General features: G+C 43.6%; 2 protein-coding genes and 1 pseudogene across 2 annotated transcripts; 1 reads left to right on the top strand and 2 right to left on the bottom strand.

The window, feature by feature from the left end:
* Window positions 1-17960: 17960 nt before the first annotated feature.
* Window positions 17961-20552, bottom strand: hp (haptoglobin). Its single transcript, XM_064337250.1, has 4 exons — window positions 20400-20552; window positions 20166-20221; window positions 19374-19648; window positions 17961-18882 (listed from the first exon to the last, which is right to left on the bottom strand). The coding sequence occupies exons 1-4, from the start codon at window positions 20402-20404 to the stop codon at window positions 18310-18312; spliced, it is 909 nt and encodes a 302-aa protein (XP_064193320.1). The 5' UTR covers window positions 20405-20552; the 3' UTR covers window positions 17961-18309.
* A 9702-nt stretch (window positions 20553-30254) lies between these two features.
* LOC135255719 (beta-2 adrenergic receptor-like) lies at window positions 30255-45454 on the top strand (annotated as a pseudogene).
* Window positions 45455-60506: 15052 nt separating this feature from the next.
* dhodh (dihydroorotate dehydrogenase) lies at window positions 60507-71030 on the bottom strand. Its single transcript, XM_064337249.1, has 9 exons — window positions 70948-71030; window positions 70002-70214; window positions 68911-69110; window positions 65818-65900; window positions 64947-65134; window positions 64172-64282; window positions 62583-62736; window positions 62032-62191; window positions 60507-61942 (listed from the first exon to the last, which is right to left on the bottom strand). The coding sequence occupies exons 1-9, from the start codon at window positions 70963-70965 to the stop codon at window positions 61873-61875; spliced, it is 1197 nt and encodes a 398-aa protein (XP_064193319.1). The 5' UTR covers window positions 70966-71030; the 3' UTR covers window positions 60507-61872.
* Between the last annotated feature and the right edge of the window lie 1059 nt (window positions 71031-72089).

Below are 72089 nucleotides of genomic sequence, written 5' to 3'. Positions count from 1 at the left end.
ACAGTCGGTCAGGACCCCGCTGACCTGCTGTAGCAATGGCGCTGTTTGCGTAAGCTCTGCCTGCGCTATAGCACGTTTGCTTTCGTGCAACGGAACGGTGACGTAGGAAATGCAGCAACGCGGTGAGTCACACTCCCTTGTGCAACGAGGTACTGCAGCTGACAGTCGCCGACTGTGCTGAGCTCATGAGAGGAGCTCATGAGTGTTACGCTTTGAGTGTGTGTGCGTGTGTGTGTGTGTGTGCGTGTGTGGGGTTTTTTTTATAGCCAAAATCAAGTGCTGAGAGTGTTGTAATGGTCCTGAATCGTGGGATGGCAGCAGTGAGTGAAAAAAGGCCGGGGGCGGGGGGGGGGACTTGTTTACCGGGCAAAACGAGAGAGCTCCTTGTCAGAGAGAAGGGAAGGAAAAAGAGAGAACAGAGGAGAATAAACAAAATGTACTGAGGAGCCCAGAGGGAGGCAGAGAGGGATTGCGAATGGGGTGGTAGACAGTGGAAGGCGTGAACTGTCAGGCGGGAACACCTACCCTTTGCTCACCTATACCCCCTTAAACACCCAGCCATCACTCCTAAAGCTCAGGCTGACACAAGCCAAGGAGAGCCCTGCCGTGATTGGCTACCGCTGCAGAGGGAGGCCTGCCCGTGATTGGCTACTGCCGGAGAGGGAGGCCTGCCGTGAGACATGTGGAATTCTCATGGCTTTTTAAATGCTGCCCCCTCTTGTTCGTGATCGTTTGCAAAAACAATGAGTCACTCGCTCTGTCAGAACCTGAAAAAGCACTTAGCCCCATGATAGACCCAATAAGTGGCGTGTGTTTTGAGCGCACATCAGCCCTGCCTGTGCGCTGTTTTCTGAATGGATCCTTTCCCCCCGTGGCAGTTCGTTGGCGTGGAAGATATTTTTTAAAATTAAAGTGGCCGTGGCTCACCAGTAATGGAGAGAATTGGATGCGTGCTGCGTGAGCTGAGCCGATGTGTCAGCTTGCACACATGGCAGGCCCAGTCCTGTCCAATATGTGTCTCAGCGATGGACAGGGGGGGGAAGGCTCTCTCTCTCTCTCTCCCACGCACGTGGCTCCCCATGTGAATGCAAGAGTGTCCTTTTGGTGCTTAGGCCCAGAAGATCATTAAAATATTCATTGCAGGCTTCCTGATACACACACACACACACACAGATGTCCAATGGACACCCCTCATCCTCCGACACATTCGCACTTGCGCAAATGTACACACACAGCACTGCCCCCTACATACACATACCCACAAAAAAAATGTTGTGCAAAAACTCACATGGATGCACACACAAATACCATCCACAAACACTACAACTAAAAAAAAAAAACAGTATGTATCGTAGTCAAAGGCGGAACTGGTCTATTTTTTTTTGTTTTCCAGGTAACCTCATAGCTATATATCATATATCACTGCGGTATCACTGCGGTATCTCACTTCTGCTCTTAACTGTGTATCCAGCACTCTGGCAGCACTGGTTGAACATGAAACCTGATTGACAGGCAGGTAGGCAAGCCTCCTTGTGGAGAGGCTGTCCTGATTGGCTGTTAAGATTCAGACGATTCAGGCAATTTAATGCGGCTGATTTCAGATCACGGGGCAGTCATAAAGACCAGATTTTTTTTTCTTTGAGCTTATCTTTTATTTATATCTGTCGGTACGTGAAGGACATTTGACCAAATATGAACAAAAGCGTTAAAAAAAAAACATAGATACTGCACCTCTCTATAAAAGAGGAAACTGAATTATGCGTCATAATCTCCGAAGGCCAATTTCCAAGAGCTGTTTTATTTTTTCCAGGAGCATACACTGGGATAATTTTTCAACAAAAGAAATCAACCTGCTAGCATTCCCTTTGACAAACGCACACTCTCGCAGCCTTACCTTTGTTCAGTGACAAACATTTCTGAGGATGAAATGCAGCTTGTGGAAAGAGGACAACAAAATAAAGGTTCAGCATGTTTGCAAACATTTTTTTTTCACCAGAGACAAGAATGAAGAGTGAAACATTTCGGTTGAAAAATTGTCTTCAGTGCTGAAATCACGCTATGCCATTTTTAATACCTGAACTATAAACCAGTACAGGTGTACAGGTGAAATAGTGGGATGTCTTGCTCTTGCCATACTAATTCTGGCCGAGGCATAAAAACGTGCGTGTGGATCTGGATTAAATCCAAACCATTTGTGGCGTAATTATTCTCAGTTTCCTGCTCCTTCAGTGACCTTCCTCTCGTGTGCGTGGTGACCGCACTTCCTCACCTAAGGAAGGAAGCGGGCAGGCCTCTGTTCTGACAGCAGAGCAAGCTGGGCAGATGGCCTGTGTCTGTACACAGCACGGCGGAGACTGGACATCGCTCTTTCCACAGCCAGGCTAACCTCAGGAGGCACAAAATCATTTGTTCGTTTCCATTTGTGGAAGAACCGAAGGGCCGTTTTTCCCCCTTGCTGTACGAGGCGTCAATCTCAGCTCTGCGGTCAGAAGCTGTCTTTGTCGACTTTTATTTTTTTTTCCGTCTGAAATTGCATTGGAAATCTAGAACTGCGAAACAGGTTTGCCATCACTGCTCATTTTAATATAGTGAATGCACGCATATTTATCCTATGTTGTAAGTTGCGCTTTATAAGAACGTCTTCTACATTGATGTCATGTAATGTAAGCTAGCCTGAACCTGAAAAAACAATGCTTAAACAGGAGGAAAAAGCTTTTATCTACACTTATACATTATCTGTTTTTTTTTTGCCTGAAAATATAATAATACAATGTGATGCACAATGTTGAAGAAATAAAACATTTCATTCATTATGTCAGAAATAGCTGTGTGTGCCACGAATAGATTTTCCATATTCACATCAGATTAACTAATGCTTTCATCTATTGTGCCATATGGGAAATGTTTCCACGGTAGATGGTGTTGAGTAATGGGAAATGTAGTTTCTGAATTAGCCGAATAGTTCCCCAGGGTTCCCCTGTGTTTCACACACACACACACACACACACCTGCGCACACAGACACTCCCACACACACACTCAAACAAATATTTACACACGCAAACGCACACACACACACACACACACACACACACACACACACACGCTACATTTTAAAATTTTAATTATTGACTGACAAGTGAAATGACAATAAATAGCAATATGTAATTTGCTATAACTGCGATAAACGTGAACATCTGACATCTGAAAGAAAACTGTAGAAAATGAGGTTCAAAGCAAAACCGAAACAGATTGCAACGAGCCAAACGTACGATACGTTTAGCAGAATTCGTAATGGAAGATCATAAGCACATTTTCAACAGCCTCATCAAAAAAACCAGCACACACAGGGGAGCCCCAGGGCTGAGATTGCGAACCTCTGCATTTACGGACTAAGCACTGTTATCAGCCGAAATGTAATCAGTCAACATCTAGGCACAGATGACACGGTAGAGGTGAGACAAATTGCGAAAAAATCATTCTCTTAAAATTCATATGTACGTTTGTTTCATGTCTACGTGTTTGAATGTGCCCTCAGTCTGCATGCCAGTTATTGTAAGATTAAACTTGTGTACACAGCGGCGTACAGTGTGCTATCTCTCTTGCCCACAGAACCAGGCCTGATAACTGACTGTCACACATGTGGAATGACACTAACTCCCGCCTTCTGTGAGTGAATAACAACATTTATAAGATGCATCAAAACACACATTTATTGTCATTGACTGGCAAGGTGTGGACTTTTCTCAGATCCTCTTCCCAGTGTCCTGTTCAGACAAAACTCATATTAACTTCATGTTAAGACAGAAGCAAAAATATCAAGTTTTGGGCTGAAAAGATGGAAAGAGCGGTTGCATCTTGTAAAGCTGCATTTCACAATTTTTTTTATTTATTTAACCTTTCTTTACCCAGGGTAGGTTCACTGAGCACAGATGCTCTTTTGCAGGAACTCCCTGCTTCACACCTGGGAGCTGCCCAGTACCACAATCCTCTATCGTTGGCCAATGAGCAGCTCCACAGCTCCATTTTGATTCCAGATTCACAGAATTGGCGTGTCTTTAATTTTCTCAAGTGTTTTTAACAAATGACCAAAACTACACTTGAGCCACTCAGTCATCCTGAGAAAAGCAGCTACTAATAATTTCACGCAATTTCCCTGACATCTGTTCATTCCTGACATTTGGTGTTTTTTCTTTTTTCTTTAAAAAAAAAAAATCAAATCTATTGAAAGCGGCCAACTACCAGTTCTCCGGTGTTACCAACCGAAAATAAACAGCAATGATAGCTTACGCTGGTGGAGTGTACATTTATTAGATAGGTCAATGATCAATATTAATGTGACAGATGTTCCAGCTCAGCTGATTTGTGATGGGTGCAGGGGGGAAGGTGGGGGCGGGGGGGTGGGGGGTGCGGGCAGTGTGCAGCCCGCAAAGCCTAGCTGTTGTACAAACTATTCAAGCATAATTGAGTACCCATAGTCACCATTCACTGAGCTCCTTACCTTTGGATTAGTAACAAAAACACAATCAGTCTGCTGACAGCCACATTCGATGTGTAAGGGTGCAAATCAACTGTCTCTATGGAAAGCACTTTGTGTAGAGCACCAGAATCCCTCTTTTTTCAGGCTGCTGCATAATGTGGGAAAAGGCACAGTTGCTGGCTATTGTGACCCATTCTCTATATATAAATCTTTGACTAGTGTACGTTTTTTTTACCCGTGTGAGATCCGCCACCCTGATCAGTCAGTTGTGCGTCATGTGAAAATGACCTCAACAGACTTTGAGGTCATTTTCAGTATGCTTAGCTGGAGTTTAAACATCAGGTTTAAACCCCCTAAGACCACAGAACTGCATTAGAACTGGAACGGCTACTCCTGATTTCACAGATTTGTAGAGCTGCTCCATTTGCTATGCAAATCTGTGCTCCAGGGGTTTAAACTGCTAAGCAACAATTGGCCCATGGAATGTTTCAGGAGAGAGTAGTGCATTGCAGATGCACTGATGCGGGGTGGAGCATCTTCATTTGAAATGTGATGCTGAACACGGCTGCCTTCCACCAATAGGGGGATCTGTTCATTTGTACCCTGCAAACTGTCATTCTGCTGGCTGTGTCCTACCCAGTGGCACAAATTCAGCTTCCAATAGCCACTAAAAAAAAAAAAAAGAGAACAAAGGGTTTTCAGAAATTTTGTCAAACATCTTCAACTGTCTTGGAGAGCAGGACTATGCCACACGTTATTCTTTTTCATACGGGTATTGTTACCACTTTTTTCAGTTTTCAAGTTAGATGAACATTAATTAATGAACATTAGCTGGATTAACATTCATTAATTACAAGGTGGGCGGCACGGTGGCGCAAGAAGGTCGTGGGTTCGAATCTCAGCTTGGGGCCTTTCTGTGTGGAGTTTGCATGTTTGAGGTTCTTGACAGAGCCTCAGCAGGTATGCCTCGTCGTGTGATGCTAATACACAGCTTTAATTGAAGCCCCTTTTCTCTGCCATTTTCTCCCCAGTCATTATACCAATTCCCTGTGTGTATCACGGTCCTGGTCGATGCGCTATCCTTCTGTTGGTCTAGGGAGGGTGTAGACTACCACATGCCTCCTTCGATACATGTGGAGTCGCCAGCCGCTTCTTTTTCACCTGACAGCGAGGAGTTTCACTGGGAGAGCGTAACGCGTGCGGAGGTTCACGCTATCTCCCCCAGATCCCCTCCCTGCTGAACAGCCTCTGTGGTGGTAGGCGAGTGCTTTTGCCTTTACACTACCCAGATGAGCCCTAAGCCCCTTTACTCTTTGTAGTTTTATTTGGCAACCCGCTTCAGAAGACACCAGATACAAAGCGTTTCCTTGGCAGACCAGCTTCCCCTGCTTCCAGGCGCTGAAACAGAGACAGAGATTGCGCTCATCTGTTGCCATGCTGAATTACAAATGCATGAGCGTTTCCACGAAGCGCCCGAACGTACCTCCAAGCGGTCGCACGCAACGAGAAGGCGCGCTGCCACGCTCTTCTGCGCCGGCAGCGAAATCAATTGGTCTTGGTTTCGAGGATCCAAATCATGCTTAGGGCAGGATTCAAAACTGACTGCGCTGACTGGCGTCATTTCTTTTCATCCTCGGTCGTGAATGCACAGATTCATTTCCCAGAGGCAAAGTAAGTTCCTGGAAAGCCGCAGCTCTGACGATTTCGATTCGCCCTTCCCCTGGTCCCGATCTCGCCATTTATGTCTTCACATAATTGAATGTCATGGAGAAGATGCGGACGAGATGTACATCCGCAGCTGTATTAGGCAAAAACATGCGTTTTCCTGTGATAGCGCAAATATATATTCTGAGATGACTGGCTACATGCGTGTGGATATTAATTACAAAAACACTCATTATCAAAGAGGCACCAGGGGAAATCAGTATTTGTTGCGCTTAAGAAATGATCCATCCTCATATTTTCAAATCAATCTTGTATATTCATCTTTTCGCTGATGAACTTTACAGAAAAGTAAACAATAAAAAAGCAGTTTGGTGTTCAATCCCACAAATCAGTACAAAGTCAGAGACCTTTTGGAGGAAAAATCCCAGCATTGCAGCCAGTGCACCAGGTTACCAGATCAATTTTAACATGGCATAATCAAAATTCTAAAGTAGCAAAAACCCTGATACTGCACTGCCAAAATAACTGCCTGTTTCCCTCTAATGATCATATAATAGCATAATTAGCGCTGCTAATGAGCAAATTCATAGTTTTTAAATTGCAAATGCATGTTTTAGATGACAGAAAAACATTACAGAGAATAAACAAACAGCGCTGTCAGTTACAATTCATCCAATTTGTCTCTGACAACTAAATGTACCATACTAATAAAAATCAGGAAATCGTTTCAGTCAAAACATTCACCGGAATAAAGAGTAGCCGATGCTATAAGAGTAGCCAACGATCTATTTCAGGTGTGGTTAAATTATAAATTATAAATAGAATATAATTCTGTTTAGAGATTTCATTGCAGGTAATCCCTATGGCAAGCTTCCCCTCACCAATTTTAATTTATCCAAATGTTCTTGTTGTGGAAGTCCTACCCTCGAACAAATGCTCAGGTTTGGCCCTTTTGCTCTTGCTCTGGCGGGACGGCGTGGGCAGTTTGAGCGCGGCGAACGTGTGAAATTTTTGAAAACGCCCCCGTCAGGAGTGACAGGGTTCCATGAGCCTCAGCGTGCGGCTCACCTGGAGACAGCCCGGCTTCCCTCGGCGCCACACTTCCTGGAAAGTGTTTGCGCGACGGGACTGCGCCACAATGCCAGCGTGCTCTCGGAAAACCTCCGCGGACTGTCACCCTGTCACCCTGCCACCCTGTCACCCTGTCACTCTGCCACCCTGCCACCCTGCCGCTGCCTGAAGTGACACATTCCCGAAGACGCTGACAGATGGTGTTGAGTAATGGGAAATGTAGTTTCTGAATTAGCCGAATAGTTCCCCAGGGTTCCCCTGTGTTTCACACACACACACACACACACACACACCTGCGCACACAGACACTCCCACACACACACTCAAACAAATATTTACACACGCAAACGCACACACACACACACACACGCACACACACACACACACGCAGATTCACATATACACACACACTCACAAACACACACACACGCACACACACACACATGCAGATTCACATATTAATTCTTTATTTAGGTCCACATTTATAAAATACATCATATATATATATATATATATATATTATATATTTATATAAATATATTTCAGTTGCTGTCTGATGTCCTTCACTTGAATAGCAGAAAGCATACCAGTAGGGATAAAGCAAACAAAATGCAGGTTAGACATTTGCATCTCAATTACACTGACAGAAAAAATTATTGGTACAAGAAACATCTTCTCCTCCATATACTGCGACTGCCCATAATGGAAGAAACTGAGCAATATTTTGCTAGTCGCTTTGCTCTCAATTTTACCAGCCCCATTATCCTAAGACCTCTGACCACAAGCCTGCGGACATGGTCAAGGCTTCCAAATATAAAAACTAGAAGTTGACACTTATTGTCAGGGTTCTGTGCTTTTTCCCTCTGTCTTTCCGGGTTGGGCCGCCAGATGGCGGCACCTCTGTTTTGTGTCCTGTTTAATTGTATTATTGTTTTAAATTATCCTATTATTGGTTGCTGGTTGTCTCGTTTTCCCTTCCCTCTCTGTGGCCTGATTGTTCATTGTGCCCTCCTGTGTCTCGTCTGCGTCGTGTCTATTTAAGTCTCCCTTCTCCCTGACTCAGGTGCTGGATCCTTGCCTGCTTGCTTGCTGTTGGTGTTAGTTTGTTTGATCGTGGTTCCGACCGTGTTTCTGCCTGAGTGTTCCTGCCCCTGTTTGTAGGGACTTTTGTATTTTCTTGTTTCCCGCGTTTTTTGAAGTTTTTCTTTGTGTTTGTTATAGCCGCCCTGCGAGGCTTTCTGTTCCCTTTGTTCCCCTTTTTGCAAGTAAAGTCTTTGTTCTGCCTATTTTTGGAGTTTTGTGTTTTTCCCCGCACTCTGCGTTTGGGTCCATTCTCTCGCCCTCCGTGACACTTATACCCTAGTTCTGTTATGGCTTGTAATAATGGCTGGTATTTTAACTGTTTAGTAAGAAATGCTTCTTCTAGACTTGCATCGAAGGCACAGCCTACTTCCAGTAGGAACACCTCACTGTGGTCCTCATCAATCACAGTAAGATCAGGTTTGTTTGCACTTACATTTGAAAATTGATAGAGATTATTATCACAAACACACGCATGCACACACGCACACATACGCATGCACGCGCGGGCACACACACACACACACACACACAAACACATGCACGCACACACATTGATGTCCACCTGGGACCTACATATTTTGATCTGTAAGGGAGATGCATAAAAAACAGAGGGTGAATGGGTGATAAGGGCTGAAGAGGAAGATAAAAGGTGGGTAAACACATAAAAGATACAGGATGTGTGCAGGCTGACCTGTATGCACAGAGGTTAAATACACAGCGTAGACCACGGCAAGGTAGGGAACACAAACATAGTAAACACAGGTAAATACAGCATTAGCACGGAAGAAAACAGGTATATGCGAGGTACTCTCAATGTAAACACAGGTAAAACAGGATAAAGAAAGAAATAAAACAAGGTGAATGATGTGAGCGCCCTGTGTTCGACTGGTGACCTGTCCAGGGTGTGTTCCTGCTTCCACAGCCAGTGCATGCTGGGATAGGCCCCAGCCTCCTCAACGACCCCGACCAGAAATAAGAAGGTTTTGAGGGTTAACAAGGTAACGTCAGAATAAATATTGATTAAGTATTTGGTAGAAACACCAGATATATTGAAAACACATGGAAACCTGGGTCATGTACAGCAATAAGACAGTGTAACAAAACAGACCCCAGTCGCATGGTAATTCTCACTGTTTCCCACGCTGGTTCATTTCTGCTTTTAGTTCAGGACAAATTAATTTAGCAAACCAATCAGAAGATAGTACTTGTAGCCGACATTGCTTTGATCACCACGCCTTTGGTATTCAATCGCGAATGAAAACTTGAACTGAACATGAGAGCTGTGGCCTCTCAAATTACCATGAGATAAAGCCCAGCACAGAATGCATTGTTACGAACAAAGAACAAACAGGACCTGAAAGTGCTCAGTAACCATAGCCGCGTTTCCACCGCAGGAACTATACCCCGGAACTAGGAACCTTTTGAGGAACTCGGTGCGTTTCCACCGCAGGAACTAGGGTCTAAATTTAGTTCCAGGGGCTTTGTTTTACCCCCCAAAAGGTTCCTGCTCGGGGGGTAGTACTTTCCGAAAGTACAGGAACCTTTTGGGTGGAGCTTGCAGCGCTGAACATTTCTGATTGGTCGAGTACTCGCAGCATTTTTTTGTGTCTATTGTCAGGCGCCATGTTTGAAAATATGCAGGCGCAAACCAATTTATTTTCATAATAACTTCAAATCAAACTTGTATGTTATGCGGCGCAGTAGCCTACTTTTGGTTATAGCCTGCCAACGTCTTGGAATTATAACGTGTGCTCTTCTGTTCTTTTCTTGCTTTAGTATTCGTTTTATAAAATGCTAAGCATTCGTGCTGGGACAGCATATTACGTGCTAAAACATTCAAACGGATTAATTCGGTTGCTGAATATTTTCTTCCGGATTTTCTTTGTTAGCCCGTTGTAATTGACTCAAAACGTTTGATACAGTTATGTGAGGTATGCGGTAGTTCTGCGTAGTTCACATTGGTGATACAGTAAAAGCAAACTGGAAATCACCTTCCGCACTTTTTGTCAGGGTAAAATAACAGATTAATTCTAGTAATCGTACCTTTAGCTTTTTCAGACTGCGGTAATTTTACTCTGCCATTCTTCAATTCCACAAAAAGACCAGGAAGACTATGGACTAATTTATGGTGCATGGTTCGCATCTGGAGGGCACACTTCGCTGCTCGGCTAGAAGTAACTTCGAAGGAAAACAAACGGTGGCTGTAACACTACTAATTTAAATTTTCACGCAAGTCCGAGTTTTCGTTCTATTCTTGTCATTTTGCGATTAGCTTATATAGAATTGACGATGAGAAAGTAATCAAAAAGTAAATTGTTTACAACGTGTGCATGTTTTCTGCTGTTGTTGCCAGTTATATTGGAAATGTGAATGCATTCTGTCGCTTTGGATGTCAAGACATGTAAGCGAATGTTCGCATAAAAACATAATGAATGTGTTTGAGAGGATATATAAAACAGTTACAATCTGACTATTGGTCTGTTATATCCTATTTGTTGCATAACGGTCCAAGTTCAACTACCAACGACAGTTTTGCTTGACAACGGTAAAATATGCCCAAACGGCTGCAGAAGAATATTTCAATTCCATGTGATTAAATCGATAAAAATCAATAAATACAAAAGTAACCATATATAGTCATTGTTGGTAACCCGTTGTATATAAGTGGAATAAACCCCTCCGGGCTTCGGTGGTAGTATGGGGTTACAGAAGAAATCATAGGACAGATGGACCGACAACAACGTCACTTTTTCATACGTCAGTGGGCTAATTTGCCTAATCTTCGCGGGACTTTAGACCCCGGTGGAAACGCAGACAACCATTGGCTGAAGGAACCTTTTAGTTCCTGGTAAAGTAGTTCCTGGGACTGAAAGTTCCGGGTAATTTTGGTGGAAACGCGGCTAAAGACTGAAAAATGGAAGTGCAAGACTTCAGCTGCAAGAAAAGACATTTACCCTACACACTAGTGCACAGAGCCCCAAATAAGTATGGTCAACAGCTGATGGGCAGAGGATAAAACAGCACTGGTACAGTCAAAACAATTTACAAAACGAATGAAATGGATTTCGGTTCATTAAAATTGACAATCCTTGAGTACCAATTTGGTTAAGTGAAAGTGCATGCAAGCCAAGGTACAAGGAATGACGTGAAAGGCTTGAATTTATTAAAAAGATTGTATTAGTGTCCGCCTGATCTCTTACCTTCAGCTAAACAGATCTGTTCTTCGGATGAGCCACTGGAGTGTAATTAATTCCACTTTAGCAAAGCTCCATAATTATAGCTACAGTAACAGGAAAGGCTATTATTTCTTGACAGGAGCATTTGCATTTTTAGCTGAGATTGGAGGTTACCGGGAGAGGCACGGCTGACTTAACTAGGGGACCTCCCTGCCCTTTTCTGGGTTGAAAGCCAGAAACAATTCTGTTTCAATGTTTAAATAAGCATTCCACATCGGGACGGATTGTTCCAGAACAGCTGGCAAGAAAAAAGATTTCTTCCTAGCCTAACCATAATTTTACATGAGCCCTACACCTAATGTTAGCCTTAACCCAACTCCCAGACCTAGGGTTGGGGTTTAATTAAGCAATGTGTCCGTGCGTCATTGTGCAATCGCGATCTGCGTGCTCGCTGTCCGGTCAATAGGACATCCACCGTCTGGCTTCAGAGGCTGCACTTCAGGTGACCTCCTTCAACTTCCTGTCCGTGCCAGGTTTACATGGCGGCCCGTGGGGTGGAAACGAAGCAGTGGCTTGCCGTCATGAGTGCTGGAGGAGAGCGTCAACATGTCTGCACTATCCCGAACTGACGAGGTCGCTATGGTGAGCAGGAACACCCAGCAAAATTTAGGAGTACTATCGTGAAAAAAATCACAAGAACATAAAGTCATAAATTTGAGTAATTCAGTTGACAACAAAAGAACACGTCACTCCTTACAGTATGTATATGTATAAATAACATCTCATTTTTAGGCTGTCCAATTGCTGCAAATTGTCCGTCAATGGCAGTGGAGGCACTTTAGGATAGGGACAGTCACTTGAAGCTCACGACTGCTTGTTTTCATTCTTTCTGTTTCACAACAGGTACTACAGGGCTTAGTCCCTCTCTACATCCCTGGGCTATGAGGTGACTAATTATGTGAGTGAGCGCAGGTGGAAGTTACCTCTCATCGGGGTGCAGGGCTAGCGGGCGGCCCAACTGTCAGGCCATGCTCCATGCTCCTCAGTACTCAGCCATGGGAAAAATGTATGGTTTTGCTTTGAACTAACAGCTTACCTGGATAGATTGTGTATATGCTACCTTTACGACTCAGGTGTTTCTCTGATGATGGCAGTGCTAGCACATTAGCTGCTATGCTACTGCCTCTCATTCACTTGGCGTGAGCAATGAATGTTTTCTGTCCGAAGTATGTTGACTGACACAGAGTCTATTCACACACAAGGGCTAGGCTGTACTTTGCAGTTTACTTGTTAACTTTTTTTATCTTGTTATCTTTCACTTTTTTGGCAACGCCGTTGCATTTGACTGATAGCACTGTGTGTGTCACTCTGGCTTCCCACTGGCTGATGAATAAGAGAGACCGGTGACAGCAAGCTGACAGGAAGAGCTCTGGAAGCACACAATGTCACAGATGGCCCCGCAAGGTGCTCTCGCCATCTTCGATCTCCCGGCGCGCACGCACACACAAGGCCGATCTCATCTTCCTGGTCCGCAAAACCGTCAACAGCGCGAAAATCAGAAGCAAGAGCTGGTTCCCTTGGCGATGCTGCGCGCGCACGTACGAGGGTGCGATGGGGTGAACGCGACACCCCGCCCTTGTTTCCTCGTTAGTTTGTGCTGTGCACACAGGGGCGTGTGAACTGCGTTCCAGTGGGCGGGGCGATGGGCTCGTAGCCCGTGAGTCACAGGTTTCGGGTTCCCGGTAGCCAGGTTGTCACTGTGGCTTTGGGCAAGGTAAACAAATGTTGAAATGTTGAAATTCTGCAGAAGACGTCCTGCTGTGCATGTGGAAATGTGGGAAGTGGTTTGTGTAAATTCATGTGAATTTACACAAAAATAAATAAATAAATAAATAAAAATTATATATATATATATATATATATATATATATATATGCCAGCGTGACGGTGTGCCGTCAGGCAAGGTCAGGTGTGCCGTGTGAAAAATCGTTTAAAAATTTCTGTCGGCGTGGTGTGCCATGAGATTCTGTAAATTTGGAAAGTGTGCCGCGGAAGGAAAAAGGTTGGGAAACGCTGACATATGCGACCTATACCCAGATAACAAGCGACTTCGGGCCAGAGTCCGGCCTGGCAGTTCTGACTTCAGGCCTAGATCCGGCCAGGGAGTCGCATCCTGTAGGGGTATATGCTAAATAATGTGATGTTGCAAATGTCTATGAGCCAAAGTAACTCTCAAGGTGGAACATTTTCATTTTACCTTTACATTTCAGTTTATATTAGCGCTATCAGCTAATGTGGGTGTCAAAAATTTATACATCCATGAAGTATGAGAAAGACCGGAAACTTTGAAGGACTGTTATGAAAACATTTTGACCTTGAGTCTGTTTGTTATCCTCCTTCTTTATGTAGTCATTATTCCATACGCCTTCAGGGATATGCAGGATTCTATTGTTCTTTAAACAGATAATCCAATTAACATTATGATTATGTATTATGAAGATAATCGTTCTTTTAAGTAGTAGCGGCATCAATTATAATAATGATAATAGTCATAATCATCATCATCATCATCAGCATCACCATAATCTTAATATTTCTATTGCTCCTAATGTACAAAGCATGGATTGCGAAGTCTTTCACAGGCTCAAAATAAAAGACAAAATAAATATTGCGCAAAAACTTTCCAATATAAAGATGCAGGTGAGCACTTTGGTGCACACGGAATCCCGGAGAAGTATTTCCTTCTCCTCTGAGCAACCCCGTACCAACCAGCCGCTCGACGAAGGAAGAGAGTCAGCCTCTGGAGAACTGGCCACGTGTGATTGGCTGAGTTATGTAACAGCTTCCTGTCAGCCTTCGGGACCTTCGCTTATACCGCTGTGTGACATAAACCTACAGGTATGGACCGAATAACGACATGTACAGCCCTTTTGCCGCTGACAGCACGCTAAATAATTTAACATTAGAACGGCAGCCGGTGTAGCGGTTTTATCTGTTCAAATCAGCATGTGGTGGGTTTTCCCCCCTTTATTTATGGTGCTAATTAAGTTTCAAATACACATTTAAATTGCGTGACCACTGCTTCATCTTACTGACGCCTTACTCTGATGAACCCGATCGATGTGATGCTGTTTTTAGAGTAGTTTCGACGATGTTTAATATTAAGGAGTAAAATACGTTCAACAACCTTCTGTCCAAGGCCATGTGCACCATTGAAATGCAATTCAATGCACACAATTCCCCATTTTGCTCTGAATCCTTCATCTCTCACTCGGGGTTTCTGACTGGGGCTTAGCCACATGCCACATGGAGCCTTGCAATTAAGGAGAAGAATTATAAATGCTTAAACGCAATACTTTCTCAGCTGGTATATATGTCATTTCTTAGAGCTCCTGCTGAGCTCTGTACATTGGAGGGTTGCTGAGATCCCATAATGATGTAATAAACTGCGAGCACAACCTGCAATATCACACAGACATAAAAAAATCCTTTTAGCTCTGGGCATTTTTTACATTTTTTTATTTTTTAATACACTCTTGGAAATGAGCAGAGCAGATAATATTTTTCCTGAAAAAGGGCTCAAAATTTTTTTTTTTTTTGGTCAAACCGGATTGCAGGCGGAAGGTTCGATCAAATCATCAATCAGATTTTATTTGTATAGCGTATTTTACAGCAGTTATCACAATACGCTTTACAGACAACCCTGGCCTAGACCCCCACAGGAGCAAGCCTAAGGCAACAGTGGCAAGGAAAATCTCCCTTCGGCAGTTGGGAAGAAACCTCGGAAGGAACCAGGCTCAAGGGGGAAACCCACCTTCCTCTGGGGTGCCGACTGGTGACCAACATGTCAGTCAGTTTTACAGAGTTTATGATGTGGCTCAGATGATGGGCGGGGCCGGGTGGCGGTGGTGGGGAGTATATATAAGTACAAAAGTAGAGAAATTTTATTTATGTATTGCTGTAGGAGTAAAATAAATAAATAAATTTTTATTCAAATAAAATCAAAATAATACAATTCAGTTCTCCCTACTTCCTTTTCCAATCTAGTTGACCTCCTACAATCAGGTCTTTTAACTTTAGTTCCAGTTCTGAATTATTTCAACAAACACAATTCAAATCTGATGATTTTGCATCACAAACCACTCAATTCTATTAGGAAAATAGGACGACCAATTCATTGCAAATTCTATACTTCATGAGATAAGAAATGAAACAGCCCAATGAATTACAAATTAAATATACCATGTATTTACTGATATCTGCATTGGAATCAGTTCCATCTTTAAGTCAGTCAATTCATGAAATGAATTCAGATTAAATGTGGAAAATTGCGGACAGAAATGATAAAGCTCATTGTGGAGATTAATTGATACCTTGACTGTTTTGTGACACATATTAGTACAAAAATGTTGGATTGTTTTGCAGAATGCTGCAGCAACCAACAAACTTACTTTCCACATGAATCAAAACTAAGTCTGTGTTTGTTTTGCCAGCCGTGAACTCTGGGTCGTGTTTACATGTTTCACAAACCAGTTCAAGTTCACCTGCAGCATTTATGATTAACCGTTAGTTACACTCATTTCTAGAACAGACGAGAATTTCATTTTTCAGCTCAGAGTTCAGTTCAGGTTTTTAGGTTGGTTCATGAGAACTGGGTGGATCTCTCATCCAGTCGGTAGTGGCATGAACAGGAAAAAAACACACTGTACTCGTGTGCTCGACAAGATGAAGGTAATTATTCCAGCATAAACTCTCACACCTTGACAAGCTGCTCTACGTGTAATGAAGAGAACGTCAAGCTATAAAATAATAAAATAAAAAACATTCAGTCTCTTGAGATGCGATAAAAACACGGCAATAAGAAAATAAAAGGAAATTTCGAGTTTTCCGATAAAATGTGTGAGACCGCAGCATCGTTTGTTCATCTGGACATGATCATTGGCTCTGACTGAGATTCATTTTGATTGGTTTTTGGGTCTGTTCCCTGCACAGGTGGTACTGGGGATGGACATAATATTGATTCATTAAAAAATCAAGCAGATGGCCATGACATTGCAGTGAATGATGCAATATATTATTATAATATATTGTATATATAAAAAATATATATATATATATTATATATATTGTATATATGTAAAATATATGTTTTTTTTTTTTTTGAATATCCAACATAGCAGTATTTTAAAGATATGACAAGGGGCTTCCTTCAGCGGTGTACAAGGACACACACGCACAGCACTGAGCCAATCACAGTGCAACACTGACTGTTATAACCATTCAAAACACGACAACTCACTGGTACATTAATGGCAGTAAATTCTAAAAATATATATGTATATTTTGACAGGCAAGGCCTGACTCATCTCTCCAATGATACATTCCACTAATTTGATCTATGAATTGAATGATATTTATTCCTGGGCCCTGATTACTTTTGATTACTCGGGGAATGTGGTGAGTGCAATGTACCTAGCTGGCAAATCAAAAGAAGCCTTCTGAACACATCTCCCTCCAAATGCAGCCTGTTCGCTTGGCAAAGATTTATTCATATCCGTTTCAGAACTGATTAATTTAAGTGTCCATCAGCTGGCCATATTCGGCGCATAGAAATTCATCATACTGCGACGGTATAACAACACATTCAGACAATTTTTTGCATGAGCAGATTCCAATGTGATATCCATGGCTTGGCCCTAATTTAAAAACCAGTGCTTTGTTAAGACATCAATAGGCATTACCTTGACAACCAGCACAAATGGGAATTCGGCTCTAGAGCAGCAACAGTACCTTGCTTTAAAAAGTAATAATGATAAAAAAAAGATTTACTCAAAGTTCTCTTGGGGAGCTGTTGTTATGTAGCCCAAAAGCAGGTGTCTGTTGATTCTAGTTTGCTGTGATGCAGCAGCCTGTTCATGTGAAATTCACATATTTGGCAAGTGTAAATCAAAATTACCATTACAACATTATGATTCATGTAATTCTCACGCATAATGAATTATAATGATGATCATAATTACGATTGTGTTAGGATAATGATTTCTAATACAGTTATTACTATTGCTGAAGTGCAACATCTGCTTGACTTGACTGGAAGGAATACACTGTGAATTATTGGTATTATAATTTAATGCCATGCAGATGAACTCCCCCATTGATTACATTGATTAGAGCTCACATCTCCGTCTATAAAATTCAAAAGTATTGATATGAGCATAAATATGGTAATAAAAAAATGTATTTTCTTTGGCCTTGTTTTGGCTTTCTTGGTTATGAATGGTGATTTGAATACCTGTGACATCCAGTACATATATATTTTTATGAGAGGCCGTTCAAAATTTAAATTGAAAAGACTGTTTAGATGAGTTATGGGAAAGCACAAGGACAAATCTCTCTCTCTGCCAGCTAAATCAAGATTATGAAAATAACTAATAATAAAGAAAAATCTAATATAAATATGAAATATAAAAATGAACATGCACAAGATTGTTGATTTCACATTTTATTGAAGTATGAAAAATCACAATAATTTTTGGCTTTCTCTAATACAGCAGAAATGTTGTTTACAACAACACGGGGATTTACCATTCAAAATGAAATTTCACTGAAAATCCAGTAATTCAAAAAACAAACAAAAAAATCAAACACTACGGTTATGACACACGTCAAAACAAACAAGGGCACGTCGGAGCTAGCAAATCACGACTCCCGTTTGTTCAGGGAACAGGGCGTTTACAAAAAAACAAAATGGGCGGGTGCAATCAACCCGCCCCCGTGCGGCTCCTGGCGCTGCGCCGCCACCGCCGCCGCCGCCGCCTCCTCCGCCGCGCGCGTTTTACACGCCCCCCAACATCTGGTGCATGGCGGAGGCGCGCAGCGCGTCGGACTTGTCCGAGTCCCCCCTCATCACGCTGATGATCCAGGGCAAGTAGGCCGACACCTTGGTGTAGACGGCGTACTTCTCCACCTGGCAGCTCTTGTCGAAGGAGAGGATCCCGGCGGCGTACACCCTGTCGCCCGTCGGGTCCAGGACGGCCAGGGCGCCCCCCTCGTCCCCGAAACACACGTTCTCCTTCAGCTCGGTGGCGCCGGTGCAGAAGGTGCGGTCGTCCACCTGCGGTGTATCTCTCAGCACCCGCCCCCCCTGCTTGTACTCGGCCTGGCACAGCCCCCGATTCACCACGGGCACCACCAGGTACTTGAGCAACTCGGAGAAGGTGAAGGTGTTGCCCCACCCCCAGCCCGACACCACGCCCCGCGTTCCTTCCTTATCCTCCAGGTCCTGGCCGGCCCCGGGCAGCGGGATTGGCTGAACCTTCGCGCTGATGTTCACCTGCTTCTTCAGCTTGATCAAGGCCAGGTTGTTGTCCCAGGTGGAGGCATTCTGGAAGTCTGGGTGCAAGAACACCTGCGCAGAATGACACTGAGTTATGAGTGAAATCCAAATGGAAAGCTCTCGGGTATATGGGTATGTACGGCGGCATCTGTAAAAGTATCGGTAGAATTCCTTCTCTGCGGAACGGTGAACAGCCTATGTTCAAGGCTCCAGTCATCAATGGTGCTAATTTGTATTCATGATTTATCATTTCGTTTACATTTATTGTGATGTACAGATAGCAGGGAATTAATAAAATGTCTCTGAAATTATATCAGAGACAGCTGCGTGCTCTATCCCAGTCTAAAGCCATTCCACACATTATCATCGGCATCTTTACTGGATGCTACAGTACGTGTTACAGTAACACTTTTGTCCATGCACAGACTGCATGGCAGTTAAGACTTTGGTTTCGCACACTCATAAATTAATAATCTGGTGAGCTCCAGATTTGACTGATAAAGGGGGGGGGGGGGTGGGGGGGTAGGGGGGGAGGGGAGCAGGGAGTGGACTTGGTGTCTCACCTTCTCCACTTCCACCGCCTGGGCCGGATCCAACGTCCTGCGGTTGGTGGTTCCCACGTACACCAGGGGAAGGTCGGTGGGCTCCCTCTTGGTCGGCTGTCCGGTCTTGTTGAGGAACAGATTCCGGCCGCTCGTCAGGATCCAGCGCTCGGAAATCAGAGCTCCGCCCCCAATCCCGCCATCCAGAACGCTGTCCGAATACTGCAGCAGCACCTGCCAGGGGACGTTCCGGGTGAGGGAGCCCCCCACCAGGCGCCGGGATCTGATCTGAGGCCCTGGGGAACAACGAAAATCACAGTCAATGCCAGGCTGCCGTTGGAACCAGCACCATAACTTTAATATGCAGACATATGCGGCCATTTTAGGGTTCCACTTTACTTGAGCCCTTCGACACAAGGCTGACAGGACACTGTCATACACTTGACATAACTGCTGTCACATGCGTTATGACAAAATTACTACAGCTGATATTGGACATTTATATTTAGTCAGTATATTATTAAAATTGCTATATTACTCTATATATACTGATATTGTGCGAATTGGCAATTTTACTAACTGATTTTATGTACATATTATCACAATTATTATTATTATTATTATTATTATTATGTCAGCCTATGCTGGTTTGTATTTCCTATGCTATACTTCCATAGTAAAATGTTCATCTCATACATGAAAATAAAGCATCGTTGATTTGAACGGATCTGAAAAGTTCGCCACGGTTAGTTAAAATGTTCAGGGTTCTTTTTTTCTTTTCTTTTTTTTCGGAATGTCGAAATAACAACATACCTGATGCATACGAGAGGCCCACACAAAAGGCAAGCAGCAATACAACCACAGGAGACCTGGAAAACAGCAAGAAACATCAACAATGGTCTCCATTGTACTGTTAACAATAGTCTCCATCATATCCTCAAAGGTTTGGGCACAATAAAATTCACCCCTGCCAGTTTTTAAACCCCCCCCCCTTTTAGTCCATTCACTGTGGAAAATAAAATAAAAAATGAAAAAAGAAACACTTACTGCATTATGGCGAAGGTGGATGCTGAGGGTGGTGTTTTGGTTTCCGTGCTGGAGAGGCGCACTGACAGCTGAGGTCGGTTCGGGCTTTTATACCCGCTGGGGAGGCAAACCCTGACCTGCCTGGGTTGCGTGCTGTTCTGGGTGATTTCACCACTTTCCGATAACCAATAGCGGGGCGGTCCAGATTTCCCGAAATGGCAGAAATTTCAGTGTCCTTGGCGGCGGCCAGTTTTTGGACGCAGGCCATCCGCATTCTGCTCAGTGTTAACCGAGCAGTGGGGCTAAATTATTTGAAAGACAGCTCGTCCTGTGGTAAGCCATTAAAATGCTAGAAAAAAACACAGCCATCAAGCTGCTTAATTCATGACATTGAAAAAACTGGATTAGAAGCACAGAAATGAGTTTAAATATATATGCATCAGTTGTTTGGTAACTATGTTGGCTTTATATATATATATTTTTTTATTATTGATCAGTCTCATACTCTGTAAAAAGCATGCTTGTGTGTAATATTATGTATTATTTAAAGTAATATCTGAAAAGCAGTATATATGTATACAGTATGTACCATATCAGGCAAAAAAGCATTCAATTTATTAATAAACAAACATTGATATATGCCTATCATAATAGTTTCTATTTGTACAGTCCTATAGGAATATGCCTCCATGATATGAATGGCTATGATAACATTTTATTTCAAGGAATGGGATTTTTTGTTATTGATGGAACTTCCAGAAACTTCCATTGCTAGCACTTCCCAAATCTTATCTCACATTGGAATTGGCGTAACAGGGCAAAAGAACATGTTACTCAATTGTCCACCAAATACTCAAATTGTGATTGCAATCCAGGTTGTCTATTATGTAATTATTGAGCAATTTGACTGTTTATCCAAGGGCACTGGTTTTGATAGTGGAGCGATGGACTTTTTATTATGATGTAATTGACAAATGCCCTTAACTTGGGCAAATTATAAAATGCTAACATTTTACATAATAAGTAATGAAAATGGATATTTACTGAAATAGTTCAGCCAAAGAAAACCACTGCTTTGCACTGTGGATTCTATGTCACATACATGACAGTGGTAACACCATTCCACAACATGAGAACTTATGTACAGGTAGAACTGTTGCCAAAAAAATTAATTGAAGCTTTATATTTTGAATGAACCGATGAATCAAAATCAAAAGAAAGAGTGCCTTTATTTTAGCTTCCAGTAAATTTTTCTTTAAGGAACAACGTGCTGTCGGCAGTTCAGCAGTGGGTCACTAAAACGAGTACAAGGGGTCCATACAACATTCAAAATTATGGGCATAAAATGGTTCCAAATAGTAAAAATTGTAACTGTCAGTCCGTGGGGCGAGGCGGATCCATGTGCAGGGGAAACACACGAACGTGAAGAATTAAACACTAAACACCACTCTGTAGGAAAACAAATAATACAGGAAAACCACAAGAGAACGGCTAACTAACGCGAGAGATAATTAACCAGGAATCTCACGCTAGAAATCAGGCTGAGGATACCTACGAAGGCAGTGAAAACCGAGCTGAAAGACTGAACAAAGACAGCGCACCGAAATACAGAGAACAACCAGGTGAGACTAATGACTAATGACACTCAGGTGAGGAAACCCAACCAACCAATAAAGCAATGATAGAAATACTAACAAGGGGTACAAGCGTAACAACCAGACACAAGGGAACACAACAGAGAACAAAGCAGGGGATACATGGACAGGGCAGAGATGGGATGGGATGGGGGACCAACCGGCCTCTGGCGTCCAGGAACTGTGAGAGGGTGGCAATGTGAACAAGGTCTGGACACTGCGATGTCCTCCTATAATGCAGTATCCCCATCACAACACTGGACAGTGGCATCAGCCCAAGCCAAGGATTTTATAGCATCACTTAAGACCATTCTGCTAAAAGAAAACATAAAGGTCATTAAATGTCTTCAAATGAATGTGCTTTGGCATTTTTATGACTGGGTTTACACCCTTTCTCAGCTCAGAAAACAACAGAGTGAATGAAAAGGAACGCAGAAGAGTTTTGAAACTTCCCCCTGTGCATTTTTGAATATAATGTGATGCGCCTTTTTGACAGGGGATCTGATTACATTGTGTTGCATAGAGCTATTTTTAGACGGCCACGCCCCGACAGCGTATGTGGTTACGGAAGGCTGGTGACTGGAGTTTCATTTTTGAACAGCGGGTCTTCATTTTGGAGGAACAAAGCTTTTCAATCCCACAGACTGCCATTACAGGCTCATGTTTTTTCAATGAGTGAATTGAATGAATGCGTGCAAGCCTTTTCTTTTTTTTATTCTGACAAGATTGTGCTTCTGACCATAGCTTTTTACAGCGCTGTGGCTGCCTACTAACCTGACGACAGAAGTAAGAAAGATATTTTTCATCTTTATTTAAAGGACTTAAATTAAACATGACTCAGTGAGAAGTGCTTTACAAAGGTCCGTTTTTGAGGAACAAGGAGGAGGTTTGACCTTTCTCTGAACAATCAACCTTGCACAAAGTGCCGTGGTCTGTTCAAAGCAGTTACATAAAGCGCAGAATTCAGATGAGGGGAAGAGGATCACTTGTACAACTTGTATTGGTGTTCTTGCTTGACACTGTGTCCCAGAGAGGAGATTCATTTTGTGTCTAAATCATATCGCCAAAGTATCCGCAGGGCCCAGGGAAAGGATCCATTCGGCTCAGATATCTGGGATGGCTTCAGGAGTGCGCTACATACGCTTCCTCCCAGTCTTCCGGCTCTGCACAGACTGTAACACAGTACCAACCGCAAAGAGGACGTCACTGCTAATCTGCGTCACGCGTCCTTGAATCAGTCTCAGCCTTGGGCTCTGTAGCTTCATTACTGCGGCCACGTACGCACGTGCTCACACACACACGCATGCACACACACACACACACACATGTACACACACACACACGCACGCACACACACACACGTGTACACACACAGGTGTGCGCGCACACACACACACGCACACACACACATGTACACACACGCGCACGCGCGCACACACACACGCACGCACGCGCACACACTCAAGTTTTAAATACTCACGTTTTAAGAGCCGTACTACAAAGAGAAACCAGCTGCGTTTTAATGGTTGTGATAATTAAAATTAAGAACCCGCCTCAAATTGTTTTTGTTTACAATTTGTTCCCTTTTGAACAAGACTGCTTTTTGTTTGTGGAAAATCCCAGAATCCCCCCTGGGACGATATCGAGCAGGCGTCCTATCAGGCGGCGCCATCGGTGCCCGTAATTTAAGCTGAGAAGGGCCCGGCGATCTCGAGGCACGAGCCTGCTTAAAAACCGTCTGCTGTCCCATCAGCCGACCGCCACTCATCCGGGTAATCGGACACAAGCGCAACGCCTCAGACAGCCGACGGATGAAATAGAAAAAATGCAAATGAGGTGTCTCCTGACGAATTACTGTGCAGAGGAATTCAAACGGCTTCCTCCTCTCACGGGTGAACTGCGTGGAACTGGGTCCCGCCTGTTCTTGCGTCTTCCTGCCCATCCAAGATTTAAAAAGTGAACAGAGACACTGTCTCTCAACTTCCCAACGCTTTCTCTTCTTCTTCTTTTTATTTTTTACTATAGCTCCTGTTATTGACTCATTGACCACATCACCACACTGATGGTACCGCAAGGGTATTTATGCATTGGCAATGGTATGGCCGTAAATACCAGGCCGTTTTATATTTACACAGGTGTGAGGAGGAGGTAATCACTGCTAATTTCCATAGAAATGTATTATTAATAATAATAATAATTATAATAATAATAATAACAATAATAATAATAATAACAATAATAATAATACATCTTTATTTATATAGCACTTACCCAAACTAAAGTTACAAAGTGCTTCACTAAGCAAACATTTAAAACAATGACCAAATTAAATAAAACATTAAGATTATTTAAGAGCATATAAGAAATGTAAAAAAATAATAATGAAATAAAACACCAAAGATAAATGCAAACAGACAACAATATATTGATTGCACTCATGATAACGCCTATGTTACATACCAGGGAAATTTAAAGCTATTTCAGATCAAAATGAAATATATATATATATAGATATATATATATATACCAGGGAAATTTAAAGCTATTTCAAATCAAAATGAAATATATATATATATATATATATATATATATATATATATATATAAGAACAAGAATTGGAGCTGCAGACCAGTATGGATACTTTGTGAAAAAACATGCAAAAGATGCTGCACATTGGTCCTGAAAGACCAAGCTCCCTGTTACACAGTCACAAAGGTTCATGGAGAATTAACCATTTGAAGAGTTGGTTTTTTATGAATGCTTCTTTTAAAATTCTAAACCAGTATTCTAGAACTCTGTTGCTTTCCATTACCAGTGATTGTAACATCAGCATTAGAACGTCCAGTTAAGACCATTCTAATAACATATTTGTGATCTTACACCGCAATGGGTTAAATGTGTCCATGGGGAAAAGCTTGCTGAAATACAGTCCCACACATGACCTGCAGTCCCGCTCTCATTTACAGATGCATCCAGCATGCTGGTCTCCAGGGGTTACTGGCCAATCCTCTCTCTGTATTTGGGGAGGAGCTGATTCACGCACAGGCTTTTGAGTTGAAGTCATTGGGATGCACACCGCTGCACTGCAGGAAATGACACGTTTGCTTTTGTAACAAGAGCATCCTCCTGTATCCAGTCCCAAGGCTGTACTGCACGTACGGGAAAATTCTGGTCATTGTACAGGCATCTCTAAAGGCCGGCTGTTCTTTTGGTGGGAACGGAGGGAATTCAGATTTCTGTATCCTTTCACTACAAAAGAAAAAAAGAGATACAGTATCTGAATGTATTTTTTATTTTTTTTACCTCCAAGCCTATGACCTGAGGTAACCACCTGCACACGGCATCGTTATAGCAACAGCACACCCCCTGGCCGCCTGTGTGAAATCCAGATGGCGGCGTGGCGCTCATTCAGTGCAGGAAGGGAGGCTGCCTCGCGACTGTTCGGGTTCGGGGGAAAGATTGCGGCTTCTAGCCTGTTAAACAGGACGCGTATCCAAAATAAGCCGCCTTTGATGTAACATATTATTCAAGGTCCCTGTCTGTCCTCGGCTGTTCCTAAGCTTTACATGTATCTGCTGGCCAACAAAAGCTCCAGAATTCAGAATAAAAGAAATTAAAAAAATGATCAAGGTGAGTATGTTCACCATTGATTAACTCTCTTTCTGTGGTTTCAGGATGCATGTACACCACTGAGTAACTCCACTGAGTATCCTTTAGGTTTGATGTTCATTTCTAAAACCAATATGCAACACTGCCCCCCATTACACATAAAAACCTAATACATTAGAATACATAAAATAGACACACTTGTGTAAATGCTAAAACATATTGATGTTACTGAAAGACGTGAAACCAGCCATCCATCCATTTTCTAACCGCTCAGTCCAGATCAAGGTTGCGGCGGCAACAAGACAGGCAGAGCAGCCCAGATGTCCCCCTCCCCAGCGACTACCTCCAACCCAAGATGTTCCCAGCAGGTAGATATAATCCCCCCATTGTGCCCTAGTTCTTCCCCTGGGTCTTCTCCCAGTGGCTGTGCCCAGAACACCTCCAGAGGGAGGTGCCCAGGAGGCATCCTTATCAGATGACTGAACCACCTCAACGGACTCCTTTCAATGAGGAGGAGCAGCGGCCCTGCTGTGAGGTCCTCCCGGACGGCTGAGCTCCTCAGCCTACCTCAGAGAGTAAAATGGACTGATAAATGGACTGCATTTATGTAGCGCTTTTATCCAAAGCGCTTTACAATTGATGCTTCTCATTCGCCAGAGCAGTTAGGGGTTGGGTGTCTTGCTCAAGGACACTTAGACACGCCCAGGGCGGGGTTTGAACCGGCAACCCTCCGACTGCCAGACAATCGGTCTTACCTCCTGAGCGATGCCCTAGAGTAAGCCCTGCCACCCCGTGGAGAACCCCCACTTCAGCCGTTCGCACTTGCGATCTCACTTTTTTCGGTCACTGCCCACTGCTTGTCGCCGCAGGTGAGAGAATGGAGATGGAGATTGACTGGTAGATCAAGAGCTTTGCCCTGTGGCTCTTTAGCTCCTTCTTCTGCACCACTGCCCGAAACAATGGGCACATTACTGCGGCCGCTGCACCCTTTTTCCCCTCACTCGTAAATAAGACCCCAAGGACACTTGAACCCCTAATGCCTGGGGCTGTTGCTCCCACCTCACTGAAGGCGAACAAGCCGTCTTTTTCTGGGAGAGGACCACGGCCACAGGTTTTGAGGTGCTGATCCTCGTCCCGACCGCGCAACACTCAGCTGCAAAGCGTTTGCCTAGGGCAGCTGCTGTGCTCAGAGCGTGTCGATGCTTTGGGAACTAACCCCGAGGCAAAGTGTGGATCGCATCCATAATCCGCACACACCAGAAATGTCACCCCTATGTCTCCAAACCAGACACACCCTAGACCTCGGCCGCGCCTTGAGAGATCCTGTCCGCGAATACCGCGAACGGCAGAGGAAACAAGGTCCGACACCCACTTTGAATGAGCTTGACTTGAAATTGCCAAGAAAGCGAATGCAGCTCTCAGCGTACAGGGACCGAACGGCTGGCAATAGCGACCCCTCACACCGTACTCCCTCTGAGCCTCTCACAAAATAGCCCGGGGGAACGCGGTCATACGCCCTTCTCCAAATCACACTTTCTGTTAGAGCGAAAAGAGAGGGTTGGGGAGGAATGCTGGGACTACATGCAAATGCAGAATACCGCTCACTGTCTCCTTCTCTCGGTAATTCGGCTGTGCCCTACCTGGCTGCATCCCATTACATTACATTACGTTACAAGCATTTAGCAGACGCTCTTATCCAGAGCGACTGTACACAACTTTTACACAGCATTTTCCATTGTATCCATTTATACAGCTGGATATATACTGAAGCAATTTTGGTTAAGTACCTTGCTCAAGGGTACAACGGCAGTGTCCTACCCGGGAATTGAACCTACGACCTTTCGGTTACAAGCGCAGTTCCTTACCCACTGTGCTACACTCCGTCCTGCTACACTCCATCCCCCAGCGCAAAGGCTGACTCACAGCTCCGGTCGGAGCGTCTGCACGCGTGTCACGCCATCCTGTCATGCTTTTTGCCCGTCAATGCAAGTCTCAGGAATCGTAGCTTCTCCTGCAGAGGGTCATGCTTTGTCCTTCATGACAAAGGGGTTAACATGTGCTCTGGAAGAGGGAAGGAAGTGCAGGCACATGTGTGTGTGTGTGTGCATGTGCGTGTGTGTGTGCTGTGTGTGTTTGGGTGTCTGTGTGCGTGTGTGTGTGTGTGCATGTGTGAGCATGTGCTGTGTGTGTGTGTGCTTGTGTGTGTGTTTGTGCTGTGTGTGTGTGAGTGTGCTGTGTGTATGTGTGTGTGTTTGTGGATGTGCATATGTGTGTGTGTGTGCTGTGTATGTGCTGTGTGTATGCGTGTTTGTGTGTGTGTGTGTTTCTGTGAGCATGTGCACACATGTATGTGTGTGTTTGTGTATGCATGTGTGTTTCTGTGTGCATGTGCATATGTGTGAGTGTGTGTGAGTGTGTGCATGTGCATGTGTATGTCCATGTGTGTGTTTGTGTGTGTGCCCAGAAAGAAGCATTGTATGTGGGCTGGTTTCACAAAAGCAAAATTTGAGCATTTTCCCTACCATCATTACTGTAGCTGTCAGCCTGGACTCTCATGGTATGCGCATCATAGAAACCAAAATGAACTGTGATCTACAAAACTAGTAATTTGTCTTTTAATTACTGCTACTAATTGCTCTTCCGTGGTGTAATTACGGTTTAGTTACTGTGGAAAGCTGTACAAACGTGGAACTTCATAGGATTACTGTGCTTGTCAAATTGGGAATTGTAAAAGCAAATGTGGGATTTCTCTCACACACTGGTTAATACCAGCTTGACAGCACACGGGTGATAATTTATTTAGGTAAACAGTTTTTATCAAACGCGTGATAATGCTGCGATAGTCTTGGGATATCCTTGTAACTGTCTCACAATTTATTTAAAAAAAATTTGGCAATCGTTTTCACAAAAATATTAAGAATGTTAATATACTTGGGCACTTATAAATGTCTCAAAAAAATCCTTATATGAAATGAGCCCTTGGTTGGCATGTGCCAATGCACAGCTTTGCCTGTGCTTTCAGTGGGCTATTTGAGCAAATCACTGTCTTAACATGAATCTGCTGTCATACTAAATTGAAAGCAACAGGTCCCTGCGATGAGAATAAGTTCACTACTGGGTATGAGAATGCATTTGCACTTGCGTGCGTGTGTGTGTGTGTGTGTGTGTGTGCGTGCGTATGTCCTCTGTACCCTCGTGCGTGACGGAGAAAAATGAGAAAGCAAATTTAGAACTCAAATTATGCTTTCCTAAAGAGAGGGAGCACAAATAAAGGAATGGGTCGTGACGTCCCCGTTGCAGAGTGTGCCGTGTGACGTACCGTGTGACCCTGTACTCACAGCTGGGTAATAGTGGAGTATGACAGCCCTGTGTCAGGCTGTCTGGAAGTAAGGCACTCTGTGTACCCCCCCCGGCCCCCCCCCCCGCCATCCCCCCCCCCCCCCCCCCCCCGCGATACCCGGCACATGAGCCAGATAAGTGCAGCTGCACTGACTGTACCCAAGGGGGCATCTCTCCCCTGCAGCGGTCGAAATATACAGGGGTGGGGAAAGGAGAAAGAGAGGGAGGGAGAGGGAGAGGGTGAGAGAGAGAGAGAGGGTGAGGGAAAGAGAGAGAGGGAGAGAGAGAGAGGGGAACTTCCCAAACCTACTCGAATCACAAAAAAATATAATTCTCCTGGGAGAGGAAAGATATACATATATATGTAGCTACCTGCCACAGCCTGAGGAACAGTTATGACCCTTATTGTTATTGTTAATAAATTAAAATGAATTGTCATTTGTTGTTTTATTAATTTAGTTCTTGTTTTTGCATGTACTTGTTTGGCGTTTTTTTATTATTTTGTTTGTTATAATTGATGACAGTACACTGTACATTATGTACATTGTAATGTGTTTTGTAAAGCTTTGGCAACGAGAGAGAGAGAGAGAGAGAGGGAGAGAGAAAGAGAGAGAAAGAGAGAGAGAGAGAATATGGTTGGATATCCAGAACTGGCTCCTAATGGGAACTGGTTCCAAAATTTTAAGAACTCACGGAGAATCAGTGGCGTTCGCAAAACGAGTGAAATGGCTGAGCAAAAAGAAGTCTGCAGAAAAGTTCAAGTCCACTGCCAGGGCCTGCCGCTCTGATTCCCCTGTCCCTGGTCGCATTTGTGCGTCATCACAACACGTAGGCTGTTGTTTACAACAAGAGTTGTGCTAAGCTTCACTGGAGAACGCAGCAATGCAGATAGGGAAAAATGTAATCGCTGTGGTAAAATTTAATTTAATGTAAGCACCTCCAGTGTGTCAAAACATTTACTGCAGCATGGTGTGAACCTTCAGTGTTGCACCGTTTTTGATGTCCCCTGTCCCAGTCCTAACAACCCAGATTCAGCTAGTGCTAGTAGCACCTCACACTCAGGGAACATACTGTACAACAATGCACACAGCAGCGTACATCCAACTTTAATATGACAAGCTAGAGAATGATATTTATGCTTCTCTTAGACACTGTACCCAACCCTAGAGAGGGGAGTGAGAGACAGAGAGAGAGAGGGAGAGATGGAAGAGGGGAAAACAGTTGGGGGGGTAAAAATAAAACTGAGAAATAGGAAAATGAGAGGGACAGAGAGTGATAGTGAGATGGATAGAAAGAGACAGAGAGAGAGAAAAAGAGAGAGGGTGGGTTTCAGCCTGAGGAGACTTCAGCTGGCAGCTGTGACTACAAAGCGTGAGGGCGAGTGAGAGAGAGAGAGAGAGAGAGAGAGAGAGAGAGAATACTAGAGGCAGCAAGTAAGCAATAGGGAGAGAGAGAGAGAGTGTGCTAGAGAGCGAGGGAGAGAGGAAGGGAGAGAGAGAGAGCCTGCAAACGGCAGTGACCCCACCGAGCGGAATCAAGTGCTGGAGGAGAGCGGGAAAGAGAAAGCCAGAGAAAGAGAAAGAGAGAGAGAGTGTGTGTGAGAGAGAGAGAGAGAGAGAGAGACAGAGAGAAAGAAAGAGCGCATGTGGAAGGAAGTGGATTCTCTCTCAGTTGATTTTACGACCATCTTATCTATGATGCATCCACTGCGATGCCAGTGCTGGGATTCACACCTTTTGCCAGCGCGACTGGACGTCCCGCGCAGGAACTTTCTCTGAGGAGGGACACCCCCCACCCCCCCGTCCCACCACCGGAATTAAGAGCGCGCTCCCCATTCATTCCATCCATCCATCCTGACATGAAGGTGAGTGGCTCCTCTGTCTGCATGTGCGCTGCTACATCAGGCTTCTGTGTATACGCTGATATTAAAGTACAGCAAGTTGTAACAATGCCTTCGGCTGGGGGGGCTTTCTAAGATTAACCCATCCATTTGTTTTTTTTCCCTCTAAATCCTAAAATTTGGAACAGCATTTGAAAAATCATTTTAAATTCCCCATTTAATCCATGAATGCTGCAGTTTTGCGGATATATGAAATGTGCAGCCGGAAGCATTTTGCACTGCGTGCATTTTGTACAGACCTCATTTTCTGAAGATAGCCTTGGTACAGCACTATTCTGAGATTTTGCTCATGATTCACGGATTGTAAGGGATTGTCCATTTCGCAAGTTGATTACAGTGAGGAGGAAAGAGTTTACAATACTCTACTCCTGGGTTTTATTGTGCTTGTTTCAAATCTTTATCAAGGGTGGCTCATGGTAAGACTTTAAGCTTCCCATATGGCAGTGAATTGCTCAATGTTAATGTTTAGTGCTTAAGGATGATGCATAGGTGGAGGCAGCGAACGTTATTGCTGCTGTGGGTTTGCCCTGAAAACCAGGACACATTGGAAGCTGCTGTTTAGGAACATATCTCCAGTGGAGCAGCCTGATGATAATGAGCATGGGAAGCAGCAACAGGCTGCTGGACAGTAAGAAACGGACACACACACACACACACACGCACGCACACACACGCACACATGCAGGCACACACACAGGCACGCACACACGCACACGCACGCACACACATGCACACTCCTCTCTCAAATGTATACTCTCATCATTTGGACATACACTCCCACCCATCCTCTTTCTGTACATTTTTTTATTAAACAAAGATTGTAAACCCGATTTTATAGACCTGTGTGGCAAGTACAGTTATACAAATATCCACACTCGCTTATACAAATATTCTCTCAAATGAATGCATGCTCTTTCCTGCCTTTTCTATATACACTGAGCGTGTGTGTGTATGTGTGTGTGTGTAAAAAAGAGAGAGAGATAGAAAGCATTAAGGTCCTACCGTATCTGCACTACAGTGTGTCTCCTCTCCATCACGCTTTGGTCATTCATTCATAACCATTTGTATGATTACACATTAGCACCCAAAAATCATTACAAACCAGACTGTGGAAAACCGTGCTTATTATTTCACTCTAGCTGAGATCCAAGGCAGGTCATTTGCAAGTTTACTGGCTTATAATAGCCTAGATTGACACACAGTGTAACTCTAATTAGGAAGATGAAGTCCAGATTGTAAGTGGATAATTGGATCTGTGCCATAGCCAGGGCCTTTACAGTAAATACTGTTACCCAGGAAACATTATCGGTTCATTGCTTATTAGGATGAGCGCGCCTGCTATATTTAATGAGGATCACACCTCCCCACCCCACCACCCCCTAAAAAAGAAAACCAAGAAAAAAAACCTGTATACCTAGTGCGTGAAATCATTAAAGAACCCCTGAGAGTGTGATGGCATCTACATCAGTGAGGGATAACAGTTTGCCTCCCATGGCTAGCTCCTCTCAACATTGTTCACGCATAACACAGGGAAGTGACAAAGCCTTGGAATTCAGAGAGAAAGAGAGCGAGAGATGAGAGATGAGAGAGAGAGAGAGAGTGGAAGAGAGAGAGAGAGAGAGAGTGAAAGAGAGAGAGAGAGGGAGAGAGAGAGAGAGATGGAAGAGAGAGAGGGGGAGAGAGTGAAAGAGAGACAGAGAGAGAGAGTGAAAGAGAGAGAGAGAGGGAGAGAGAGAGAGAGATGGAAGAGAGAGAGGGGGAGAGAGTGACAGAGAGACAGAGAGAGAGAGTGAAAGAGAGAGAGAGGGAGAAAGTGAAAGAGAGAGAAAGAGAGAGAGTGAAAGAGAGAGAGGGAGAGGGAGAGAGAGTGAAAGAGAGAGAGAGATGGAAGAGAGAGAGGGAGAGGGAGAGAGAGAGTGAAAGAGAGAGAGAGATGGAAGAGAGAGAGAGAGGGAGAGAGAGAGAGGAAAGAGGAGAGGAGAAGAGAGGAGAAAGAGAGAGAGAGTGAAAGAGAGAGAGGGAGAGGGAGAGAGAGTGAAAGAGAGAGAGAGTGTGAAAGAGAGAAAGGGAGAGGGAGAGAGAGAGAGTGAAAGAGAGAGAGAGATGAAAGAGGGGCGATTTTCTTTTTCCCTCTTCGGAACGTGGCTGTGCTCACGTGTCGGCCACATTACAGCGGGAATGATTCCTTCCGCAGGACACAGCCTGTGATTGTAATTCCTGATGACTGCCCCCCCCCCAACCCCTCCCCAGTCGGGAATCACTCCCCAAGCCCACAGCTCATTCCCGATCTCCTTCCCTCTTCCCCGGCGGAACAGCGTCTGGCACACAGCCCGCTAAACCTTTGTTTGGCAAAGCCCCTTAAGCAGCACCGCCTTCTTTTTACACACGCCAGAGAAAATGACACACCCAAAACAAAATGGGTACTGCCCTCGAACCCTTCTGACTACATGCATAATCCTGGTCTCTTCTGAACTGGCGGTTTGTTTTTTTTTAAAGAGTCAGAATTAATCTAAATATTACTGAAACAAAGTCACAGAAGCTCAAACATTTTTCCAGAGAAGATACAGATGCTTGTTGTGGTTGTGCCTGGTGCGGTTAGAAACACAATGCAGACACAGCCACAACACTGGATAAATCCTGGTTCAAATTTGATGACATTACAACCAAAAGTGAGTACTCTGCATTGTTTTTTTTATGAGCTATGTCTAGGCAGGTTTCCAAAAATGCCATTTGGAGACTCCAAAAGGACCAGTGGTAACCAAATGATATGATTGGTCTTTAGAGGTGTAAAACTATATATTGTATACTACTATGCTCGTGGAACAAGTATGCTTAAAAGTAGCTTGCTTTCCCCCTGCCTGTCACCCTCTCCCTCCCTCTCCATCTACCTCTCACCCCCTCTTCTGCTCACGCTCCTTGCAGCCTCTAGCAGCAGCAGGTCTGGAAGATTGTAGAAAATACACCAGCTATCTAGTCTAATAATCCATTGATTGAAGTTTTCACCAAAAACCCCACCCCCACCAACATGTCTAAATATTCTCACTTCTCAATATTCTCTAATGTTTTCCATTATTATTATTCGGTATGCCTACTCCTTATTTTCAGAAGTACTGAATAATAAGAAAAATGTTGCGAGAATGTATTTAAATGCTCACTGATGTAAAATGGGATCAAGTCCTTCAATGAACATGCCCTTTGCTGTGGATTCAAAGCTGTTTTCACTATCCTCCATCTGAGAAATATTCACTCAGATGAGCGATTTCTTCCAAGGCCTCCAAATGCCGAGTCTTCTGTTTAGACTTGGCCATTGAAAAATGAGATTTTCTAGTAAAACAACCTTTGTATGGACTTTTTATGCATAAAGACTCAAAAATGTTGAGACTCATGCACAACATTTTCAGCATGCACACTGAAAAGGTTATGGTTTGTTCAAGGCATACTATTTTTTATTTGAAAATATTACAAAATAAATATTCTAAGGCATATCTATGATGCACTGGCAATCTCAGTCTTTACACACTTTAGCCAAATTTGCGCACCTTTTACCTGTATCGGTTATTCCACAATTTGTTTGAGACGTTTCTAGGCGTGGCGCTCTTTTCTGTGTGGGGAGGGGTGGGCATGGGTGCAGAGCCTGTGGTTTGGGATCAGAGTCCAACGAAGTGTTTGTTGCTAGTCAGCTGCTGCAATGGCAGATGCTAAGAAGCCTGGATACAGCAAAGCAAAAAGACAAGCCACCAATGCTCCTTCAAAAACTTGAGTCAAACTTGGAATTACTTTTTTTTGGTGGCCGTCAGCTAAAGCTCACCAAGTGGATGAAAAACGACAGGGAGTTGGCATGTTTTCTGTTGGACCTGTAAGTAATGTTACTTTTAGCTGGTTACCTTACGCAGCTAGATCCCCGATGTTGGGTAGCTTTTGTTTCGAATTCTGTTCTTCCATCACGATGCCTTCTCCCCCATTGGGAACAGCTGTTACTGTTTATGGTTGCAACTTATCTAGCTTGGTAATTCACCTGCATTTACTTCAGTCAGGAGAAATGAATTTGATACATCATGCATGCTATCTAGCTAATGTTACGTGAAGCCAACTTCATTTACAAAGCTAACAAAGTTGCTAACAACTTTGAAAAGGCTACAGATAACTTTATGAAAAATTCATTGGGCCTCATTCACAAAAGTTTTTAAAAAATTATTCTTAAAAATTTGTTCTTAAAAATTTTCCTATGAAAAACCAATAGGGGATTCATGACACATGTACAGACCTTTGTTTTTGTGCATATCCCAGATGTGTGAGATGATGAATGCTGACTGTTTGTAAATTTTATGTGAAATCCTATTCATGTGATTAGCATGAAGAAACCGCCACAAACAAATATGAATAAGAAAAACAAGTGCAAATCCGCAATTCATCCATGTGTGCATACATCCACGCACACACCCTCACACAAACACGTGACCTCTTCTTTGGCTCATGACCAACCTTTCCACAAAATCGGGCGCAATTCTGTGCATCCATTCTGGAGTTATGCACCTTTTTGTGATAGGCCCCCTCTACGCCCCCTCTTGGTCAATCGGCCTGAAAGTTACTCAGCTCTACCTTCGGTCATGACCAACCTCCATGCCAAATTTCAGCCTCCTGGGGCAAAAACTGTGGCTGCTATGGGGTGGGACACTTTTGTGGACCAACCGACCAACCGACCAGCCAACCGACCGAACGACTGACAGAGCTATAGAGGTACGGTCACAGTTAATAAAAAGATGAATGCCGAAATTTTCGTGGAAACGTTCTTACACGCAGTTTACGATCAAATATGATTGTATGAATGTTTTGTGAATGAGGCATTACATTACATTACATTTATTTGACAGACGCTTTTATCCAAAGTGACGTACAATAAGTGCATGTTCCATATTTTGGAGGGTTACAAGTTTTACAGCTAACTCAGCAATCCTGCTTCGTGAAACAGAGCCCAGAATAGCTAAATAAATTAAATAATAAAATAAAAAGTTGGAAAGCATATTTTCAGAATAAGAGAAGCAGCTGATATGGCCTGTTGTGCAAATGAGGGGATGCTCATGTGTAAGCGTCACCGGACAACTAAATTAGAATTTTAAATTTATTATTAAGTTTAGAAATTGAATTTGGTTACACCAACTATGCGTTTAATAATTTGGATTTGCATGTACTTTTAAAATTGAATGCTGGGATTGGAATCTGAAATTCAATAACACAAACTTTCATGGATCTCCTAGGAGTGGAGTTTTCCAGTATCCAGTTTCAGTTTCATTTGGAAACTTGCAAGCTCTATTCAACTCTCAGGGAGCCACAATTTTAAACGTGACTCCTCAGAAGCCTTTGACTTCCCGAAGGCTTTCAGTTTGTGAGCATCCAGGCGCTTACAGGAAAAGCAGCTGTTCACAGATGTCATCGATCTGTTGGGGCACATCGCTGGCTTCTCAACGGCCATTACTGAGGGCAAGAGGTTTTTCTGCTCAAAGCAACAGCAAGCTGTCAAACTGTGGGTAACGTTGTGTACATAGTTAAAAGTTATCGAAATTAATTACCGTCATGCATTGCTCGCGTTAGCGAATGTAAAACTGTCAGTAAATTTAGTTCGCTAAATTCTAATTCGGTTGACACAGATTAACACCAGAGATGCGCTACAGCATTTGTTCCCAAACTTTGTTCAGAGGAATCCATTGTGTGTGCTGGACTTTGTCACAACTAATTTCAATGAATCTCAGTTTCAGTATATAAAAACAACAATAGATTTAGCCATTCATACATTACAGTGGATACTGCCTCAGTAGCATTTCTTCTGACTATACTATTAGTCAGACTAAACCCATTAGTCTGTGTAAAACAAATTATACAATATAGAAAAAGAACAGAAGATAGTAAGGACATTAGTTATTATAATTAATATTTATAAGGCATACAATGAAGCAACCCCCCCCCCCCCCCCCCCCCCCCCGACTGCTGAATCCTGAAACATTCATTCAACTACATTAGGACTTATGATTGAACTCGAAATTACAAATTCTTAACAACTTAAGTTCATTGCTGCTCTTGTTTATCATGTTTTTACTGTTGCAAATTAAAACTTTTTGTTCAGGAGCTGCATATCAGAGTGATGTAACCAGGGAATTTGCAGTGAATACCACACACACACACATACACACACACACCGGTAAATTCTTCAGGAAGAAACTTGATTGCAAGCTTATTGACACTCACATTAAATTAAGATTTTTTTTTTCTCTCCAGTTGTATATGACCTTTTAAAAAATCTCCTTCATTTACATTTCCCACCACAGACATAATTGATCCTATCTAAACAGAAGTGCACTTGCTGTCGGTGCGGTAATTAAATTTGTTCCTCGCTAGTTTATTTTCTGACGTTAACCCTTAGTGCCTTTCTCTGCTTTTCCTCAGTCTGTTCTTCAGTATTGCAGGGTAGCAACGAGAGTGTTGGGTAATGCAAATTTCAACAACAGTTTAACGTTGGGAACTATCATTTTTAAAAGTTATGCATTTCTAGAGCCTTTTATAGATAATGCCTTTGTCAACCTTTGTCAGTCAAAGTTGACAAAGGCATTATCTATAAAATGATCGTTGACATTGGAGGTTTTATTCTAAGCATTTTTAGTACTTTTTGTTTACTTTTTTGAACTGAGAAAGCAGATGAAACTTAACAATGGCTTATAATTTGCTTCAAGACAGAGACTATTCATAATAATCACAGCTGTATAATTTGATGCTCAAGGCTAAAAGTAAAACTGATTCAAGGCAGTTTTGGCTTTTTTGGCGTGTCAAATAAATGTGTGTGGGAGTGTCTAATTGGTCAGTTATTTTATTTGTCAGGTTCGATCCTAGTTTGGCTTTATTGCACCCCTGTATCACCCACACCAGAGCATGGAGCACTACAGCAAAAATGAGCACTACCCACTACTTCTGCAGTAGTGTCTTCCACACTACTGCACACCATTCAGTGCTACAAGGGAGCCAGCCAATCCGTGAAGCTCTCGACGATGTGGTAGATGTGTTAGATTTAAAAAAAAAAATGTTATTCAGAATTGTCTCCAGGGCATCCTCACGTCTGAGTTAGCAAACGTAGCGTGAAGCACACATCTGTTCCTATGTCTGAAGCCCATGCATGTCTGTATTTCCCACTTGACCTTAAATCACCAGGGGTGTGCACATGGCTTTCAAGCAAATTGCTGCCATTTTGAAATATAGCTGTCGATGAAGGAACTTCACCGCAAAACAGGGAAAGAAAAAAAAAAAGATTAAAAGAGAGTTGCTGAAAATGATGACTTGCCAATGGTTAACACCCTGGACAGATGTATGGTGAGAGAGGTTTAAAAAAAATGGACTGATCTGAAGATGAATGAAAAAAATAATGAGACACAGGGATCAGCTCATTTAAAAACAGCACATATGCTGTCAGAGGAAAGGCTGGGTGTCCCTGCCCTGTCAGTGCTGCTAATGATACAAGCAGTAGTATTGGGAAGATGTCAGTGTCTGGCATTACCTCAGTCAGTTCCCAAGATCAATGCATCTTCCCCCTCATGCGCAATCCCTTTCCCGTCAGTCCAGATACAGTTTAATACACAAGTATCTGAGGCAGGTACAAATTTTTTTGTTTCTTTGGCTTCTGTACTCCAGCACATTGGATTTAAAATGAAACAATGAATATGAGGTAAATGTGCAGACTGTCCACTTTAATTTGAGGGCGTTTACATCCGTGTCACGTGATCATTGTAAGAATTATACCACTTTTCTTTTGCATAGTCCCGCCATTTTGGGGGAGCAAAAGTACTGGGGCAAATGAACATAATCTGAAATAAAGTCATCATATTTAGTAGCGAATTGCAAATCCTTTTCATTCGATGACCGCTTGAAGTCTGCGACCCATAGGCAATGTCCTTAGCGAGTGAAACGCGTGTTCAGCTGAGTTCAGGATGGGCGATTGACCTTGCCAGTCAAGAACATTCTGCCGATTGGCCCTGAAAAACTCCTTGGTCGCCTTAGCAGTATGTTCTGGGTCATTGTCCTGCTGCAAGGTGAAGCACCAGCGTCCAATGAGTATTGAGGCATTTGTCAGGATCTGAGCAGATAAGATGTTTCTGTACCCTTCAGAATTCATCCTGCTGCTGCCATCTGCAGTCACGTCATCGATAAAGACAAGTGATCCAGTTCCAGTGGTAGCCATACATATCCAAGTCATAAAGCTACCTCCACCATTTCACAGATGAGGGGAGTGCTTTGGATTATGAGTTCCATTAGATCGTTACAGTTCTTTCTCCACACTTTCTCCGTTCTATCACTTTGGTCCAGGTTAATACTCGACTCATCTGTCCATAAGACAGACACATCTATGCCTACATCCTGAAGAGTGTTCTTGATCTGTTTGACAGTTGAAAAGGGGTCTTTCTTGAAAGCTTTCTTTGGTCATCCACTACAGTGATCTTTCACGATCTAGTACGTCATTTGCTATTGCTGAACTCAGCAGTACATTCTTATTTCCTAACAATGCATCAAACGGTTCATTTTGATACACACAATGTTTTGACCGTGTCTCTGATTGATTTATTATGGTTTTTCAGCCTCGTGTTGGCTTGCCTTCCTGGCACTGGCACTTCTTTGGTCCTCACATTGAAAGACAACAGCAACAGACTCCAAATGTAAATTCCACACGTATAATCAGCTCTAGTCTAGACCTTTCGTTAGCTTTTGTTGTGCATGAAGTAATGAAGCAAAGACACACAGCTGGCCAAGAAACAGCTCAGCAAGCCAACTGCCACCAGAACCATTACTCCTACATCCTATGATTTCCTGCCTTCTCTGAATAACGAGCAGATTGTCAGGTGTGTCCACTGTCCATTGGCATTTGGCGACTGGGTTTTATGGTGGTATAGGAACCTCACACTTCAAGAGCTGTATTGCTGGCAATACTGTTTAATTATACAGCTGAGCGCGCCTTCTCAGTTTTTGACAGGATGTTTCCACCCCCCTGCTGCACCCAGGCCAATGCGTTCAAAATAAATCATTTTTCATGATTGTACAAGTTGAATGTATACTCTTGGGTAGTAGCAATCAGGGGCAGCAGTCACTGGCAAAAGATGATAAACTCCATTGCCAGTGGACACGGGGGGGAGTTAGTCTACCGGGTAGCATGGCAGGGAGATTAATGACTTTTCACACATTTGTGACGTGTGTTTGCTCAAACCAGTGATCCCTCACACTGTCTCACGCAAAAAATTTAGTACAGTGCAAAATATGCTATTGTGTCAGCAGTGTATCATTTTTTATATATATAGAAACTGACTTTTTAAATTTTTTTTAGAGAAACTCACATTCTCTTTCATCTGAAAATGACATTTCTGTGTGCTTGTAAATTTGTGGGAGTACTGGGAATGCATTAGTTGACGCAGCAATCACTGCGAGTACCTTTGATTTACCTTTCAGCTTCATTGGCTATGAAGGAGAGGACTGGAATCAGAGACCAATCAATGTAATTTCTTATAGTTTTTTTCATTGGTTTCCAAGACCAGAGGGGCCCAGATACCAGATGATGCAATGCCACTTTCTTGCTGCCAATTGTGTATATGGACGGTCAGAAGCAACTGTGAATATTTACACTCTGATACATGTTCATGTTAATATTGAATATTAATATTAGAAAGCTGTATACATACATTATATAATCAAATCTGACTGTATGATTTTTACATTTTGTTCTATTTTTTAAAAGCCCATTCAATGTGCTTAAATGCAAACATCCACTTCTACAACTGCAACAGATTTAACGTATAAAGCACCATGAGCGTTGCTGGTGATTAAATTCATCGCGTTGCAGCGGGTTTGAAGGACAGAGCTCACAAAGTAAATCTCCAGAGGGAAGAAAAGATAAACATCTGTGTGGGGAGCTAAATATTAAAATAAAATTTAAAAATCTGACTAGATTAAAACTACTGGAAGCCAACCTGGTATCATTCTGAAATTAAATTCAGTTCACCACATGACAACGCACCAGCCTTCCACTGACCACTAGGACACAGGGAACTTCAGTCTTGGAATAATAGGGTCACAGCAAAAAAAAACAACAGTATAATAATACACTTATCTGATAAATCTCATTACATTACAGTTATATTACTATTAGTTATTCGGTTCATGTTCTTATCCAGACCAATGTATAGTATTTATCCCTACATACACACATGTAGTTATAGCATGAACTACACTGGACTATATGGCTACATGCATATAGTACACTATATATAATTATAATATATTATATATTAGTGCTAATAGAATATTATGTTTTCCCAGGGAGATGTATGGGAAGCACCAAACAGAGCCTTGTCCTCTATCCTCAATGCTCACTGTCGTACTCATTTTGATCTCAGCTAAGTCCTGTCTGTCCTGTGTCTTTCTGTTCCTGTCTGTACAGGAAGGAGCCTTTGATCACAGCACAAGCCCCTGGAGGGGAGAGTCCTAGAGCCCCGCCCACCCCCCCAACCCCACAGCGCACCCCCATCACAGAGTGACTCATGTCCCCATCATCATGTCCTCCCCCCTGGGAAACATGAGCTCGGCCCGGGGGTGGGGGATCTTCCCGGGGGCCACGGTGAGCGCCAATCTGACTGGGGGGGTGGCGGTGGCCCTGCCCGGGCAGGGCGGGGGGGGCGCCTCCCCGGCCCCGCCCTGCGTCTCCTGCTGCTGCGGCCTGCTCGGCCACACGCTGGCCGTGGTCTTCATGGTCAGCCTGGCCTTCGCCATCGTCGTGGGCAACGTGGTCACGCTGATCGTGTTCATGCAGACGCGCCAGTGCCGCACGCCTCAGGGGTATCTGAAAGGTACGCGCCGCCGCCGCCGCCTCGTCCTCGAAGCCGCCGACGACCACGCCGTTAGCCGCGGCGATCGATAGCACGCAGTCAAAGGAATGTGATTGGTTCACTGACGTAGGACAAATGGAAGACACCGTAGCCGCAAGGGAAACGTGTCTTTCAACCAGGCAGACGTGCCAGATCTCACCCAGGATGGGCCAGGGAGAGTGAAGGGTGTCATCATACCTTGGCTCTTAAGCTCCTGACTCTTGACTGAAGACCGTGATTAGTATTTTAGTTGCAGGAGGTGTCACAGTGATGGACAAGAATAAAATGAACACTGATGGTTCTCGGATAAGACTGGGAACGCCTTGTCAACTAATGCGCCATTATTCTTGATTGCTTCACAAATGGCTTCAGAAAATCCTGCGAGACAGGAAAAACTCATAGCTCTCTACCTGTGAGAGCTGGTCCTTGCAGTACCACAGTATCCCACAGGGGGTCAGTAATTCAACCTGATGCAGGGCACTGAAAATAATTAATTTGTAGGACTTGAGTTTGACAACTGTGCTTGAATTAGAAACAATGTAGATGAATAACAGATAATTAGACGTGTTGTGTGGACTGGTATACTTCACATTCAACCCAAAATCACTAACATTAGAGGTTATTAGCAGTAATTCAAAAATAATTTCCATTGCACGTAATAATAATGATAAAAATAATAGCGAAAGAAAACAATGTATTAGCATAAAGTAAACACAGTAGCATACTCTATGAAGGATTTTTTTTTAAATAGTGGAAAAATTAGGTATTTAAAAATATTACATATGCTGTACTGTACTTGCACAGCTTGATATATAATAGAATTGCATTCTTGTCAAATATCATATGTACAATAAATACAGATTACATACTCAAATTTATGAATTCAATGCTTGATTTCAGAGAGGCCATCTGTTTCAGTAGAAAAGCCCCTGACATATTCCTCCAGTGCTTTGCCCTTTAAACGTAATTAAGCAGTCAAACAGGGGCTAAACGTATGCAATGCGGAGCAGATGCCACAGTTTAAGCGCTTGATTAGGTACCTGTGCACGTGCATATTAATGGCTTACTGTCCTCTGCAGTCAACGGATCTTAACCTTTTTTTGATTATTTTTTGGTATTCTGCTGGCAATCAATTCATGGCCTTGGGTTAGTTATTAACTTTAAATATCTCATATGATACAAATTTTAAAGGCCAGTAGACTAGTGTGGGAAAGGACTGCAGCTTGGTCATGTAGACAAGTTTCTTTTTATTTTTTGTATTAAAAGAAAAAATTAATTTAATACAAAAATCCAATGTCGTGCTGCTAGCTTGAATAAAACTCCTAATCTGTAAAGTTGTGATCACTTTTAAATGACAGCTCGTGTCCTGTTGCTTCATTATCAAATAAATTATTCTGGCTTAATTAATTAAGCAAGAGATATTTACCACTTCCGAGGCAGACTAACAGCATATGAGGGTCCTAAAAAAAAATCCGAATGTAGCGGCTTTTTTATCAAAATTAATCATGCAAGCACTTATCTGGTGTTGGGGTGGAAAGTTTGATTTAAAGGGAGCCCATTAGAATAACAGATTGGAAGGGAAGAGGAAAACGGCAATGATTAAAAGAACCTTTCCACAGACCACCGAGTGCTCGGACCATTTTAAAACAAAAAAAAAATTTTAAAAAGAAAGAAAAAGAAAAACTTTAGTTTTGGCAAAAAAGAAAGGAAACAAAAGCCTAATGCTATCTTCCAGATATGACCAATATAAAGCAATTGACCTTTGACCCTGCTTAAGGGAGCCTTTTGTCTGGTGTAAGTCAAAGCGTTTTATTGTCTCCCGCAGTGTCCCTGGCGATGGCGGACATGATGGTGGGCGTGCTGGTGGTGCCGTTCTCCGTCTACACCGAAATCTCCCTGATGGTGACCAGCGCGCCCCCGGTGTGGTACCAGGGGGGGCCCCTGCTCTCGGCGGGAGGGCTGGGGGGCCCCTGGCAGCCCTGCAAGCTGATTGGCCCCGTGTTCGCCGGCTGCACCTTCGTCTCCATCAGCACCATCTTCCTGATGACGGTGGAGCGGAGCGTGGCCGTCCTGCGGCCGCTGCACAAGGACTCCCTGGTGACGCGGCGTCGCGTCCTCCTCCTCATCCTCCTCTCCTGGGCCGGCAGCTTCCTGCTGGCCCTGGCGCCGCTCACCATCGGCCCTGGCTTCACCCTGGAGTACAACGAGTGCAGCCGAATGTGCAACTACGTTCCAGTGTGGGACGGGGCGGAGCCGCCGCCCGGCGGGAAGGTGCTCCTGCTCTTCCCCGTCTTCGACTTCACGCTGCTGGGCGGGACGCTGGCGGTCAACATCCTGTCCTTCACCCGCATCCGCCGCTACACCCGCAAGCGCAAGCTGCTCTCTGAGGTGGGCGGGGGCGGGGGCGGGGGGGGCGGGGCGGGCGGGGCGGGCCCTCCCAGAGGCCCTCCTTCTCGGACATCAAGGCGGCGAAGACGATCGGCATCCTGACGTTCGCCTTCACGGCCTCCTTCTCGCCCATCGCCGTGTTCGTGCTGGGCAACGTGGTGGGACACACCTGGTGCAGGTTCTCCTTCTTCGCCTTCTGGATGCTGACGGCCAACAGCTGCTGCAACGTGATCATCTACAGCGTGCGGGACCGGCGCTTCAGGAAGGGCGTGGCCATCCTGTTTCAGAGGAACCAGACGCCCCCGCTGGAGGAGAAGAGCTGAGACCGCCAGGTCCGCTGTCCGTCATCTCAGTCGGCCACGCCCACCGCAGACATTGCTGTAGACCAGATGGTCGGCTCCTTATTCCCAAAAACCTGAAGTTCTGGCGGTCTTCCGTTGATACCGGAACATTGCAGTTTGATGCGTCTTCTGAGAACTCCTGACTAAGTGCACCATTCAGCGGCTGTTCGGAAGCACAGGAACCTCTCGCTATTAACCGGAGCGCTCCCGTAGTTCATAAAGAGGGAGGGCGGAAGTAACATCTGGTTCTTCTCTAATATCAGTGGCTCTGTTTGACACCACAAGCCACAAGCTCCAAGCGGCTCTTCACCGAGCGGCTTGGGGACAGGGCAGACTGTGATCCTCTTCAGCATGTCTTGTCAAGGGGCAGTTGCGTCGTAATGTGCCCGTTGTTTTCGTTGTGCATGTCGCTAACCTTGGGCTGCCGGGTGCTCGTGGGGTTTTCGGCCTATGCATGGCTTCCCTCCCAGGTACGGCCTGACGCCGACACCCCTGTCTTGTGTTTGAGAGACGGCTCCAAGGGGTTTTTTTGTCACGACCGATATTTCGTCACGGAGAACACAAAATGTGCGATTGATTTTTCTTGTGCAGGTCCGATTGACTGAACTGTATTTACGATTTTTAAAAAAACGCAAAATCAAATATTGTATTCATTACTCAGAAATGATAATTACATTTTAAAAAAGAGGATTTTATTTCTACTTGCCTGATGCAGTTGACCGCAGCACCTGAATCCCATACAGAAGCAAATGCATTGCCAAATGGGGCCATATACAGGACAGACTGTATGGCAGAGCTTGGCACAGAAAAAAATGCCTTACATATTTTATACCAGCAGGACATAGCTCAGGAGGTAAGAGCGGTTGTCTGGCAGTCGGGGGGTTGCTGGTTCGATCCCCCGCCCTGGGCATGTCGAAGTGTCCCTGAGCAAGACACCTAACCCCTAATTGCTCTGGTGAATGAGAGGCATCATTTGTAAAGCGCTTTGGATAAAAGCGCTATATAAATGCAGTCCATTTACCATTTACCAAGGACACATGATGTCGTGGACATCAGGTCATTTCCCTGTTAGCTGTGGTTTGGTTTTTTTTTTTTCAAACCATGAGCTATTCAGAGGCTGACATGCTCAGAAATAAATTTTGCTCCTTCAGAATGATGCTTACTTCCGTGGATTGCTCATTGTATTATTTGTAATCTTCTCCACAGCGCATGCACACAGTACTGTATGTTTCGTTTTTCCAAATTTCTTGCTTGGAAGGTCAGTCGGTTGACCGTTGTGTCAAGAAATTATTTGTCTACTTTGTAATCACGGAAAAGAAATCAAGATTAAAATGATTACTACCCTCAAAATTAGTTCACCCGAATCATCTCAAACTTTAAATGACAGCATCATGCAAGTTTCTGTTCCCCACACCACCCCTAACATGGAACACGGGTTTCAGTGTGTGTCCTCATTTGAATATTGCTGTGGTTGATATTTTTGACACTGTGCATTGCATTATCGGTATTGCATAATTGAAGAGATGGTGACTTGAGATTTTTTTTTTTTTAAATAAAGACATTCACAACTGTCGTCCTCTCGTATGTGGTGGCTACTCACTGAGCGTAATCTGATTGGACAGGGCTGGTAACCTCCCATTCCTGTAATCAGACATGCATTTCAACAGGAAGATAAGCAGGCCTGCAGCACCACCATATCAACATAAAATAAACTGTGCACATGGTTACTCACCTACACTGAGTGGAGGACCACAGTAACCTCTAACCAAAGAAAATAAGAGCAAACTAATCGGCGATTTGTAATTTACCGAGTACTGTGTTCTTGGACCAATACACCCATTCGGAATTTAAAAAAAACCCAGGCCTTGAATGGTAGCTTCTTTTTCTCACTCGCTCCCGGAGAGGTGCTTATTGTGACTTCGGCTGTGGGATTACCGCTGAGGAGGGGAATTGAGGGTGACACAACCGCTGGAAATCAGCGAATCCTCGCGCTGTTCAAAAGACAGGCGAAAGGCGCTAAAAGCGCGACTCACTTCCAGCGCATTAAGCAAACGCGTCAGACAGAAGCGTGGAGATCATGCGGCACGAGTTCTGAGCGTCGCCAAACGAGCAGTTATTCTCCAACGGAGAATTCGCGCGAGGATAAGATTCGCTGTATTGCATTCTTTTTACCCACAAGAACGTGCACGTTTCTGTCGATACACTAATTTCCTCCTAGATATTGAAGTAGGCGGTAGTCATTTAGGTTGTCAACATATTTGCAGTGTTCAGTGTGGGAAATCTATATACATTATCTCCACACGCATCTCCACCGTGCGCTGGAAATGCATATTCAAGAGTTCTTTTGTGAAATGCAGTCACGCCACCAGTCTGTGTTGCTAAAAAAAATAATAACCGCCAAAGTTTCTTTTTTTTTTGACATATCATATTCTCATCTGGAGATTCTACAAAGTGTAAAGAAGACTGACATCGTTTTTCCTGCCAAAAAGACTAGAAAATATTTTCCTGTTTAAGAGCAGCTTGCAGTTACGTTCTGAGTGATGTCCGCACTCTGAAAGCATACCATCACGTGACAGCGCGCATGAATAGTCACTGGTCGTTCAAACGGAATGTTCTGTTACTCCCAGATAAGAGGGACAATCGTTCAATCGGGGCATTACAATCGAGTACAACCAACCGTCTTATGTCATGTTCCCAACTTTTTATGCGGACATTTTCATCTTGTTATGCATGAGCAAAAACCCTAATAACAAGAATACCACTCGGCTCAGACAGCCGCGGCTGACCTGACACTGAAATCACACGTTAAGAAAAAGTGGGAAATATAAAGCTACTGCATGGAGAATTTTTTTTTTTTTTTTTTTTTGAATTAGATGTGCCCTACGTTCAGTACTGTCCAGAAGTACAAAAGCTGCACGAACTGCAGCAACTGAACCTGCTAAAAACTTGCCTGTCCATTTTATAAGCCTCAAACAGCAAATTCTGAATTTTAACACAGTTAAACCCCATCCCCAAATCTTTTAGCAGTGAATTGTATTACAGAATAGCAGTTAACAATTGGCCATCTTTCTGCTTGTACTGACTTCTGACTTTAAAAGCAAAAAACAAGAACATGTTAAGGCAAACAATGTTAATGGCTTTTCAAAATAATAGAATCAGACTGTATTGTATAAATGGCTCTGCCATTTAAACGTAGGCATTTATGTTAAGTTCTTTTGTGCAGTTTGCAAAAAAAAAAAAAAAACTACTAATGGAGTTTACTTTTACATTACAACCAAAACACACTGCAAACAATTTTCTTTGTCCTTATGCTGGATACATATAATGGATTTGGGGGTTGAAATTCATTACACATCTTGTCTAAAGAAGCCCATGGAAGGGTAAGTATGTATGTAAATAAATAAATAAATAAATACTGCTACACAGGATAAATTTCTATTTAACAACACACATATGCAAAATAAATAATGCATTATTCATCCATTATCTGACCTTGTCAGGGATGCAGGGCCACTCTTCAGCATATCCTTACAATACAAGCCCTGGAACTGCATCATCATATTGTTGCAATTTTGTCTTTAATTTCAATTTAATATTTATTTATATATATTTTTTTAAATTATAGGTTATATAGCACTGCCAGCCTACTAGCGTTGAATCTTAAAATTTCTTCAAGCTGCTAGGTTTATACATATATCCATCGAGCTAGCTAATGTTCAACTGTTATGTAGTAATGTAGCCACAACCCTGGAAAAATCCTGGTTCAAATTCGATGATAATACCAGCAAACAAACGCCTTTTGCATTGTTTTTTCTGAGCTATACTTACAAGTAGCTTGCTTTCCCACTGCAAGTGAGACTGAAAAAATTTCACCACAAAAACAACGGAATGAATGCAAATACATGTGCTCTGGCCCGGCTTAGGGGGTTAATGTGCTGCAGGTGTGACAACACTGCTGCTCCTGGATTTCGATGACTCAGTCCCTCCCCAACCGCCAAATCGAACTGTCACTCTCTGAAGGTGGGGGGGACTCTCTAAATTGACAGATAGTGTTATTTAATGGGACTATCATTCATCCACATCAGCTTTTTTTTTTTTTTGAGTGACAATGGATGCCGGTCTTTCTCCCAAGCAACTGCCTCCCCGCAATCAATCAATTTGTTAATCCGACATTCTGATCTCCCCTGTCAGCATGTGGTAGTGCCTGTTAACACGCTACAGCGCTGCCTCTCGTGACGTATTGCTTAAATGCGTCTCAAATTCCGATGACTCAGAAACAAACAAAGCAAAAAAAAAAAAAACACAAAAAACAACAGTAATCATATGTGCAACTCAGCCTGCTTGAAAATGGATGACTAATATTTCTAGTCATCACAGAATGCTTCAGAAAAGCTCTCCCTCCACTCTCCAGGGCACTGTGTCCCCCTGTCACAAACATCACTCGGTAAAATATTTCAAACTCGTTGCCTAGAAACAAAATTCTCCCTGAAAAGTTTTGTTTCTTTGTTGCTATGGGTACTGTTGTTACGAAATTATGGATATAAATAAACTCGTATATGAAGAGTCAGCCATTTGAGTCCTTTAATTACGTAGCATTTGCTACTGTTTGTTGAGTCAGAGCTAAATAATTAATTAGGCTGTTTAATTAAATTTTCAGTGATGCAGTTTTTCTCCATCTCTAGTTGGAAATATTTAACCCTGACCTGTATTTTTGTCAAATTAAAACACTTTCTACACACTATGTACAGAATGAACTTCATCCAATCTGATTGACTGGGACTGCACAGAATAAGGTATAAAGTATATCAAATGTATATCTTTTCAATTCATGGTTATAATTTACTTTATTTAGATTCGGATTTTAACCTCATTCTCTTGATTTCCTGAGACACATTTTCTACCTTGAAAATGCTTGCAGGGATTGTTGTGACTCACCTGACCCATTTAACATGACCCTTTTTAACTCTGGTAATATCCGAAAGAAAGACCAATTACTGATCGAGCAATCGAGCATGGACACACATGCACACACACACACACACACACACACATATATATATTCAGGGCTGGGGGTGGCCACTGATCATGTGGTGAACAGACAGAAAAACACAAACAATAGAAATAGAAATTGGCTTACCATCAAAGAAACCTAAAAAAAGAGAAACCAAAACCACAAAAAAAAAAAAAAAAAAATCCACCACACTGTGCATAGCCGCCAAACGCCCTCAACACACTCCCCCTTATGCCCACAATGGACCACAGCTGATGTAATTGCAATGAACCACAGCTGTGACCGTACCTGTCTGTAGAGCAGGTGCTGCCCCCTGGTGGGGGTGGGGGGGGGGGGGGGTGCACCCCAATTCCCTTCCAGGCATCACAATATATATACAGATGGGTGACAAATTAAAGGAAAAACCAACATCTTAGTAAGGTCTTGGGCCACCACGAACTGCCAGAACAGCTTCAAGGCAGCTTGGCATAGACTCTACAAGCCTCTGGAACTCTACCAGAGGGATGGAACACCATTCTTCCAAAAATTACTCCCTCATTTGATGTTATAATGATGCTGGCGGAGAGCGCTCCCTAACACGGTCCTATGGGTTCTCAGCTGGGTAGCGATCTGGTGCCAGTTGAGCAGTCTTTGTGACTGAAGCTTTTGCCATCCACGCCCCAATAATGAACACTCTTCCACAAAGTCACTCAGATCTTTTCTTCTTGCCATCTTGATCCAAAACCGAGGTCAACTGAGCCTGCTGGGCACTTTTATACATGCCACAGAACATGATAGGATGGTGATTGCTTAATTGTATCATGCAGTACACCTGTAAGGAAGTATATGCATTCATTATGATTCTCCACTAATTTATTCAAGTTGTCTTTTCATTTATCACCCATCTATATTATTATTATTATTATTATTATTGTTGTTGTTGTTGTTGTTGTTAGGCAAAGGTTGAACGGTAAATCGTGCTGGGGTTAAACCCTCAGGTAATATTTCTAGGGCGAATGTGTCTTGAATCTCATCTCTTTCGAATAGTAGACATTTGGAGGAATCCATTTCACCCTAGCTTTACTGTGTTAGAATCCGTGTCTTTTGCAAGGAGAGCACTATTTGTGATCCCCAATATGAAAATAAGGGTGGACGGACAGCAGTTAAAACCCAGCCACAATTCCTAGGAAGAACACATTATCTGATACACATCTGATCTATATTGTACACCATCTGAGAAATCCATTCCACCTGACTTTCACTTGGCTATAATCCTTTGCTTTTGCAGGGGAAACAGATTTGCATGGATATTTGTATTGCCTTATATTCAAATCTCCTCACGGTAGTCTGTCAGTGTAATAATTATATCCCAGCAACTATTTTTATAAGACAGTGACACTCTCCTGATTTAGAAACTATATATGTAAAATAATCAGATTCATCACACCCCTATTTTTTTAATCTGTGTGTTGGTGTTTTGTTTTTGTAATAAGATTTTGAATTCCCCATAGTCTATAAGCACATATGGAAGTTACATTGTGTTACATTGTAGTATTATAGTAATTAATACCACAGGCTGTGCCTGTCTGCTCCTGCCCTTAAAACAATGTGGAAACAATTCTGAATATTTCATTTTTAAAAATTGATTAATCATTAAAAATGTAATATAAATTACATTAATTAAGTATATTTGTGAAGTTTCAAAAAAGTTTAACTAGTTTTGATAACTCTTACATGGCATCTGATCAGAATTTAACGTGTTTAATTCCTAGGCACCGCTTGGCAGCGACACAGTGATTACATACGCTTCTAGCGCCTGCACATTAATCCAAATTTGCCTGTTTGTTCGGCGTGACGCAAGTAGCCAAAAAACAAAAAAAATAACAAAAGAAAATACTGGATGGCTCTCCTTGTAATATTTCAGCCTTCTGATATCTGAGCAGCAGTGTAGCAGGAAGAATAAGACAAGCAGCTTTGTATCTAGGAGCATGGGAGCATCCCCCGGCGAGACCGCGCTGAAAACACTTTAGCAAAAGTACTTCATCAGAACGCTTCCGCGAATTTTCCAGCCGTCAAAAATTGCCGTGGAAATAAACAAGTCATAAATTGCTGAGGACCTTGCTCGAGTTAAGTACCTCGCTGCTTCTGTGAATTTCTAATCACCGGAGCGAATTAAGCACAATGGAAAATCTGAAGACTCTCTGCGAAAAAAAGGCCAGAATTCAATTTCTGTTATGCAAGTCACTTGTACATTGTACATGTAGTTTTTTTTGCTCATGTATTTGAAGAGGTTTACATGCACACAGACCAGGGCCGAATACGTATTTGACCCAGGTCTGCATGCACTTGTCCCCTTCATCTATTTTTATTAACCCTCCTGTTATGTTGCGGGTCAAATTGACCCTTTTTAAAGTTTGAAAATCTAGGAAAAATACTTAAAATTATTTTTTCAGTATGAAACTTCTTCTACTGGCCTTAATTAGTGTAATCAACATTTTAAATGAAAATGGTTCATTTCATGTATTTGCAAACCCCCCCTGTATGTTTATATCACCCAGGAACATTTTGCTGTACCTAAAAAATGAACAGAACAGGAGGGTTAAAGCAGCTCAGCAGACGATGGTTCTGATACATCAATCGCTGTTAAGAGACCAGTACACTTCTGCTGCTTCACCCCACACTTCACCCTCATACCCAAACTCCACAAGCTCTCGAGCCTTATCTCCACAATTCCCCTCCATACCCCATTAAAAGGATGTGATATTATCACCACCTTCACAGAACAGCGTGGATTAAATCAATTTGACTTCCAGATTTTTCGCGTCAGTCTCTCATGTTTTTGATGGAGGTCTCTGACGCATTGTCAAGATTTCCTTTGATTGAGACAAAAAAAAAAAAAAACAATTTCCAGCACAGCCAGTGAAGAAATGAGGTTGTCAAAAATAATTGGGTGGCAGATAATGGATATCTCATATTTGAGAACTTCATGCACTGCTGTCTCTTGATAAGGGTATCCTGCCACATCTTATAAAATGTCTATCGGCAGTGTCCAATTAGCAAAGCTATTTTTGATTAACTGGTGTTTGTATCTTATTGGTCCTCCACTGCTTACCAATGCACAAAATTTTACCAAATGTACAAAAAAAAGGAAAGAAATTAAAGTGTGAAAAATTGCAACACAAATATGAGCAAAAACGACCAGCACACCAACAAACATACGTACATACGGCTTAATAAAGGAAAACATTTTGTCCTAAGACTTACTGTACAGACGCCCGTGCTAGACGTCTAGAACACTGAATAGAGAGAGAACATTTTGAAAGCTTTGTACAGCTTTGATCTCTGACAAGTTCCCTTTGCAATGCGCCTTATGATTTATTTAAAGGAGTTTTCTTTAATAAGTTAATTATAAGTTTTCACAGAGAAGAATAAATGGAAAGTAATGACAGAAACTTGTTGACACCTGCATGAACATAAGTAGACTGTCCAGGCACAGAAAGAAGTAGGACTGGAAAACATTCAATAAGCAGAGGACAGTTAGTTTTTTTTAAACTTTTGGTCAGCAGGTTAGTGGCTATACCAATGACAGTCAGAGAGGTACTAACAGGTAAAGTATTTATATTTAAACCTGTTTGCTGTTTCACAGTTAGCTGTTTTTACCTGATTGCTTTATGTCTGCGTATTGTACGCTTTACATAAAATAATTTTAGTTATAAAGAAATCAGGTATGCATTTCCCATATACTTGTCATAATTAGAATTATTCAATGGCACCCACTATCGTTCCTTCTGAAATAATTTAGATGAACCCCTTCTGTACCCTCTTTTTAAGCCTGAAAACGACATGCCCAAGATAAAATGGTTACGATTATTGAACCCTTCTGTCTACAGGCATAATCCTGGTCTCTCCTGAAAGGCAACCCTTGCGGGAGCTTGTTCTGCAGGAGTCACAATTAATCTAAATATTACTGAAATAAAGTAAGAGAAACTCAAACACAATGGAAGCAGAAATTTTCTCACAAGATTTTTTTTTTTTGTTTTTTTTGAGTGGGTACAGCCGCTACCCCGAGAGGAGCATGTATGTGGTCGCCGTATGACGCAGGAGGTAAAAAAAAAAAAAAAAAACAATAATAATGCCAATAATGCTCTTTGAATTGAAATACATTGTTACAGCTGCATTATAATGTTCAGTTAAGAACATAAAGGGATGAAGGCACTCCAAGCTTCTTTGCCACCTCTCCCGACATCACAGCTTTTTCATTGAGCCTTTGCAAATAATCAAATCGCTTTGTGCACAGGGCGGTTCTTGTACAAGGGCGGTTCTTGCACAAGGCATTCAAAATATGTGATTAAAACGCGGCACAAAAACTGCATGTTTATTTAATTCCACCCACATCTTGGACAAAACATGCAACCGGTTACGCAATTACTCGGCAAATGGCTTAGGTATTGATTGCTTGTGGTAACTGTTAACAAATATGTAAATCAATAGCAAAGCTGAATGAAAATTAGGCAATTTATTTGCATCAGAGCTTTGGAATAAAAGTATCTTTTGAACGATAATGTCCAAATTGTATTCTTTGTGCGGCACTTCATCTGCCGTTTGCTCTTTTAATTAATCTTAACAAGTTTACTTTCAGGCCCCATTCTACCTTGTGGGCTGGAGGAGCAGTCCTCTTATTTTTCCACCAAATATTACCTCATAACCGTACAGTACCCTCCACCAACCTCAGGCAGCACAGACAAGTACTCACACGGAGCTCGGGCCAACTTAGGGCAGCACAGACAAGTACTCACATTGCACTGCCAATTTAGGGCAGCACAGACAACGACTCACACAGAGCTTGGGCCAACTTAGGGCAGCACAGACAAGGACTCACATTGCACTGCCAATTTAGGGCAGCACAGACAAGGACTCACACGGAGCTCAGCCAACTTAGGGCAGCACAGACAAGAAATTACGTTGAGCTCAACCAACTTAGGGCAGCACAGATAAGTACTCACATCAGGCTCACCCAACCTACAGTCACACACAAACAGTCATTGTGTTTGCGGAGTACATTTTGTGTACAGGGTACCACATTGGGGCAGTGTGGGCACCGTCGGGCAGTGTGTACCACTGTCGAAGCAAGGTTATCGGTTCGAATCCCAGCTGATGCCTTTCTGTGTGGAGTTTTCATGTTCTCCATTTGTCCACATGGGTTTGCACCAGGTACTCTGTTTTCCTCCCAGAGTACAAAGACATGCAAGTTAGGGTAATTGGAGAATCTAAATTAACTGTGTGTGAGTGAAAGGTGTGTGTGCTCCAGCACCCCCCAATAACCCAGACCAGGAATTAGATGACGGATAGACATTTTGTGTGCAGCCTGTAAACTGTAAATTCAGATTGGCTGGAGGTGATCTCTGGTATACAATGAGATGTGAACAAATGGGCAATTATGCACCACTCCAGGGGGGCTGCCAGCTGGATTCTCTATACATGTTGTCTGATATTTCATATTTTGAGGCATTTTTTAGGCAAATGCTCAGGACAGAGCTGTCTACATTCCAGATCAGATCCTTGCCTTGCCAGATGGTGTTCCTAGTGATGTTGTTATATCTATGACTGGGTCAACATTTGTTCTTTTGTTAATAAAGTTCTTTTTTTAAAATACATACAACAATACATCATATAAATCCTGTTCCACAAATGGGTAATTGCAATACTGGTTAAATATCTTGCAGAAAGGCAGTGTCCCACCTGGGAATCAAACCTGCAACCACTGCTTTAAACCCAACCATCTTGCTTTCTCTAAATCACTGTTGTTTTTTTTGTTTTTTTTCCAGAAAAAGAAACAGAAGAACGTATGATGCATATATTAAATTTCAGCTTGGAAACTCAAAAGGTGAAGAAAAATGTTATTGGACTCGAGGCAGCATGGCTGTATTGTACTAGATTCAACAAGTATACCAATACTAAGAGGTTTCACACCCATCCCAAGCAGCATACGCTAATGTAAGCTTGTGACTCCAAGGACTTTTTAAAAATTTTAATCCCAAATCTATTTCCAGTGGCTGAGATGTACCCTGAGAGCGGGACAGACACACAGCACAGCACAGCACAAGATGTGTTTATGATAATGACCACCCCCATCATCATCATCATCATCACATCTTCCAAGTGGCACTTCCAGTAGGAGGACTTTGTATTAATTACATCCCTGGGTTTGACAGCATTGTCGTACTATAGCTAATATTACACCTGATTCGCAGTCAGTGGTGCAGAAAAGCATGCTGGGAGAAAGCCCGTTCTCTGGTACTTCACTGCTTCATGGAAGTGTGCCTCAGAATAATTCCCCCTATTTGGAGTGTGGGGAACCAATCATATTTTAATGTCCAAGTTGGTGCATTAGTGTAATGTCATCTATCAAAGCACATACTGTGTACACATGTGAGCGAGCGTGTCTGTGTGTGTGAGAGAAAGAGAGAGAGAGAGAGAGAGAAAATGAGAGAGAGAGAGAGGAAAAACTTTCAGAAGGGGCTAAAGCCCCACAAGCAGCAAGATATGTAGCCACATGCCAAATGATGAGGGCCACAACGAGGACACAGGCCACATGAAATATCTCTCTATTTGAGATGCTAATTTATTTAAAATAAGAGAGCCCATCAGACACGGTTGTACTGAGCATGCTGCCCACGCCGCTCACAGCTGCCACAGGCTGGGCACAGCAGTCGAGGCCTTCTGAAGGAGCCATCTGGACCCGGCAGTCCAGCTCAACAGCGGCAGCATTCCGGAACGTTCTGCTACAGCGGCAGCATTCTGGAACGTTCTGCTAAAGCGGCAGCATTCTGGAACGTTCTGCTACAGCGGCAGCATTCTGGAACGTTCTGCTGCAGCGGCAGCATTCTGGAACGTTCTGCTACAGCGGCAGCATTCTGGAACATTCTGCTACATTCCCAGCAGATTAAGTCTTCATCCCAGTGGTTTTAACGTTTCATTACGCACAGTGGATTGAGTCGCACACGTCCATCAAACCCCTGTAACACCCGCTTCCACATCACAAGTTAAGAGGTTTTGAATTTTATTTAATTTTTTTAAAGAATAAAAATAGCAGAAAGCAGGGCTTTGAGAGAGTGTGTCTCCAGAATTCTCCTACTCACAGAGCTGAAGTTGGACTTTGAGTGGGCTCCACTTGTGACAACATGTACAAGCGCATGCACTGCGCGCGCAGACGTCGTGCACTCATCATGTAAAACCCCATTAATCGCAGTGAGATCAGAGACCGGGATAGCTACACGACTGAGAGAGTCACCATGCTAGTACCCTGTGGCACTTGATGGTAATTCTAGTCTCTGACAAAGCAAATACGCAAGCAAATGATGCTTCAGGAATTGAGTGGATGGTCGCGCCAGTGCTACAGGATGACTACTAAGTAGGCAGGAGGAAGCCTTTGAAGATTAAAAGTTTAGAGCTGATGAACAGTTTGGAGGAAAGGAGCTCATCCTTACGAGACTGCTTTGATCCGAGCTTCATTTTTTCCTCTTTGTGGTCACAGAAGAAGAGATTCATAATTACAAGTGACTGCCTCCACAAAGGCCCTGCAGTATCTCCCCAGCAAAGAGAGTTGCAATATTGTTGCTTTCTAAAGAGCGTTAGTCTCAATTGAGTACCTTTCCATTCCAACCTACTTGTGCTTGTACTCATTAAAATGCAAGGCCAAACATGCAAGACCTGCTTTCATTTATATTTTCTTAGCATCTCTCTGTGAAGAATTTTAAGGCTTCATCAATGCGTGGTCCTTTGTTATCTATTAAGAGGCCATGCTAATTAGCCTGGTTATCATTTTTTTAATTAGGAGCCACTCTTTTCAGGCAGGGGGTGTCAGGGATTGCTTGAAAGGTCAGTTGAAAAGAAACTATAAATTTCGGGTTCATTATCCTGCTCTATTCAAGTGATGTCCATGAAATGAGTTTCAGTGGTTCAAGGAAAATGTCACCCCCCCCCCCCCCCCCCCCACAAAAAAAATAAAATAAGCAAAAAGCCCATTTTTGTTTCTTCATTTTCCGTACCCATCCCTCCCTACAGCCCCTGAAGGGCCAGCAGCTGCTCTGTGCGGTAAACAGCCCCTGCTGCTGTTTGCGTGGCTTTCAAGCAAATCAGTGAGCATGAGGGAGGGAGGGAGGGCGGAAAAGAGGCAGAAGGATCAAAAGAAGTTCCACAACTAAAACATTTTTAATTTGACTGTTTTTTTTCCCCCCGGTTTTTGAATATCAAGTTCAGCAGTTTACTAAAATGAAGCAGTAGCTTTGTATAAACAGAACAGGAGCAGACCTTGAATAAACAGTGCTGCTCAGGGAGACAACGTAAGGGTAGCTGTACTGAATGCCCTTTAGAGTATGAGGGTTAGTAGGTTGCAAGTTATGCATGTGACAGCTATCTATGTTGACATTTACATTTCCTGTGAGCATGCACATTAAGATGTCTAGGGCCGACATTTACATTTCTCTATTGTCTTTTAGACTTGCAGAGCCAAAGGAAATTCTCCCCTTCAAAATAGCCCAAGTGGACAAGACTAATGTCCTACAGCTGGATCATCCCTCCTAGTTCTGTACATTTTGAACGATCAACAGCATCCAGCCTAAAACGTGAACATTTCTAAACACCCCCCTTCCCCAAAATAAGCAAACACAGTTGGAGGTACAGTGTGGCATGATTGCAGGACAGGAGTAACATTTTCATATGCATGTGGGACCCTGTGCCTCCTCGGCCTTCGGGGGTACAAGCCCTTGACCTGAACCTGCTTTCACATCCAGAAGCTCAGTCTGAATACATAAAGCAGGAATGAGGTACAGGGACCAGTTTTTAGCAGATACACTTTTCTACGCTACAATTTAAACTTTTTATTTATACTTTCAACTGGCACGTGGCAATTCCCCATGTGTTGATTAAAGAGAATAACTACTACATGGATATACTGTACAAAAAGTGTTGGACATATATATACTACCTGGGTTGTTGAAAAATCTTCTGGTCAGCAATACTGTGGGTTATTGGAAATGTTTCCTCCAGAAATTACCCCTAAATAAACAAGAAATAAGCATTGTCATCGTGGAAATTCTTAATTTATGAATATTTTCAAAATTAGTTACCACTAATTTGTCACAGGGAAAATGTTGGTAACAAATGCTATAATACAAAAGTTTGTTTCATAAACAAAAAGTTAAGTGAGGAAAAGGTTTACTCTGTCATAGTCGCAGTGCAGTTAAACCTCCAAGTACTGGATATTGAAAATTAAGTCATATAACACATCAAGCACGCATACATAAATTTGATGGGCTTGCTATACTGTTTGTTCTGAACATTATAAGAAACAATTGCAGCACCACCATGAGGCCACATTTATGTCTTATTGGCTGTGAACTATTCACACAGACCTGTACCAACCTAGGTTTCCTGAGCTCTTGAAAATGGCACAAATTTGTAGCTCCCTTTCCAAAATGACAGAAAGGGTTGTACTGTAGAAAAAGACACATGAATTAAGGAGCACAAGCTTCTCCCTGCCTCATTATAAAATGGCTTATTATTTTTATGCATTTTTGTAGTGCCAATGCTCAAAATCATTAATCATCAAGCCTCCCATATCCAGTCCCTAAAGCCTGCACTCCAAAATAACCGTCACGTGATCGTCACCCTCCGGCCCCTTTCGCCCAATCAGTGGGGACACGCTGTGGAAATAAAGAGAAGCTCAGCAGAGCCAAAAGCACAATAAGACCTTGATGAAAAACAGGGTCTGAGAAACTGCTTCTAAATGAACCGCTCTGGCGGAGAGGTGGGAGGGAGATGCCGCCAGCCTTCTGCACCCCCGCACACGTTCTGTGCCGCGTGTGTGTGTGTGTGTGTGGAACAGCACAGAACGCTGGTCGATCTTGGGTTTTGTTCTGTAGCCCAGGTCGAAGATAGCCACCTTCTCTAAGGTTCAAAGGACACACTAACTACAAAGCCAGTGTTCTAGAACCACTGAGTTGTAGCTCTCGTGTGCATTTAGTGACTTTGAAATTTGAGCCAATCGTAAAGTTTTCCTGCAGGGAATGAAGTCTTTCGATTGGTCGGTGGGAGTTTGTGATTAGCAGCTGAGGGTAGCTCATCCCTTTGTGAAGACCCCTCTCCTTCCCTAAATGAATCCCAGACTGGGCACAAATAATATCTCAACAATATTTGCAAGTGTTTTAAGATTTCACATCGTTTTTGTCATCATTACTCAGAAAAAAAGAGTGCTGATGATTGGTTAATGCAAACTGGGTATACAAATCAGAGAAAGCATTTTAAAAAAGAACTGGAAAGAAAATGACCAATCTGTTCAGTAAAGCCCTGTACAATGGTGGCGGAAGAGCAATGAAGAAATGCTTTGCAGTACATCACAAGTTATCTGGTCCTGAATAGATTTAAGGGATTAAACACAGCGCTATATTTCTATATTAAATCTATCAGGTGCATGTAAGTCCAGGCTTAAGTTTGAAATTATTTTAATTTGAAAAGTACGTAATCATGTGCTGGTAATGCTTAATGTCAATCTTTTTTTTTTAACCCAACGTGACATTATGTTTAACGGGGTAGTGAAACTGAAAACCTACTTTAATGCTGCCAAATGTCATTGTACTGACATTCAATCACAGTGACATTCAATATCATATTCAATAATATTTCCTAATTGAGCTCAAATTAAACTGCCAAGTACCAATATGCTTGACAAGAGTCTCATATCACACTGAGGGCAAATGCCCTTAATTAGGGGTTACCTAGCATAGTCAACCCTAATGTGGTAGATTATACACTAGGTATTGTATTTAATATAGACTTGTCACAGACATTAATAAATTATTTGGGTTTTCTTATTTCACTGAAACAACAGGAGTTACTGTTCTACCACACTGGTCATGCAGAGGTAATGTCAGTGCTAAAACTATACCTCAAATCGACACAAAACTCTGTGCTACTTTGTCATTTTACATTTAAAACCTTTAAAACTATACTTTTTACGATGGATTTGACATTAAGATAGATACAGATAATGAAATAAAAGACATTTATGAAGTAAAATCAGATGAAAACTAATATATTAGCTTACACCCGCAAAATGTGACTAGTGACGGTTGACAAGCTGGCTACCCTCAAAATGGCGGGAAACTCAGGTGCTAGCTGGTCATCTTGCGTCTAAAACCTTTAAAACTTTATTTTACACCAGATTTGACATGAGGACATACATATCATGCAAGCCAAGACATTTAAACTCCAATAAAACCCATTAGCTTGTAGTGCGCGTGGATGTGTTTGGAGGGAGGGGCTTTGGAGGGAGAGCAAAACATTTTTTTTCAAAATCTAGCTCTGCCTTGCTGGCTTCTCCAAACTTACATACTGCACCTTTAAGAATGACAGACAAAAAAAAAAACAATAATTACAACCATCAATGTGAATCTGATTGAAGCATAAAATGTAATTAAGAAAACAGCACATACATTCAGGTGTGGCAGTGACTCACAAGCACTGTGCAGCGATGGAACAGTAGGCTGTGTGTTTTGTGTGGAAAACGAATTTTTGAATAGACAAACCTTATGTCACAATATGAACTTGAAAAGAAAAGGCGTTGACTGTTTTCATGAGGGCGGGGGGAAGAAACAGCATGTGCTAGTTCTTCCTGTGAAGAAACGTAGTGCATCCCTCTAGAAAAAAAGCATCTGCTAAATTGATGAAATGTAATACAGGAAGTGCTGGGTACAGACTGACCGTCTCTCAGCAGGAAGAGGGGCCAGCTCTGTGTGCACAGCCAGCATTCACACCTGATTCAAAATGCAAAGACGACGGCTCAAAGGTCAATGCAAAAGTGCACAAGACATATTCCGGTACGCCACCAGGTTCATCCCCACACCAAATAATCAGTGCACATCAAATCATGGCTGACATTGGACACGTTTGCCAATAACGAGCTTTGGACGAAGCAAATCCAAATCCACAATGCAGCTTGGAGGGCCCAGTAAAGTTTATCCTTACATTCTGTAAGACCGTGTACGTTATATTAATCATTTCACATATGAAATACTGGCAAGGTCAATAGATAAATACTTGAGAGGACAGTTTATCTACAACCTTTTTCAAGCACTTTTGTGTCTCTTTGTTTTTTCCCCCATAATATTACAATACATTATACACAGGAACACCGCCGTATGAAAAACCGGATCCTCTGCAGCAGGACGGAAGCCGGGCCCTCCCTGCACTGCCGGGCTGGTATACGGGCGATGCAGGCCGCCTGGCAGTCAAGCCAGTCGCCCCAAAATGGCAGCTCAAGTAGAAGTAGGGGCAGGATGCTGCAGTGAAGGGGCCAGTCTCTCTCCGGCTGCGGTCTTTCCGGCGCGGAGACCGTCTCCGCGTCCCGGTCAGGACTCGGCCCCCGCTGGCCTGTGATCGGCACCCACGGCTTCCGAGACGCTCTCGAACCCTTGGTCTCTGAGAAGACAAAAACAGCCGTTAGAGAGCTTCTGCAGGCTTTCGGTCGTTAGGGCAGGGGTGGGGGGTGGGTGGGGGATTGCGCTCACTTCAAAAGCTGCTCCAGCTCCCGCTTCACGCGGGTGACGACGGGCGGGCCCTCGTAGGTGAGCGAGGTGTACAGCTGCACCAGCGACGCCCCGGCGCGGATCTTATCCAGGGCGTCCTGGCCGCTGGCCACGCCCCCTACCCCGATGATGGGCACCTTCCCTGGACGGGGATAAAGAGGACGTTAAACGAGCGACCTTTCCATGGCAACGGGATGCTCTACACAGAGGCCAGAGAGAGAGAAAACACAGAGAGAGAGAGAGAGAGAAGGAGAGAGAGAGGGAGAAAGAGGGACAGAGAGGGAGACATGGGGAGAGAGAGGGAGGGAGCAAGGGACCGAAAGAGCGAGAGAGGGAGGGAGGGAGAGAGAGAGGGAGGGACCAAGGGACCAAAAGAGAGAGAGAGAGACAGAGAAAGCGAGGTGGAGGGGGACAGAGAGGGAAAGAGGGGGAGAGAGAGGGAGAGAGCAAGGAACCGAAGGATAGAGGGAGGGAGGGAGGGAGAGAGAGGGCGGGAGAAAGAAGGAGAGGTGGGGGGGGCCTGGATGCGTTACCTTTCGTCAGACAGTACATCTCCCGCACCGTGTGTGTGGACATGTCCCGGAGCGGCCTGCCGCTCAGCCCCCCCGTCTCCACCCGGTGGGGGTCTTTCAGCACCTCCGGCCTGGAGACCGTGGTGTTGGACACGATGACCCCGTCCACCCCGAGCTGAAACACACACACACACACACACACACACACACACACACACACACACACACACACACACACACACACACACACACACACACACACACACACACACACACACACACACACACACACACACACACACACACACACACACACACACACACACACACACACACACACACACACAGGGTCTACAGGAGGGAAGCAAGCTTACACACAAACAATCTCACGCTCGCACACACTGTCGAGTACAAACCTACGCAATGAAACGCAAACACCCAGAACGGCAGAACTACAGGGGCTATAAGCACAACACACAGCCAATCAACACAAAGCCCAAACACATAGCCAAAGCATAACAGGTAACAATGCTTTACAGCCCACAGATTAACATTTACATTATGCAGGCACTCTAATTCAGAGCAGCTTTCATGACTGCACCTACGCAGGGTTAGGTGACGAACAGCGCTGATTCCATCAGGGCCACAACCAATAGCCGTCGCCGAAATATACAATTTCACAACAAAAAGCCACATATCACAGCAAGTGCAGGAAACAGAGGAGGCAGTATTATTATTAGGAAAGTGGGGTTAGGGGACACAGTCTTAGATTAGCACTTGTAGGGCCGGCAGACCCATACGAAAACGCTCAGCATTAGATGACTGGAAGGCGCAGTTTAGACAGCTGTGTTCCAGGTTTGAGCGCAGAAGAGCACACAGTTTCAAAGCCCGGGGTTCGAACTCGCAGAGCCCAAAGAAACGCTTCATTTTCATGCCCTCCAGGAAGCGGAGGGAGGAACAAACAAAGAGACAGGCAAATCACGGCACGTCGGCACGCGGCCTGGAAACCTGCGCGCCTGTCAGTGCGCGGCGCGGCGCGGCTCGGCTCGGCTCGGGGAGCGGAAGGCCGCCGCCTACGTTGTCACGCCAGCGCGACCGAAGCAGCCGGCCGCTCCAATTACGTACCTCAGCGCTCGGGGAACGGGCGGCCCGTGTCCATAGTTACGCTCAAACAGAAAAACCCAACGCAGCGGCGACTGAAGTCTGGTTTACTGCGTGAGAGCGCGCCAGTGCTATGTAACGTTTTCTTAGGTTACTGGTTACTGTTGGTTCATGGTCAGTGGTGATTATACACATAATATAGGGCATTGTGTTCTCTGGGGAAGTTGGCCATGCTAAATAGATATGAACAGTAGGTGCATCGATCAATGAGAAAAATATTCTTTTCACCCTCCCTGAGACTGCATAACATAAAGACAGTGCACCAAACAATCAGCATGCCTAAAACATGCAAAACGAGGATACTCACTAAAAATGTTTGAGTAAATGTTATTTAGCTGGGAAACTACAGGCGATCGCAGTAGCATGTGCACTGGAATGTAAAGAGCGGATTTAACCCAGCAAAGCAGGGAGATGGAACAGAACGAGGCGGGGCGTGTCCATTCGCTGACCTCAGTGATGACATCAGCAATGTCCTGCTTGTCTTGGAGACTGAGGTCGGGGGCGATCTTCACCAGCACTGCAGGCTGTTTGGTCTTCAGGGCATCCCGTTCCTTCAAAACCTGCATATAGAAGTGCGCACACACACATACACACACACACACACAGGCACACACATACACACACATACACGCACACACACGCACACACAGGCACACACAGGCACACACACGCACATACACACGCACACACACTTCATCATGTTGAGACAGCCCCAAAGACGATAGCGTGACAAGACGTATCCCAGAAGCCCTCATTATCTTGCTACAGGTCACTGATTTTCACCATCAGCAAAGGAAATCATTCAGCTCTCGAGAGCAGAGTTCCATCCAGCTCAGCTACACTGACGTGTAGGTTTACCACAGAAGGGTCCAAGGTCATGTGGGCTCTTAAGAGGAAAGCACCAACCATAAAATCATGATTATATTAATCAATCAACAGATAGAGTCTTTGAAAAGGACCCTGATGAGTAGAATCAGGCGTGTAGCTGCTTGGTTGGAACCTAAGCCAGCACCCACACTGGCTCTTGCCGGATAAGACTGAGAACCTCTGAGAGTTGCAGCAAAGCGAACACGTTGACAACGCGTGATTCCAGATGTCAATTTCACACATTCTTCTACCCGTTTGGCCTTCATTACTAGAAAAGGAAGCAAGGAAGGATTGAAATGAAGAAGGAAGCGATTGGAATGCACCCTTAGTAAAAAAAAACCGGTACCGCATTCTCACCTTGTCCAGTAGGTGGCGAAGTTCTGCCTTGCCCTGCAGGTCCCGGAGGCCAGGGGTGTTCGGGCTGCTCACGTTCACCACCACATAATCGGCCAGGGGTCCCAGCGATCGCACGCCTTGCGTAAAATCAGACGCCGCGTCTTCGGACAGCTTGTTCTTGCCCAGATTGACTCCCATTGGCAGGCCAGCTGAAAGCGCATTGTGACACGGTCTTAACAACGATACAGGCAGCAAGAGAGGATGATGGGAAGTGAAGTCCAAATCTTGTCATTCTGCAGCTGGCTCAATGAGCTCTGGACTTCTCTCCCAATGATCTTGTGTGAAACATTCTGTGATGCTCAGCACTTCACCCAGATATAGGCTGCGTTAAAAAGCTTCACAACTATCCTCCTTTTCTTATCTTGCGGCTTTTCCTTTATTCCTTCTGAACACGCCACAAGGAAAGGACGACATTGTTTTTTTGAATACTAATTCTTAATGAAGCACAACAGCAGTGTGCTTTTTCTTAGTAAGGATTCAAATTTCTGCGCAGAAGTCGATTCACAAAGCTACTGATTTGCATACAACTTTGCATGTGATTTCTTACATCAGTTGCCTTGAGTATAAATATGTTACTTGAACCAAAAATGCTGATGCTGCGGTGAGAAACTCTACAGCATTTCAGACCCCGAACCACCACCACACTTTCCACGGACCCCACACTATTTTTGTGCAAATGATTCTTCACTCAAGTAGCCGTGAATGCTGTATTAGACAGACCACTTGTACATTCATTCATACATTTCACACTGAGAGTTGCATGTCAGCTGACACATACTGCAGCTCAAAACTGGCGGGGAACAGGACAGCCAGTGTAAAAGCGATCAGTTACCCCGAGTGAGCTCTGATTGGACGGGCTCCCTGGCCTTCAGCCTCTCCCGGACCGCCGCGAGGCCACAGCTGTTGAATCCATACCTTAGGAACACATGCGCAAAGACAACGGTTAGCTGAAGTGTTTAATTAAGAGTAAACTCTCTCAGCCTCTCGTTTATTTGGTGACCGTGAACTCCTACGTAACTGCCTCCCACATAAGCAATGTGCCAGATTACCCAACGCTCTCGTTTAAATTCTTAATGCCCATTTCTAATATAGACCGACAGTCCGCCAATTAAAGTGTCACTTTCTTACATGGTAAGTCCATTAAGGACTGCAGGAGCTCCCCTGCCATATGCGATTGACTGATCGCTACCATAAAATAAGAATTCACTAATTTTTCCAATTTCAAAACCCCGATGGAACCGATTTCCAAACCGCACACTAATACACCTTACGTACTGTAAATACACCGTGGCAGCCTACTGTCTGTAGCCTATTCACTGCATTTCACATAGGCTAATTCTGAAACATTGCTGCAGTTAAATGTGTTTGCCTGTTTTTTATTTGATTTATTGCCCATTGTTCATGTGATGCCAATTTCCATACTGAAAACATAAATTTCATACTGTAACCAGGGGGATCCAATACTGGTTTATTGATTTAATTAAATTTTGCATAGCCATAATCTGAAAATGCATCAGCTGCTCTGCTGATTTTCATTTTAGCTGGGCTATCCAACTTTTCGTGCTTCGGTACTTCGGAAATTGCATGCAAAGCTGCCACCATTTATTTGGAAGCGATAGTCGTCGGACGAGAATTCTGACGGGTTTTCTGAAAACGGAGCGCGATACGGGCGGCGCCCCTCTCTTCTTTGAATCTCCAAAAGCGTTTGCTCTGTTAACTGGTAGCCTAAAGCACGCCGCTGAACCAGCCCACACGCTTCACGCCAGACACACAGTGCCACAGAGAGGATTTGTCGCGCTGTCTAAACACTGCCGCACATTTACATCAGATCGCCCTTTTCCGTTTCGGGCACGGTGGCTACAGCACGCAGGGAAATGCACTTCCAGGTCCCGGCACGGCACAGTCTGGGTGTGGACTATAGCCCTCAAGGATGAACGAGCTGCCTGTGAATGGTGTAAAAGGTTCAATACCAGTATCAGAATTATCAATATGGATTTTATTTAGACGCGCGTTGCTTTGGTGCAATGCTTTACATAAGAAGGATAAAGGATTTGTTAATATGTGCAACTACAAAACACCACAATCCACTGTTATTCTACAGTAACATTTTAAGAAGCTTTTTCACCATCTGTCGTAGATTTCTCCTGTTGACAGTTCTCAGTTCTCCACTGCCCTGGTGATGAAGACTGAAAAGCACTTCAATCCGGCAGCACTAACTAAATTTGCCATTCAAAACAGTCATGCGGCCCAAACATGTCTACTCCCCTAACCTGAAGGAAACAAAGTTGCGCAAGACACCGAATTCTTCACTGAATCAAAGCTGCTCCATAGTGTGTCAGAGGCGATCTGTTGTCGTTAACGTGAACTCCAAAATACAAACAATGGGCGATACTTTCGGAAGCCAAATGTTCAGAGTCTGTCTGCCCTATTCGACACTATCTGTAAGTAACTTTGGGTGATTTTTCTCCCACGGGCAGTAGAAATATTGACATGAGTGATGTGGGAATAATCGATTCCAACTCACTGCAGAATTCTATGAAAAACAACTGGCCACTCATTCAACACCAAATAAACACACACGGCACACCGTACATTACATTACAGGCATTTAGCAGATGCTCTTATCCAGAGCGACTTACACTTTCAACTTTTACACTGCATCCATTTATACAGCTGGATATAGCTATACTGAAGCAATGCAGGTAAAGTACCTTGCTCAAGGGTACAATGGCAGTGTCCCACCTGGGAATCGAACCTGTGACCTTTAGGTTACAAGACCATGCCAGACGATATGAGAAAGAGGAGGTAATGAAATGCATACAGTGTCCATGCATACTGCAGATCACATCGATCTGCTTGTTGATGAGTGTGTGGCTACACATATATTCAGAGTGAAGCAATCAATGGTACATTGCAATCAAAGATACATGAACTAAAAAAAAAAAGTTATAAAATGATGCCACTACTGAGAATAGCTTTTTGTTCATCTTCTGAAAATGCGACACAGGTTAGAAAGCATTGATTGGCAGATACGCAGTATCTAGGGTCATTTATTGGCTGATACACAGTATCTAGGGTCTTGACAAAGGCGATGAACCCAAATACAGGACCATGCCAAAACATTTACTTTTACAAGAATGCCACGTAACCAGGAATAGCTTGTAACATCAAGGTGTAGGCTACACCAACAGTTCTACCAGCTAACTAGCCGATATCAGCACGGTACATTGCTTATTTAGCTGGAATTTAACTGGAAATGCCGTAAGTTAGCCAGCAGGCTAACATTCATTGGCTGAAAGACAGCATGGTGGTGCTGCTCAAAACTTCCTAAATTTTCCACAGAGCAGAGTTTAAGCCGCGCTATTTTAGCCAGCTGGTTTAACACAACTTTAATCGTCAAACTGGTTCGATCCTCTCTTCTTGCCTCTTTTTTCATTATTTTCCGGTCTCTGGTAACTCATTTTCTTTTATGTCGACAATAATTTCGAACTACTCACGTCCATGAAGCCAAACGACATTCATAATGGAATTTACAATTTCCATAATAAAATTTTGACCACTGATGCGCTGCCCCTTGTGTAAGCAGCACAAGCAGTCCGGGCAGACAGGGGTATTATTGAGGTGTCCACTCGGTACACACAAAGCGGAAAAACTAAGCATAGGGAAATGGGATTAGTAACATATTAGGGCAGTCATGGCTGTCCGAGGGTGCACGTGCACCCCCCCCACCCCCCCCTCCCGCCCGCCCGCTCCATGATCTCACCAGCGCAGCCCCAACTCCCCAAACCGAGGTCAGAGGTCAAGTTCACCATCTCACCTACCCCACATACAAATAAATCCAGGGGGAAGCCTAGAAGGCGGAGTCCATAAAACCCTGGTCATATACACAGTTTTACAGGTGTGTGTGTGTATGGCTGGCCTGTACCTGTTCACCACCGCCTGGTCAGCGCTCAGTCGGAACACTCGCGGTTTGGGGTTCCCCTCCTGTGGCAGTGGGGTAACCGTCCCAACCTCCACGAACCCGAACCCCAGTCTGTACAGCCCGTCCACCGCCTCGCCGTGCTTGTCAAAGCCAGCCGCGATTCCCACAGGGTTACGGAACCTGCAGCCCAGAACATTCACTTCCTAAAGGACAGCACATGTGTACACACACACACACACACACACATAAATGACACAAAAATACACAAGCACACACCCACACAAATACAACACACACACACATAAATGACACAAAAATACACAAGCACACACCCACACAAATACAACACACACACACACACATAAATGACACAAAAATACACAAGCACACACCCACACAAATACAACACACACGCACACAAATATGTATTAACACACACAGACACACGCGCGCGCACACACACACACACGCAAACAAACAAACAAACATACGCACAAAAACACACACAGAGATGTCCAAACACACAAAGACACAAGAAGCTCTGGTAACTACAATGCAACATCCAAATGTATATGACTATCAGCATTTGACGTTTCAGACCAGCTAAGCATAAGTCTCTCACATAGGCAATATAATAGAGAACTGGGGTTGCAGGTTTGATTCCCTGGTGGGGCACTGCCATTGTACCTGTGAGCTCTGTGTTTAACCTGACTTGCTTCACTAAAAATCGGTAATGTTGCACAGCTGAATTTTTTTAAAATTTAATTAGCAATATACAAGTTGCTCACGATAAGAGTGCTTAAATGTGTTAAATGTAAATACAGCACAGTGAGCATACAGACAGTGCAACAGAAGTACAGCAATGACACCTCATAGCAAGTGTGACACTGTTTCAAACAGCAAGGCCAAGCCCTTTGGCAGGATACTAATGCCTCCACACAGTGGAGTGACAGCCTGCCGATCTGTTCCCATGTCTGATAAGTAACGTCTTTGCCTCCTGAAAAATGACCCCAGTCGCCAAACATCCAGGGAGAAGGCCAATAAACTCACTCTCGTTTATGACGAGCAAAACGCAAATGAGCGCAGATACTAACCAGTGAGGCTGGATCCTGGTACCTGGTCCACGGTACCAATCCCATACCGATCAATCGAACAGCCATCACATGGGCCGTCTCTGGTCCAACAATCCTATGCAGAGCAGGCATCAGCTGGTTGGCATAGAAGCGCTCATCGCCGATGGCCGTGAGGTAGGACACGAACAGGAAACTCCCGGAGCCTATCACCTTTATGGCTTCCTTCAGACGCCACTGTAAACAAGCGAAATGGACAAAAGTAAACCGCTGTTCCTGAGCCACATCTTATACCAACTAGGTATATATATATGTAGCAACTAGCTATATATAGAAACATACACATATGCATCTATTTTGTCACGGCCACGTTTGTTGATTCTGTGCATCAACTTACAGTTTGTGCGGCTGGCAGGAGAAGCACGTTCTATAGAAACACTAGACTGCTCACCATCGCCCAAAAAGCAATGAATCCGATTTTTTTTTAGCAACCTTCGTTGGCTGAATGCACAAACGTCCCGAATCCTCTCTAGTCAGCGCACAGAACAACCAACACAACGGGAAAGTAATGACAATTTCACGTTAGGCTAACACACTGTGTTCTTATACAGTTCATTGGGCTAGAACAAGCTGATCTGTTTGCGCTGTTAAACTATCTATCGTACCTAGCCACCTAGCTACAGAACAAGACGTAACGCATTTGTCCTAAATTAATCCTACACCCTATGAGTCAACCACGGCTAATTACTAGGTAACATACAATAGCAAGCCAGATATCTGCATTGGAAGCCAGTTCGTCAGTAAGTTGGATAACTTAAAAGCTCGTTCACTACAGTACACTCGAGTTCGTTCCAAGCATACCAAAAATTATGTAAAGATTTTTACAAAATTATTTTTGGGTCCGGTTGTTTTGATACGTAGCTAAAATCCCAAGCGAAAGCATACAAGACAACATGAGCAAATAAGTTACCTTCAGTTGTCCCGCCATTGATGTCCCAGTGTTGAATAACGATGGCAGTAACTCACGTGGACGGAGCGCTTCCTGGAAATGAACTCGCGATATCTCGAAAACAAAAAAACAAAAAAAATTTGAGAGGTGAAATAAAACTACAATGGGGATGCCCTAGCTTGGGTCACTTAATGTGTAGATTGTCAGAGAAAAGTAATAACGATACAGCAATTCTTGCTATTTAATGTAGTTAAGCAAAATAAACAAATGAATACAGTTTTCTGGAATGTGAAACTGGTCAGATTCGAAAGCCTTAAAGTAGGTTTTGTGGCTGGGCTGTTGCTGTAGTTCTGACGGTGGCACACTAGAGTGACATGGGCATAAGCAAAGATAGCTTTGTTTGGTTCTGAATGGTTTTGCTCAAAAAATTCTAGTGTCAGTGTCAAAATAATTCAGCTCACTGGGATAGAACCACACTTGAAACAAAATATACACAACTAGTGTTGTCACCTAAGACCATCTACATATCTGGCCCTAACATTATACTGTACACTGACTGAGCCAACTACATTGGATTCTGTGTGCCTGTATACTTGCTGGAATTGCAAATCACGTTTTCTGCTGTTTTGACCTTGAGGTATGCAAAGTAGTTTTTTTATTGTTTCTTTGCATGCCGTGCTGGGTTCCTTGTAGTCATTTCCCTAATGAAGTAAGCCCAGATTTGACGTTGTTATTGGGAAATCTCACCTATTTGAATAAAGTGGGGTGAAACAGAATTTTTTTTCCACAGTCCGTCACTTGGCTGAAATGTCGTTGTGGCTGACCATGCCGTGTACCAAGACCACATCACCCATGGCCTATCTAATCGTGATTTCTCTATTTTTGTGGATCCCAAAGACTCTTTCGTCCCACGTCAAGGCTCAGGACTCCAGTACCGAAGAGTGGGTCCTGTTTCAGGGCGTGCGGTACCGGATTTCCGCAGGGCCGCTGACCTGGTCCCAAGCGGATGAGTATTGCAGGGAAATCGGCGGTGATCTTCTGCAGGTCCTCGGCGACAACGCCAGAATGTTCCTCGAAAAAACATATAACGAAGACGGTAAAAATAAGCAAACATGGTGGGTTGGACAGTATCTGTTAGGAAGATCAGAGGAATCACCGAATAT

Source organism: Anguilla rostrata, chromosome 5 (genome assembly GCF_018555375.3).
Source record: "Anguilla rostrata isolate EN2019 chromosome 5, ASM1855537v3, whole genome shotgun sequence".
Taxonomy (NCBI): domain Eukaryota; kingdom Metazoa; phylum Chordata; class Actinopteri; order Anguilliformes; family Anguillidae; genus Anguilla; species Anguilla rostrata.
Note: the sequence above shows the minus strand (reverse complement) of the source record. Positions and strands in the feature narration are given on the sequence as shown.

Coding starts and splice junctions, on each gene's coding strand:
- hp (XM_064337250.1), bottom strand. Junction 19,649..20,165: donor GGGCCTCTCGTATGCATCAG/GTATGTTGTTAT, acceptor GTTGTTCCCCAG/GGCCTCAGATCAGATCCCGG. Junction 18,883..19,373: donor AGGCGGTGGAAGTGGAGAAG/GTGAGACACCAA, acceptor CATTCTGCGCAG/GTGTTCTTGCACCCAGACTT.
- dhodh (XM_064337249.1), bottom strand. Junction 69,111..70,001: donor ACCAGGATCCAGCCTCACTG/GTTAGTATCTGC, acceptor GCTGTCCTTTAG/GAAGTGAATGTTCTGGGCTG. Junction 65,135..65,817: donor CCAATCAGAGCTCACTCGGG/GTAACTGATCGC, acceptor ATGCGCTTTCAG/CTGGCCTGCCAATGGGAGTC.